This window comes from Myotis nattereri (genome assembly GCF_964212035.1).
Source record: "Myotis nattereri genome assembly, chromosome: 3".
NCBI classification, from domain to species: Eukaryota; Metazoa; Chordata; class Mammalia; order Chiroptera; family Vespertilionidae; genus Myotis; species Myotis nattereri.
The window spans coordinates 137,084,652-137,156,740 of record NC_138077.1 but is presented as its reverse complement, the minus strand read 5'-3'; the positions used below and the strand labels follow the sequence as shown (position 1 = coordinate 137,156,740).

The following is a 72,089-nucleotide window of genomic DNA, read 5'->3' as shown; positions in this document are numbered from 1 at the left end:
CTTATTAAGAGACATTAGCCCCTATGCTACTGTCTTGTGAAACGTTTATAGTTCCTGCAGTGAACCTGTGTTAAATGAAATAGTGGCAAAAACAAACTCAGTCTCTGAGCACCATTTTGCCACCCCGAACAAACACAGGCCTCGTTTTCCCTCCAGGCCAGTGTGAACTGGGAAATGTAAGCTACGCAATTGCATATCTGAGTCACACATGGTGAAGGCAAACATGAGCCTCACCTACAACGTCATGGACATAAGCAGTGGGAGATATAAGCCGTGGTGACTCTCCAGCTCCTCAGAGCTCACGCCACTTCCAAAAGTTACCCTTATCCTTAGGCGAGTCCCAGCAGGGGTATGTCCAAGTAAGGAAGAAGGAAAAGCAAAGCTTCGTGTGGATAACTGCATAGTCCTGATGTTTTGCTGTGAGCATGGTCATGTTGGCAAAAGGAGGGTCTCTCCTATAGATGTCCCTCAATGAGGGTGCTCCTCTTTGGACCTAGTAAAGGTCTGGCAAGCCCTTCCCAGGACAAACAGGACTGAGACTCAGAACACTGAGAACCCCACAATGCCCACCCCAGAGGCAACCAACCTGTTGGGGAAGTACAAGGGTGGAAAAGGAAGAGGATTCTGAGTGAAGAGGTAGACCTGAAAAAGAAGAACTGCTCAGATGCCTCGGAGCCAGTGGGCTTAAAAGTTCTCAGTGGGAAAAGAAATATTTTACACCATCTTTTTGCTGTCTTCTGCTTGTTTTTTTGGTAATGAACAGTTCCTGTACATTCTTGCATGTATTGTGACTTTAGTCTCTTATTTCAGAGGGAATTAAATGCTCCAATGTATGCAAAGCACTGAGCACAATGCCTGGCACATGGTCAGCACTCAATGCAAGTCAGTGCCTATGTCAGAATAAAAGAAATCTTGGTTCTTGTCTGAGTCCTACCACTGGTGAGCTGTGTGACATCAACACTGATTTGGGCTTGATCAATAAAAATGAGAAGCTCTCTAAGGTCTGTTTTAGCTCTCATGTCTTTCTGGGTCTGGGGTGCCAGGCTAGGAAGATGGTGGTGGAATACATCAACAAGATTAGAGAAGAATTTTTTATATGATCTTGCCTGATGAGAATCAATTAGTTCCTGCTGAGTTTCCTCTAAAGCCACCAAATTCTGAACCTGGAAAACCCCAGGGATGAGCCCTTCTTCTTCTTCTTCTTCTCCTTCTTCTTCTCCTCCTCCTCCTCCTCCTTCTTCTCCTTCTCCTTCTCCTTCTCCTTCTCCTTCTCCTTCTCCTTCTCCTTCTCCTTCTCCTTCTCCTTCTCCTTCTCCTTCTCCTTCTCCTTCTCCTTCTCCTTCTCCTTCTTCTTCTTCTTCTTCTTCTTCTTCTTCTTCTTCTTCTTCTGTAAATAAGTGGGCCTATTCCTCAAATATGTCCCCCCATATAAAAATTCTACCAATTAAAGATCTGTTTTTAAGAATCCTCTCTAAAATGAAAATGTTCTAGGCAAATGGTGATATTGTTTATTCTGATGAGAATTGACTCAATCACATTGACTTTTTTTGAATTTTTACCTGACATAAGCCACATTTAGGAAATGGGGCCTTTGATACTGGGATAGAAAAGTGGAGGGGAAATGTAGTAGGATGAGGGGAGGAGAAAAGAGGTCTGCATAGGTACTGTGGCTCTCAGCATAAGGAAGGAGGCCTAGGGACTTCCTCAAGGGCTGTGTTAGAGTCCTGTGACTGCTGTAACAAATTAATACAACCTGGGTGGCTTAAAACAAAAGAAATTTGTTCTGGAGGCTAGAAGTCCAAAATCTAGGTGTCAGAAGGGCCATAGGCCTCCTCTGAAGGTCTTAGAGGTAAGGATCTTTCCTTACCTCTTCCAGCTTCTGGTGGCTCTTGCCATTCCTTGGCTTGTGGCAGCATCACTCCAACCTCTTTCTCCACTATCACATGGCCTTTCTTGTGTGTGTCTCTGTGAGTTCTCTCTTCTTGTAAGGACAACAGTCATTGGATTTAGGACCCATCCTAAATCCAGGATTATTTCATTTTAAGATTCTCAACTAATTGCATCCACAAAGACCCTATTTCAAACAAGGTCACATTCTGAGGTCCTAGTTAGACATGAACTTGGAGTGGGACACTCTTTGACCACCACATGGGCATTGTAGAGTGGGAGACAGTGGCGGGGGGACTTATAGGTAGGAGGTAGGTGGTGCTGAATAGGAGACAGAACAAGCTACAAAGTTAAATGTTTTCTCTAGAACTGGTCCTTTCTCTTCTTCTCTTGTCTGCTGAGATGTGTCTTATTCTTTTAGAAAATTAGGCCCAAGGGAGCAGGAGGTGGTACCTGCAAATGCCCTGCTATGGGGTTGAGCTCTCTTCCTTTCCTCAGACCTGCAGTATAACTGGAGAACATTCTCTCCTCAGCTTGCCTCCTAACCTCCCCTCCCCGCCACCAGCTCCTTCCTTCAGAGGGACCTGATTTTCAGGAGCTTGGGAAGGCTTCACAGAGATTGGACTATAGATTGTTTTGAATGTGATAGTCTGGTGTTTGAAGTTCTGTCCAGGAAAAAAAAATCATTAGTGGTATTCACTCATATAAATGGCATCCTCTAAGTCAGCGGTTCTCAACCTGTGGGTCGCGACCCCCTTGGGGGTCAAACTACCCTTTCACAGGGGTCGCCTAAGACCATCGGAAAACACATATATAATTACATATTGTTTTTGTGATTAATCACTATGCTTTAATTATGTTCAATTTGTAACAATGAAAATGCATCCTGCATATCAGATATTTACACTACGATTCATAACAGTAGCAAAATTACAGTTATGAAGTAGCAACGGAAATAATTTTATGGTTGGGGGTCACCACAACATGAGGAACTGTATTAAAGGGTCACAGCATTAGGAAGTTTGAGAATCACTGATCTAAGTGTTCTTGTTAATTACTGGCATGACTTCAATGCATTTGGACCCCTCAACATCTCTACTGAGTGCTGTTTTGAAATTTTCATCTTTACATTCAAAAGCTTGGGTCTCACAGGCTCATCAGTGCAGCTTCTTTGTGGGCAGTGGACAAGCCCAGGGTCGGAGTGTCGGACTATTAGCATGTCCCACCAGCCAGGCTGAGTGCTCCTATGTAGCGGAGCTGAGTGCTGTCCTTTATGTAAATGTCCGATCCACACGGAGATGTCCTCTGACTACTTTCATCTTGCTCAGATCTTACAGGGCCCTTTTAAGGTAGGGGCTAGCTCTTTCAAAGAAGTTAGCCTCCTTACATCAAAAGTTAAAATTCTGATAGAATCCTGAAATTCTTTGAGACAAAAAATTTCCTAGTTGGTCCCAACCATACTCTGACCCCAGTTTGATTGTACAATAGCCTTGAGGTTTTTTTTTTCTTTCAATATGATAAAAGATAGGCTTAAATACAAAGAGGTATTTTACAGGATACTGGGGTTTCTTTTATAATCAAAGGAAACCAACAGCCCAACGGCAAGACAGCCAGGATGCAGCTTCACTTGAAAAACTACAGTGAGAGACCTGCATATCACAAGGGCCTGTGCTTTGTCTATGCTTCTCCCTGTTGACCTCATTTTCACTACAAATTTTGTGTGAAATTTTACATCTTGCTGTTTCCACAACTAGAACAGAACTAACTCTCTCTCTCTCTCTCTCTCTCTCTCTCTCTCTCTCTCTCTCTCCCCAAGGTAAACTCAAATGCCAGGAAAAGGTTGTGATTGGCTCAGCTTGGGCAAGGGCATCACTCCTGCATCCAAGAGCCCTCAGTTATCTGGAAAAGTCACTTTCTGCAGATAGTCTCTGAAATTATATTGAGGTCTTTCACTGTCGCTAGGTCATCTCCTCCTTTATGTAGTGCAAATCTTGGAAATTAATGCTTTGAATATGGTGTTCATTTCCTTTGACAGGCCTTTCGGAATAAGTGGAAATCTCCATCTGCTATGCCAAGTTTATTAAAATGGGTCATATTCTGTTTAGGATCCTGTGTTAAGCACTATTGTATAAAGAATATTTAGTGAATGGATAATCTATAGATTTCATAAGCACTGTAATATTGTGTCTACCAAGAAAATCTCTGTTCTATTTTTATTTGTTGAGGAACTAAAGCTGAGGTTTTAGGAGGGAAAGTTGGTAAACGTAGTTCTGAGCTATGTCCCCATATTTTAAAAATAAAAGTAAGTACTTGTAGTACATGTCACCATCTTAAAAAAGACAAAATATTGGCAGCTACAGAAAACAGACCAAGTTCTACCATTAGGCTTAGCTTTGTTGCACTAACTCACCACTGAATAGAACAAAATTCTTTCCTTATCCTGCTCTTTCTCCATTCCTGGTTCCTTGTGGGTAACTAGACTTCATTCAGAAATACTTCTTTGAAGAGCAAGGACAAAGGCTGAAAGGCTAAGCCAAAAACCTGACCTCTTGCTGGGATATAATGCAGAGGGTGAGACTTGGAGGCAGATAGGCCTGGTTTCAAAGTGGGCTTAGACTTGACCACTTACTGTGTGATATTTTAAGGTTTTGATGTTCTCATTTGTAATATTGGAATGATATCACACAGGGTTGTTTTGAGGATAAAGGAGACTATGTGAAATCCTGGGTGCATGATTACTTGGCAAGAGTCCTATTTGGTCCAACCAGACTCTGACCTCATTTTTGTTTCTAGGTCATCTGAGTCTCTCTTCTGGATGCACTCTTCGCCCTCCCCCAGCCCAAGGAGGGTAGATGGGCATTTAGGAAGAGCCACACTTCTAGTAGCATCACTTTCCCCACAGCTTCCTTCTGCTTTGTTGTTTTTATATGAACACCTGTGTGGCTGGCCTCACACAGGGAGAGCATCATCTGATATGAGTGTCCACCTGTCCTGCATGTTCTGGTTCCCCGTCGAGGTGAGAGCAGAATATTGTTCTCTTTTGAAAGCTATAACGTGGTTGGTGCTCACGTTTTCCTCTCTCTCATCTTCTATATTTACTGAGCATTCATTCCATACCCCATGTTCTTTGGAGAACACTTCTTAGGAGGAGTCAGCAGTGTTCACATGAAAGCACCAGCACAGGCAGGGGGCACTGCTATGTGAAGTGAGGGGACTGGCTACTCCTACCCAGGGCTGGCTTGGTCCCTGGAGGGTGACAGGAAAGAGAATCAACTGTTGATCAGAAATAGTTCCACATAAACACGCAGGCAACAATATCCTCATCCAAGAAATTGCTATGAATGTCAAGTGCATCATATTTTCTGAGGCAAGATCAGAGACCAGCCAAACTCGAGGACATGCCAATAGAAGGATGAAATATTACTGTTGTTTTTCCTGCTCATTAATAGCCAATTTTTGTGAGACAGCATTTCTTCTAATGCTAGAAGGAAGCAAACATGTCTTTGGCCTTTGCTGGCTCTTACAACAGAAGAGCCCAAACTCATTCCAATGGTGTATCTCCATGATTTTCAACCAGTGATCTGCAAGTATTTTTAAAACATGCAATACCTGACTATTTAGTCAGGGGCACTGATATTTTGACAACAGCTAACACAACAATAGCCATCTGGTGTGAATGAATTAAAAGCATACCTATTTTTTTGTTCAGATCAGCGGAAAATATATTTGTAATATAGTTTAGTAATAAAACATTTTAGTAATCAGTTTATCTGTGCCATGAGATGAAGAAGGTTGAAAATTGCTGGGTGATCCATATCAACATAGATGCCAGAAAGAATGCACAAGGCAGGACCTGGGTTGGATGAAGATGAACTCTGGAAACAATGTGGTGTTTGGGCCTCCTGAATGGTCAAGAATCCGGCCCTTTCCAGGGTAGCTGAAGGAATGGCAGTGACCAGCTGCCTCTGGAAATTCTGATCTAGCTTCCTGAGAATTTGCCCAACCTCTATGGGCAGCCACTCTACCCCCAGTGGTGCTTCTGAGCCTGGCCTGTCATTTGCTGAACAGTATTTCATTCCAGCCATGGAGTCAACCGGGCCCAGGGCCAGGGGCGGCCCTGCCTCTGTTGAGAAGATCAGGAATGCTTTCCATTTAATCCTGTCTCAGATAACATTCAGATGCTTTAAGCCATAAACATAAATCCAATTCTTCCAGGTCTAATGTGTGTTTGGGTTTTAATATAGAGGATGGGAGCTATATTTCATTATTGGCTTCAATAGAAAAAGTAGGCAGTAAATATCTGTAGGACAAAGCCTGTGAAGCCATTTCAAAGCCTGTAATTGTCTTGATAATTGGGGGCAAATGGAGTAGAATTCAATAAAATGATAAGGTAGAGTTTTTAAATTCTAAAGACAATATTTGAATTGATAATTATAAATATTGTTCACCTTTATTTCTCAATTAGCAAAAGGGAAGAAAACCGTTTCTGATTCCTTCAGATCTGGACCATGAATGAACAGTCATTTCTGCCACAGAATGAGACTTGTTTCTCAGGGACGTTAATTGTGGTAAAACCACCCACATATGAGTTTGTCCAGAGCACCACCTACTGAACAGACTGGTACTACTGCAGAAACCTGAGGGAGGGACATACATGGGTCTAAATTTCTTGTTAAGAAAAATAAAGTGAAAACCCATTTTTGTCTCTAGTCTTTAAATGATTTTTCTAATATATTTTCTAACATATATTTTGCCTTAGTAAATACATCATAGTGAACATAACCAACCATTTCTCAGGCAAGTCAGAAGCAGATGGTGCTGTAAGGTCTTCTTCTTGAAAAATTGGTATTGTAGGTTGGTAGTGACAGAAAGTATAGAGATAGTCACAAACTATTTCAGCCTTTGTGTCTTTCGAACAAGTCTCTTTGTTTTTATATATTTTACCTCTTAATGACAAAAACTGGGAGCAGAAAAGTTCCATTAAGTTAATGCCACTGATTGTTTAAGTTATAGGTAGTAGTTAATAAAGTGGTGGGTATATAGGGTGTCCCCAAAAATGTATACGCACACTTTGAATAAATATGAAGGCAGTATTTATTAAAATACATTTGTTTTAAAAATTGAGCTATCAGCTGTTAAGTGTGTATACATTTTTTGGGACACCCTCTATGTGTATGTACATGTCTCTCTGTGTGTGTCTATATATTATACACATACACATAACATTCAGCGTGTACGTTGCTACCCAAACCGCCCAGCTGTGAGCTCCCCGGGGGCAGAGGCCTCTACAAATGGGCATTTGTCCCCTCAGTGTAGGCATAGTGCTCCTACAACTGTGGATTTAAAGCAGTGGTTCTCGACCTTGGCTGCACTTTGGAATCCTCAGGTGAGCTTTCAAAAACATTGATGCCACGATCCACCTCCAGAGACTTACTTAATTGGTGAGTAGACTGTGCTTGGTATGGGGAATTTTGAAAGTTCCCTAGATGATTCTAACATTCAGTCAATGTTGGGAACCACTGATTTCAGGAATGAATTCTCCAGTTGCAGAAATAGCAGTATCCCTTCTCATAGGAGGTAAAGGGCAGCCAGAAGAAGGAAGTGGGTAACACAGAAGCCCCTGGAGATTGGCCTGGAACCACATGGCAATGTGAATGTTCCTACCGAGTTGCCTAGTGTAAGAGTAGAGCATTGTGGGAATTTTCCTGGCCTGTAATCACAGGTAGTTGAGATGAGTGAAAGAGGTTGAAGGTGCTAGGAAGTTCCAGGAATAGACCTCATCTCTGCTATTGGTTTACAAACTATCCCATGAACAATTTGCAAAAAGAGCAATACGTTAGTAAAGAACATATGAAAAATGTTTATTTTTAGTAGTAATCATGAGTGAGAATGAACATTTCCTCCCTCTTAATTATAATAACAATTATTTTAATTATAGTCAGTGTTAACAGGGAGAAAGTGAGAATAATCTTTAATTGACTAAATTTATTTTGCATTTCAGTTAGGCACCATGAATCGAGGACAATAAAAATGTTCTTACATCTTTTTTAAAAATTCGCACCCCAAGATATGTTTTTTATTGAGTTTGGAGAGAGACAGTGTGTGTGTGTGTGTGTGTGTGTGTGTGTGTGTGTGTGTGTGAGAGAGAGAGAGAGAGAGAGAGAGAGAGAGAGAGAGAGAGAGAGATCTGAGAAACATTGATCGGTTGCCTCCCATATGCACCCCAAACGGGGATCAAACCTTTAATCTGGGTATATGCCTTGACCCAGAATTGAACCCACCACCTTTTGATGTGCAGTACGACATTCCAAACAACTGAGCAATATTGGCCAAAGTTGTCCTTACCCTTTGACTCCATAATGTCTTTTCTGAGAATCTGGTTTAAGAAAATAATTCACAAGTTGGGAAAATCTACATGGACAAAAATGTTTACCATGGTTATATCCAATATTGCAATATCAGGAACAGCCAAAGTACTAAATAACACAAGAAATGTTAAAAAGGTTATATAGGCTATATATCCATTGGGTGGAATATTGTGCAACCATTATAAGAATGGGTGCAACTGAAAATGCTGCACTTAAAAATATTTATGCTCTAGTGCTACATAAACTATGCTATAATGCTCTTTGTAAACTATAATTTCAACTGGGTTTTGAAAAAGTCACCTGGGACATCTTCAGTTCCAAAATATTCCTCTCCTAGAGAGCTGTTATTCTGACACACCAGACACCTGTTTCCTATATTGATTGGTCTATAATGGCTGTTTTGTTTTCAGCTTTTTCATCTAAACTCTCTATATCTTTTTAAAAATATATATTTTTATTGATTTCAGAGAGAAAGAGAGAGAGAGAAACACCAATGATGAGTCACTGATCGCCTGCCTCCTCCATGCCCCCCACTGGGGATCAATCCTGCAACCGGGGCATGTCCCCTGACCAGGAATTGAACCTGGAACCCTTCAGTCCAGAGGCCAATGCTCAATCCTTTGAGCCAACCTGGCTAAGGCTAAACTCTCTATCTTTTGCAATAGCTCTTGGTCATTTTCATCAGAGGATACTCTAAGTATAGACAATTTTTTATGTTTAACTATCTATCTTGTACTTCCTCATCATAAGAGCCAGAGATCAATGAAAGAGGAAGCAATTAAAGCCAATGAAAGTTTTCTCTTTGTATTGCATGAGGAGAAATACGAAACCCATTCCATTCATCTTTTATGTGATCTCTTCTTTGGGTCCTTCCCCCCTTAAATTAACATTTCTGGGTGCTTTAAAATTAAGACCCTTGCTGACTACCTTAAAAAGCAGTATGGGGCCTGGTTCATTATGGGTAGAGTAGGCCCTCCAGCTTGAGTAAAGATAAAAATAATGAAATAGGAAACTGGATGCATGGAAGGGGAATTGTCACAAAATGAATAAGAATTATCTCTGAAATCCATCTGTGAAAATTCCAGAACTTATATGGATATTGGAGCATGGGAGTCGACTTGAAACAGTTTTGTCTGAGAAAGCAAAGCTGTTGCTTAACACAGAGGCCACAGTTCATTTTTCTGCTAATGAACCCAGCCAGAGCTCTTAGATTGTACAGAAAATGTGCCATAGCCAAGCTCTAAGCAATTAATTAACACATAGTGAACTAAATGAAGATTAAGTTGTGGTAGAGTACTTGTAATCTATTATTAACTTATTATGAAAAGTTATTAACCTATTATTTAAAAATGAGTTAGTCCAAGTCATTTCCTGCATTGTGGTCTGAAGGATATAATTAAAGTCAGGCTAGATCTGATAACATTCCTTTTTTTTTTTTTTTTTTTAAAGGGAAAAAAGGAATTTTGTTTTCTCTCCTAACTGAAAATTCCCAAGGCTTATTGTTTCTGGTATAACTTGACCAAGAGGCTAAAAGGATGTCTCTAAATTTCAGTCTTTCTCTGTCTTTTGGATTTTGGCTCCTCTGTATTGAATCAGAATTCCTTCCCTTTAGGGTGGATGGGAAGCACTCTAACCAGATGAACAGCCACCCTCAAAGCAAGGTGATGAAAGGTGGCAATTTGGACCATAAGAATAATTATTTATTATTAATTAATTAATAATTGTGGTGGTAAGAAACACATAACATAAAATTTACCACCTTAGCCATTTTAAGTGCACAGTAGTGTTAGGTAAATTTCATGGCTGTGTAGAGTTCTCTAGAACTCGCTCAGCTTGCAAAACTGAAGCTCTACACCCATCAAACAACTCCCATCCCCCAACCCCAACCAAGCCCCTGGCCACCACACTCTGCTTTCAGGCTCTGAGTCTGACTACTCTAGGTACCTCACGCAAGTGGAACTACACAGCATGTGTCTTGTTGGGACCAGCTTAACTCATTCAGCATCATGTCCTCAAGGTTCATCCATGGTGCAGCATGTGTCAGGATCTCCTCTTTTAAGACCAAATCTCTGTATTTTTTATTACTATTTTTAGCATATAAATATGTTCAGTGATTCCAACTCATTATAATAAAAATAACGAAAATAATCATAATTTCCTGTCTTTCCTCAGATAAACCCTCACACTTCTGGTTTTTCTCTTTTCACTCATCATCATCATCATCATAAAGCCCTACTCCAGCCGTGGGCAAACTACACCCCGCGGGCCGGATCCGGCCTGTTTGAAATGAATAAAACTAAAAAAAAAAAAAAGACCATACCCTTTTATGTAATGATGTTTACTTTGAATTTATATTAGTTCACACAAACAATCCATCCATGCTTTTGTTCCGGCCCTCCGGTCCAGTTTAAGAACCCATTGTGGCCCTCGAGTCAAAAAGTTTGCCCACGCCTGCCTATTCCCTACCCCTTGCTCCCTCCTTTACCCTTTAGGATCTGATTCCTACCTCACCACTCCTTTAAAACTATTTCCTTGAACAGTATTAGAATTCTCTTGAATAAACATTAAATATTTGTTTCCAGAAACAGAATCTGCTATAGCAGGATGTACTCATGGGAAATCTACCTCTATTTTTTGGTTTATATTTTGTACCAGACCGGTTCTTTTGCATGTTCTCTTCTTTTCACTTTCTTTGAGTTTAGTATTGTTTTTAGTTGTAGAACTCCTGTAGAGCAGATAGAAATTATGCATACTTTAGACAGCTCTGCTCAAATGCCTAATTGCTCTTATACAGTGTAATGGATTCTATTTGACATGTTCCCTACCTTATTTTGAGACAAATTTATTGTGCCTTTCCAGATTTAAGGCTCACTGTTGCTTTTAAGTCAGTTTTCTGTTGTCGGGAGGTCTGAAGAGGGTAGAAATAAAGCCAAGCTCAGGCTGAAGTCTGAACCCAGGAGACATGAATTCTAAAAGTGTTTTGAGATTCTATCAAATGTAACAGGGCCCACTCCACCCAGCAAGGGATACATCCAACTCCCGTGAGGCTTGGCTCATCCCCCTTTGGCACCCCCACCCGCTCCCGCCCCCGTTCAATACGATGCCTTGAAGGGTGGCAAGCCATGTAGTCTTTCTAACATCTTTCAAGGACTCCAGGAGAGAGAAGGACTTCTAATCTGGAAGACTACGATTTTTTCCTACGATTACCCCCCTGGATTCCAATCCAAACTCTTGGTTTACTGCTCTGCAAATCAAAAGGCACCAATGAGAAGACTCAAGATTTTGTTGATTCATTCCCATCTCCCCAGCAGTGCTTTGGGGGAGCAGAAAGCTTGTGGGAGTCACACCAGACAGTCCCACTCCAGAACCACCTGCTCCTTTCCTTGCTTTGTCAAAGTGTGTGATGTGAAGGTTGTTCCTTTCTTTTGTTTAATAATGCCTGGTAAGTTTTCATTGTTTCCTTTTGGCTTTTATCTTTGTTTTCAATTTCTTGTTTGTTGCTTTAATTATCGGGGGGAGGGTCTAATAATTGGCTTTGTTTGGCCATCTGTGCCTGGAAGTTCCACAGTGTTGTCCTCATTATGAAATATAATGATATTTTCTCAGTACTCACCCCCCTCCACTTTTACACATTTTCATACAGTGGCTTATGCCCTTAATGGCCTAGGGTCTTTCTTTTTCTGACAATGCACATTAAAATGAAGGTAATGGACTACTTTGCAGTTGTTAATGCTAGTTGCTCATTTGAATCACCTAGGAACATTTTAGAAATGCTTCACTCTCAGGAATTCTTAATTTCATTTGCTTGAGGTGGATCATGAGCATTTGTATTAAAAAAAAACCCACAAACAAAATTTGTCTATAGCAGATTTAATAAATGGCCAGAATTGAGAACCATGGGTCTCTGGGTAGTGACAGCTCCTCCCAGCTCTGATGCTGTAAGACTCCCTTCCAATATAAAGAAGGCAGGTGGTACTTACCGGAAATCCCTCAAAAGTGCAAGTAGTTGAAGAACCTTAGCAAGATGGAACCTTAGAAGATTCCAAGAACAGAAAACACAAAATGTAATCAAGATATAAGAATAGTAGAAGAAGAAGAGCCCAAAACAGGAAACTGATTCTGTTTGGTATGTCATAATGGGGCCCCGATATTATATACTAGAGGCCTGATGCACAAAAATTTGTGCACTCCGGGGGGAGGGGTGTCCCTCAGCCCGGCCTGTGCCCTCTCGCAGTATGGGACCCCTCGGGGGATGTCCACCTGCTGGCTGGCAGTCAGACATCCCTCTTGCAGCCCAGTAGCCCTCAGGGGATGTCCACTTGCCAGCGGGGACCAGGCCTAAGCTGCAGTCGGACATCCTTAGCGCTGCTGAGGAGGTGGGAGAGGCTCCCGCCATCACTGCTGTGCTGGCAGCCATCAGCCTGGTTTGTGGCTGAGCAGAGCTCCCCCTGTGGGAGCACACTGACTACCAGGGGGCAGCTCCTGCATTAAGCGTCTGCCCCTTGGTGGTCAGTGTGTGTCATAGTGACCAGTCATTCCCAGTTGTTCTGCTGTTAGGGTCAATTTTCATATTACCCTTTTATTATATGCCTGGTGCATGGGTGGGGGCTGGCTGGTTTTCCCTGAAGGGTGTCCCAGATCAGGGTGGGGTCCCGCTGGGGTGCCTGGCCAGGCTGGATGAGTGGCTGATGGCTGTTTGCAGGTAGCCACAGCCCCCTCAGGGTGGGGATCCCCCCTGGGGTGCCTGGCCAGCCTGGGTGAGGGGCTGATGGCTGTTTGCAGGCTGGCCACGGCCCCCAGCCACCCAAGCTCCCAGTGGAGGCTGGCTGGAAGCAGGTATTTGTGATTTATTTATCTTCTATAATTGAAACTTTGTTGCCTTTAGTGGAGGCCACAGCTGGCCAAGGCAGGCAGGAAGCTTGGCTTCCTCCATCACTGGGGCAATCAAGCCTCCTGCTTTGCTCCAGCTCCGTAGCTTCCAGCCACCATCTTGGTTGGGTTAATTTGCATATAGTTGCTCTGATTGGCTGGTGGGGGTGGCTTGGGTGTGGCAAAGGTATGGTCAATTTGCATGTTTCTCTTTTATTAGATTAGATATTTTTGAAAACACCCAGAAAATTGTGGTAACTAGTGAGATTTGAGAACTGGTACTCCAGATATTCTGTGCTTCTCTTCTGCCAAAGAGGTGCCAGAAAGTTCTCCCTAATGCATCCTGTACTGCCCAAACTCTTGTCCCTGGATTTTTGTGTGTGTTTTTCTTTCCTCAGGGCTGAGCTCTTTGGAACAAGCTATGAAGCTTCCATCTGCCTTTACTCTACTACACCTTCCACGCTGTTACTAGAACAGAGGTTCTCAAACTTGAGGAGCCTCAGAAGCAGCTGTAAGATTGATGTGACAGATTCTCAACCTCCTGACCAGCATTTCTGATTCTGAAGTCTGGGGTTAGGACTCTAATTTGGTGTCTATCAGGTTTCCAAATAAGGCTGCTATTGCTGGTCTGGAACCACATCTTGAGAATCACCATGACAGAGTAATCATCCTCAGACAGATTGGCACATTCCTCCATTGGCTAAAGCCCTTTCATGTTTACAGGGCAAAGCCCAAAGTTGAGCAGGGGCACAGCAGGTCAGATTTTCCAGGATATCTTCCTCCACTTTGTATCTCCAGTTCAGGTGAACCAAACACTTGCCCATTCTACCAACATGCTGTCTTCTTTCACACTTTCAGTCTTTGCCTATGCAATCCTCACCTGGAGTCTTTTTCTCCTGTTTCTATATTGGGGTAGACTCCCACTCATCAGTCAAGATTCGGCTTCAATGTCACTTTCTTAATGAAACTATCACAGAACCCTTCAGAAACAGTTTCTTTCTCTTCTCTCTGTTCTAATTTGGGATGCTTTGCAGTGCATTTTGATGATCAGTTTGCATATCTCTCTAATGCAGTGGTTCTCAACCTTGGCTGCACATTAGAATCACCTGGGAATCTTTTTAAAATCCTGATTTCTGGGCCTCATCCTCCGGAAATTCTGTTTCTTTGTTATGGGGTGGGGCCACAACATTAGTAACAAAGAAACAGAATTTCCGGAGGATGAGGCCCAGAAATCAGGATTTTAAAAAGATTCCCAGGTGATTCTAATGTGCAGCCAAGGTTGAGAACCCTATAGTCTCTGTGTTTCTAACACCTAGTACAGTGTCCAGCATAAAATACATGCTAAATTAACACCTCTTGCATGAAAGCCTAGGTAGTCAAGGGTAAATTATATAAGCAAAAATTTCATTGACTCTTTCTTTCATTCTTTTTCTCTTTCTTTTTAATTCTTTATTGTTTAAAGTATTACATATGTCTCCTTTTTCCCCCATTGAACTCTTCCCAGCCATTCCCACCCCCCAGCACCTGCCCTCACCCCTCTACTGTTTGTGTCCATGGGTTATGCTTATATGCATGCATACAACTCCTTTGGTTGATCTCTTACTCCTTCTTCTCCCCCACCCCTGTTGCCCCGCCTTTCCTCTGAGGTTGGATAGTCTAATCTATTTTTGTTCATCAGTTTATGTTGTTCATTATATTCCACAAATGAGTGAGATCATGTGATATTTATCTTTCTCCAACTGGCTTATTTTGCTTAGCATAATGCTCTCCAGTTCCATCCATGCTATTGCAAATGGTAAGAGTTCCTTCTTTTTTACCCCAGCATAGTATTCCATTGCGTAGATGTACCACGGTTTTTTAATCCATTCATCTGCTCATGGACACTTAGGCTGTCTCCAAATCTTAGCTATTGTAAATTGTGCTGTTATATACATAGGGGTGTATATATCCTTTCTGATTGATGCTTCTGTTTTCTTGGGATATATTCCTAGAAGTGGGATCACTGGGTCAAGTGGTCAAGTCCATTTTTAGTTTTTTGAGGAAATTCCATATTGTTTTCCACAGTGGCTGCACCAGTCTGCATTCCCACCAGCAGTGCATGTGTGTTCCTTTTTCTCCACATCCTCTCCAGCACTTGTCGTTTGTTGATTTGTTGATGATAGCCAGTCTGACAGGTGTGAGATGGTACCTCATTGTTGTTTTGATTTGCATCTCTCGGATGATTAGTGACTTTGAGCATGTTTTCATATGTCTCTTGGCTTTCTGAATGCCCACTTTCAAAAAGTGTCTATGTAGGTCCTTTACCCATTTTTTGATTGGATTGTTTATCTTCCTTTTTTTAAGTTGTATGAGTTCTCTGTAAATGTTGGAGATTAAACCCTTGTCGGATGTAACATAGGCGAATATGTTCTCCCAGGCAGTGGGCTCTCTTGCTGTTTTGTTGGTTTCTTTTTCTGTGCAGAAGCTTTTTGTTTTTGTGTAGTCCCATTGTTTATTTTCTCCCTAGTTTCCATTGTCCTAGGAGATGTGTCAGTAAAGGTATTGCTATGACAAATGTCTGATATTTTGCGCTTATGGATTCTTCTAAGATTTTTATGGTTTCCTATCTTAGGTTTAACTCTTTTATTTATTTTGAGTTTGTTTTTGTGTATGGTGTAAGTTGGTTGTCTAGTTTCATTCTTTTGCATGTATCTGTCCAATTTTCCCAGCACCATTTATTGAAGTGACTGTCTTGACTGTATTTTATGCTCTTGCCACTTTTGTCAAATATTAATAGAGCATAATGGCTTGGGTCGACTTCTGGGTTCTCTGTTCTGTTGACTTTTTCTTTAAAGCATAAAAATACTTGAAGTGAAAAGACAGAGTCAGACTTTAGTGAGGGATGGGCATATCATTTAGCTGGATCTGTCAACTGTTTTCAGGAAACAAACTATGGAAATATGCAAAGTTCCAAAAAGAATTTCCTTAGACCACTATATTCTCTGCACCAGAATTAATACCCTGTTCACCATTTCCTACTCCAACCTCCCAAAAAGGCTTTACTATTTCAGATCTGATTGGTATGAAAGAGAGTTTGGGTGTGATCTCACTCTTTTGAGGAAACAAACTGATTATTTCACCTGACAAAAATCTAGAGAAATGATTTACTAATACCCTTCACATTTGAAATTTAAGACACACTGTAATTTGTAGGATGGAGACCCAAAATCCTTTTTAAAAATGAAATTAATGTAAGTATCTTAGGGCTTACAGACATTTAAGTGGCTACAGGAAAAATTTAATGTGGTTCAAAAAATAAATTACACTCATCCATTCTCAGGATTCTAAAACATTGGCTAAGCTTGGAAACCTAAATCTATAGATGATTCTAAGGGTGCGGATGTTTTCTGGCACTGACTGGTGTTTTATAAAACATGTCATTGGGTTCAGCCTTGTAGAATGCATGCCACTGGGAGTTGTACATTCAGATAAAAGCTGGATCAAGGAAAGGGGATTGTTGGCAGAGCACATGTAGGTAATTGATTTGCAAAAGCCTGTGAGTTGGTTTGTTCTGAGTTTTAATCTTTCCTTTCAATAAAACCTCAGCCAATGGCTTGTAGATCTGATTATACTTGTAGTTCAGAAGGGCAAAATAGCTGTACATTATGAGTGTTTTGAGGTATTTATGTGCTGAGAAATATTCTGGGATTCAATCACTACTCAATGCAGAGTAATCATATATTCACTCATCTGACAAGTTTGTATTGAGGGTCAAACATGTGCCAGGAATTCTTGTTGGCCTTGGGAATGCAGCAGGGCACAAAACAGACACAATTCTCCACCCGCATGGATCTTGTATGCTAGTTGGGGAGAAGCAGGCAATAAACCAAATATGTATGTCTCTCTCTGTGTGTAATCACTATGGAGAAGAATAAAGCTAGCGTTAGGCTAGAAAATTATGAGAATGATGAGACTGTGCCTTTAAGTCAGGTGGTCAGGGAAGAGCTCATTGGCCTGGAGGAGGGGGAAGAGCGAGGAACGTCCCAGGCAGAGGGGACACAAAGCACGAAGGCGCTGAGGCTGGAGCACACCTGACGTGTCTGAGCAACAGGGAAGTGTACCAGGAGATGAGGTGCAAGAGAATACAGGATGGAGGAGGAAGCTGGTCATGTCTGGCCTGGTAGGCGATTGTAATTACTTGGCTTCTACTTAGTGTGAGATGAGAAATCTTTGTAATGTTGATTAGAAAAGTGATAAAATCTCTTTTTATGTTTTAACAGGGCCAATCTGGCTGCTGTCTTCTAAGCAGCCTGAAGAGAGATGGGGCAGAGGCAGGGAGATGAATAATTCAGGCGAGAGATGTGACTTGGACAAGAATTTTAGGGCACAGGTGGTGAGCAGTGGTCAGACTTCTGTATGTATTTAAAAGAAGAGCTCACAGCATCTGCTAAAGGACTGGATAAAAAATGTGAAAGAGCCCTGACCAGTATGGTTTAGTTGGTTGAGCAATGTCCCATGCACTGAAAGGTCGCTGGTTTGATTCCCAGACAGGGCATATACCCAGGTGGCGGCTTTGATACCCATCAGGGTGTGTATGAAAAGCAACCAATTGATCTCTCTCTCTCTCTCCTCTCTTCCTCTCTTTAAAAAACAACAACAAACCAACAAAATAAAACCCACCAAAACCCCAAAACTATAAAAACATGTAAAAAACGGTGAAAGAGATATGTCAAAGATAACTATCAAGGTTGGGACCTGAGCCATGGGGAGGTGGAGGTGCCATTCATTGAGATGGGACAGGCCTTGGGAGAAGCAGGGAGTTGTATTTAGAGCAGGTCATGTTAAGACGCTGATGGGATATCCAAGGGGAGCCTGGACTTAGGGAAGATGTCTGTGTTGGAGATACTAATCTGTTTGGTAGTTATCGTACATGGACAATATTTGAAGCCATCACACTGGATGAGATCACCAAAGGTGAGAATCTAGATGGAAAAGAGAAGAAGTTAGAAGAAAAAAATTCTGGGGTCTCCAATGGGAAGAGATTAGGGATATGAGGAAGTCAAGGAACTGAAGAAGTAAAGATGTGGGAAGGATGTTGAGATCATCAAGAATTAAGGCAAAAAGAGTGTTAAAGAATTCAACAGGGACTCAGGTGCTAAAATATTCAAAAGATAAGCCATTCAAAGTTTTGCTTATTATGCAATCAAGTAGAATGACTCAACTGGTATAAAATCCAACAGGTTTTTTTCCTACAATTGTGCCTCATATTAACTCCTATTAACTATCCTTTATCGCCACCTGCTGGACATAGACCAAAGTAAATAAGTATAGAAGGATGAGGCCTCCAAGGAAAGTCCCTGTGATTTTCATAAATTTCAGGAGGGTGAAAAAAAATAGAAAAGTTCTTAGAGTACTGTAATTAAATAGATAATCACTTTGGAATATAACAAGAGGCAATCAATTTCACAAATCTTGGCTTCTGAAATATCTAGAAAAGAAATAGAAGGAAAAAGAAAGATGTGTAAGAGAGAAGCAGAGTTTGGGGAAGACTAAAAAGAGGCACACAAAGGGAAAAGAGGGAAGGATGTAGGAGACAGAAGAATTGTTTAATTATAATATAATTTGTCTTTTGGGAAATATACTATCTATTTTTAAAAATTTGTCATGTATACATGTGTTTCCCCTCCCCCAATAGGTTAAAATTTTTTTGTAATCAGCTTTCCCATTTTAAACATTGCTTGTGACATGCCCACCTTACCTGTATCTATTACAAGACCAGGCAAAGAATAGGTGCTTAAATTTTACCAAAGACTGGAGAATGAAGAAGAAACAATCAAAAGTAAAGGTAGTTGTGCAACAGTGTGAATATGCTTAGCACAACTGAACTGTGCAATTAAAAATGTTAAGATAGTAAATTTTATGTGTATTTAACCACAAATAAAAATTAAAAATAAATAATTTTCAAAAGGCAACATGAAGGATCCTCCTGGTAATGTAACTATCCATATCTTGACTGCATCAATGTCAATACCCTGGTTGTACTATGGTTTTGCGGGATGATACCACTAAGGAAAACAGGGTAAAAGGCCCACGGGATCTCTCTGTATTATTTCTTATGACTACAAAATAAAGAGTTTACTTAAAAAAATGAAAATATAATAAAATGTGATTTAGTATCAAAAAGCAAACTGATCAAAGACAAGAACAAGAATAAATTGGATTATGGAACAATTGAATGGGCAGACCAAAGCTCATCAGTGTACCTTTCTCAAATTCTGTGAAGTGGAAGCAAATTAGTCACATCTATTGGTGGTAAATAGTTGGCAGGAACAATATCCGGAGATAATCAGACCCAAATCCAGCAGAGTGAGAGGAGAAAGGACTGTGCACCTTTAGGTTAATTCCTAAGAACTTCTTGTGAGAAATACCATGATGAAGAAAACCAAAAAACAATGTGAAAAATTCAAAATAAGATATTAGTAAAATGAACCCACCATTAAATTAAAATAATAACACTTTCTGATCCATGATTTACATTATCTCTTGCCTATCTAGCATCCATTTGTTCTTCCGTCTTCTGAATGAAATACAATTTTACTCACATATCCAACCCTTTACAACTTGCCTCAGGGGAAGTGACCCTATTCCCCAACTCCTAGGGAGGATTTGGTTGGTCTAAAAGTAACTCCTACTTTGTTGATAGTGGCTTAGGAATTGTCATGGACACAAACCAGGAATATGAAATGCAAGGAGACACTTTCAGGTCCTTTAGGAAATTTCCTCATATTTTTGCAGGAGAGCTTCTGGAAACAACTCTTTTCTGCCAAAGTTAAGTAAGGAAACATGTAGCCCCAATTGCCACTGAAAACCATCCTATGACTATAGGAATATTAATCTTAGAATAAAGCTGATGGTTGTGGGTAGAAGAGCAGGGAGACAGAAAAATCTGGCTCTGAGGTGACAGCTGAGCATTGGATCAACCAACTATGAACTTTTCATACCTTGTGTGTTCTGGTTATTGTGAACAAAAAATGTGTAACAGTGGGAAATTATAACCCATCCCACCATTCTTTTGACATTGTTTTTGTAAATGCTGACTCTGACTAATATGTAGCTTGTTGATAAGCAGCATCTACTTATATAAAAACCCTGGGTGGTGTGACATCACGACTGGTCTGGTAACCAAGCGGAAGGAAGTCAGTTCTGCAGGGGTTGTTTTGGAAATGGCTGCACCCTCCCCTGAGCTATTTCCCGGAGCTGTTTCTGGTGAGGGCGGGGTTTGAGGCAGGAACCTGCCCTCGGAGTGTGGAGGCATATCTTTATAAAGTGTGCTGCGCCAGCACAGCCAAGGGTGAACCTGAGTGGGGGCAGCTGAAAGGCTTAGAAAAGACAGACAAGAGAATGAAAGCCGGGTCTCTGTGGGATGCTGCTTCTCTGAGAGACAGTGACCATGCCCACAGCCATGTCTTTATTTTATAGCAGATGCCACGAGGCAAAGTAAGGGCGTGACCTAGATGTTTACAACATTCTCCTGGGTTTCAATCCGACTCAACTACATGCACCTGAACTCTATCAAGCCTACATCAATCAGGCACGTGGGGCCATGTGTTTGGACCATAGGTTCACGCTTACAACTATAGCTATTGGCTGTAATTGTGCTGGGAGGGCCCTGCCCTCCAAGCTGGGACTTGCACGTGGCAATGAGAGGACTGTGCCCTCTCATCAGTCCAAGGCTTGAACCTGTCCAAAACACTGTAGCGCCTCCCCACAATAAAGTTTTTAACTACTTATATAAAAACCCTGGGTATAACATCACAGCCAGAAGTGCATCCAACCAGAAGGAAGTCAGTCCTGCAGCAGTCGTCTTGGAAACAGCTGAGCCCTACCCAAGCTGTTTCCTGGAGGGTGAGATTCAGGCAGGAACCCGCCCTCAGGGTGAGGTTTCAGGCAGGAACCCGCCCTCGGAGCAGAGCATGGAAGTGAAATGATTTGTAATGGATCTATTATTGAAGCTAACTTTGGAAATACTATATCTGTAGATCAGTGGTACTCAACCTTGGCTGCACATTAGAATCGCCTGGGAATCTTTTTAAAATATTGATTTCTGGGCTTCATCCTCTGGAAATTCTGTTTCTTTGTTACTAATGTTGTGGCCCCTTTCCATAACAAAGAAACAATTCTAAGGTTGAGAACCACTGCTATAGATAATATTAAAAATATATCTAAACATGCAATTCTTTGTCCAAAATATGAGCATGTTCAAAAATTAAATGAAGAAAATTTGGATATACTCGATAGAGATTTTCACACATATTTGAGTGATGATTCCATTGATTCCACAGATGATGCTGAAAAGGAAAATTTTCCCATTGAATTTCTTAATAGTATTACTCCTTCGGGAATGCCGTGTCATAAATTAAAATTGAAAGTGGGTGCAATCATCATGCTATTGAGAAATCTCAATAGTAAATGGGGTCTTTGTAATGGTACCAGATTTATTATCAAAAGATTACGACCTAACATTATCGAAGCTGAAGTATTAACAGGGTCTGGAGAGGGAGAGGTTGTTCTGATTCCAAGAATTAATTTGTCCCCATCTGACACTGGCCTCCCATTTAAATTGATTCGACAATGGTTTCCCATGATTCCAGCATTTGTGATGACTATTGATAAATCACAAGGACAAACTCTAGACAGAGTAGGCATATTCCTACCTGAACCTGTTTTTGCACATGGTCAGTTATATGTTGCTTTCTCTAGAGTTTGAAGAGCATGTGATGTTACAGTTAAAGTTCTAAGTACTTCATCACAAGGGAAATTAGTCAAGCACTCTGAAAGTGTCTTCACTCTTAATGTGGTGTACAGGGAGATGTTAGAATAAGTTTAATCACTTTATCAGTCGTTGTTTGCATCACTGTTGTTTTTATATCATGTTTTTATTGTTTTCATATCATGTTTTTGTTGTTTTCATATCATGTTTTTGTTGTTTTCATATCATGCCTCTGTTGTTATATCATTTTGTTACTGTTTATTTATTAATAAATTTATATATTATTTTCATATACATTTTACTAATTTCCTTTCATCTCTCACATTTCTATTATAGAGAAAGGGCAAATAGCAATATTAAAATATCTCTGCTAATTAATTCCCTTTTTAAAAAATATATATTTTATTGATTTTTTACAGAGAGGAAGAGAGAGGGATAGAGTTAGAAACATTGATGAGAGAGAAACATTGATGAGAGAGAAACATCGATCAGCTGCCTCCTGCACATCCCCTACTGGGGATGTGCCCGCAACCAAGGTACATGCCCTTGACCGGAATTGAACCTGGGACCCTTGAGTCCGCATGCTGATGCTCTATCCACTGAGCCAAACTAGTTAGGGCAATTAATTCCCTTTTAATGTGCACGAATTTCGTGCACCGGTCTACTAGTGTTTGTATAAGAATCCTAGGAACTGACTTCAAAGGATGCAGGCTCTGACCTTCAGACATTCCAGCTCTAGATTTGCTGACCTTCAGTCGTAGAACCAGGATGACTTAAAACCAGGATGATGCACACCAACCATCACTTGACCAGTTTTGAGGTCCTTATTGGAATGGACTGTACTGGTCTGCATGTAGAGAACTTTTCAACTCCCTCCCTTTGATCTCCTGTTCTGCTTTCCCTCTTCCTCCTTATAAAAATTTCTACCTGCACAGAGATGTTAAGATGGGCTTTGTGACAAGAGTCTCCATCTGTTCAAGTGACTGGCACTTGAATAATCCTCCTTCCTTTCTCACCAGCACCTGTCTCATGAATTTGGCTCTCACAGCAGCAGATAGCCAAACCTTGGTTTTGGTTACAGAAGGAGTTCTATGGAAAGTAAACTCACAGGGTGATCTGATTATAAATTTCTAACTGACAGATCATGGTGAGTAGTCACGCCCCACACTTCTTTAGTAAAAGGCTTCTCTTTACTTAATCAAGCCCTGTCCATTGTTTCTGTTGATCTAGGCTAACAAACATTTGAAATACCCCCTTTCAGATGCCTCCTTCTAAAGCATGAGAGCACCTAATCTTAACTAGCCTGTAATCCCATCCCTGCCTTGCCTTCTCCTGCCTTCATTAATCTTCATGCTCCCTCCTTAATTTCAAATGCATAATAGAAACTGCATAACTCATTCTCTGGAGCATTTGAGATCTTGCTCCCCAGCATATGTCATCAATTTGGCTCAAACCAACTATTATAAAAATTCTCTACAGGTTTGGTTATTTTGTACTCGGGCATTATATATCTCAGTACATTTCTTTATTGTTTAAATTGGTGTGAGTTGGGCTTTTTACAATTTTTAGGTGAAAACATCTAACTGATAAAGTGACTTGGTTGGGGGGTTATTCCAGCTATGACAGTGTTGGTTTGAATTGACAGCAATGTTGATACAGTCCATTCCATCCATGGGGCAGAGGAGAAAAACAGTAAGACCATTTTGAGATATACTGAAAAAACATTTGGAAAAATTCAAAACATATTTGTGGGTAAGAAACTTTTCACTTGTTAAGCAATAAATAGAAACATACTTACAGGCCCTCTCAGAGGACACAGAAGCATTTTAGAAATGTAGCTATCTGAATTTGCCATGTCCTTCCCTTTACTCCCAGCTCCAATCTATGTGGGTCTCCCGATCCAAACAATTGGGGGGCTCTACAGGAAGTCGGATGAAATCAACGTCTCCAGTTGGATTCCAGCAGAGAAAGCCAGCATAGGGCTTTCTCTCCTAGGGGCGGGATGATTGCCTGGAGACCAGTTTCAGGGAGCTCAGATTGGCAATAGTGGATTTGGGAAGAACGCAGCTTTCAAGGATAAAAGGAGCTCCTGGCAAAAATCACCATCCACATGGTAAAATGTACCTGGTTCCTGGGCTCCAAAACCTTAAGAAGCTGAATGGTTTAGCTTAGCCCTCCCTGCCCATGAGATTGGTAAAGTACAGGCAGACCAGTGTCAGGGCACCTTCCTCCACGCACATAATGAAGGGTGTGGCAGCAATCTGACTTCTACAAGTGAAACTCCTAGAAGTGGAGATTGGTTTGCCTCCCTCTTCTTGTAACTGCTGCCTTTTAGGGTATTTAAACAATCGTACCTGGGTGCTCCACTCAGGCGTGCAACAGCAACAACGGTAACAACAACAACTCCCACCTAAGGAAGGTCATCAGTTAAAGACAGGATAACAAGTTGTAACAAATAGCAAATGTGCCCAAGGACATGCAGCTGCTGGAGGAGAAAGAAAACAATTTATTGGTGGGGGGTTGGGGTCGGGGGAGACAATAAGATCAAATGTCATTGGCAACACAGAAAAGAATTTATGAAGTGAAAAGATAAGCGTACCAATTAGGCAGTTCCAAAGATAAAAACAAAAAAGTTCACTATTATGGCCCACATTACTAGGCTTGGAAAAGCAAGTCCAGGAAATATCTCAATGACTAGAGAAAAAAAAGTATATCAAAAGAGAAGAGAAGACATTTGGAGACTAGGCTCAAACATTTAATTCTGTAATGGAGTTCCAGAAAAAGAGGCAATACTACAAAAAATATATAAATAGAATTTCTGTCAGCTAAATTGATAATGGTGGCCTGCAAATCCAAAGGGTATACTGCCTTCCAGACTGCGTGAATGAGAAAAGATACACTTTTTAGAAAATCCCAATAAAAGTCCTGGATCCAAAAAGGAAAGAGAAAATCATAAAGAACATATCCCTACCCAAAGGAAAACACACACACAAAAACAGACTGGCATTGGACTAGAAGCTAAAAGAAAAGAATCAAACCTACAGATTTGTGAAAGAAAATAACTATAAGCCACAGTCCTATACCCAACCAAGAGGTCCTATCTCACATGTTTAAGAAATTTGAAGCTATGCATGAATTCAGACATTATAAATGAGGACTTTTCTCAAGGAAATGCTCTAACAAAACCACAAACCCAAACAGACATTAAGTTAGGGCAAGATGAAGATGACAAAACAGCCATGAGCAATGAAACTGGAGAGAGTTACATCTGTAATATATCCACATCGATCGGCCTGAATGAGTAAGGGTAGCCTGTCAGGAATCTGTGCGGAAGTGCGAATGTGGACTCTTGAAGCAAGAGATTAGTTTATAGATAATTGACCACTATTAAATCAAAAGCAATTCCTTCATATCTCAGGAATGAAACAGGAATTGGAGAGAATAGTAAGTATAATCATTCTAAAATTTTTACCTTAAGACCAGGTGAAGAAGTAGAAAGAACATATTGAAAAATATTCACTGATCTTCTGGAGGCGATGTGGAATGTAGCAGTTAGTTAACTGTTTCTCTGGGAGGGCCGCCACCTCTGGGAGGGCTCAAGCTGCCTGGTTGTTGGGAGATCGCAGGGGGCATGTGAGGATCCTGGTGATCCACTGAGAACCCAGGCTCCCCTCCTGTCCTCATTGTCTGCACTTGCCCAGGGGAGTGCTGCCTATACTCCCTGAAGTCTCCTTGATCATATGAAATAGCAGACTTTTATCAGGCCAAGTGACATGAAATTGCCAATAATTGGACCCTATTTAACCTACTATTTTGATATTACAGAGTGTGGAATGTAATATTTTAGTCCAGCCAGTATCCAAGGCCATCTGCCATGGACATCACTTTTCCCCGTTGCTGTACTGTATGTTATGTGGGAGATGTTAGTTTTCCTAGTTACTGATTTGCAGGCCAGCAATTATTCACCTTGGGGTGAGGACTTCAGTCCAAATGCGTTTGCCTCAGCAGCTGTAGCCGGTGAGTACTTGTTTTTCTATTGTGAATTTCCAGCATTCAAGCTATTCAAGCTGCACAGATTTCAACAAATTTGGAAGGACAAAAAAAAAAAAAAAAAAAAAAAAATCCCTCCTTGAAGAATTAAAAAATGGTTCCAAGTTGTCAAGCAGTCACCCATTGTCACAATATTTCTGTGAAAATAGCAATTCCCTGCATTGTCAAATTCTCACAATTGTAAACGCAAGATACAAAATGAAATTTTCCGTTTACAGAACTTATGAGATGAAATTTAAGACTAATTTAATAAAGTTGCATTTGTATGTTGACTATAGGATTATTTACAATGTCTTAAAATATTGATAAATTAAAAAGAATCAAAGCCTCCAACAACAGGGATTGGTTAAATAAATAATAGCATCTTCCAACTTTTTTAGAATTGCAAATCCTCTTAAGTGGTATTTCCAGCAATTTTGAATGGCATGTGAGAAATATCTGATTTAAGTAAAGATACTTTAAAATATTTGATGGCTATAATAAAGACTTTGTTATAAAATTTCTTTAAATACAGAAGATGCAATCAGGTCTGGCAGACTATTAGTTAGTTAAAAATAGTCAAGCAGACAGGAAGTCTTATGAAACAACGCATATACAGTGGGGCCTTGACTTACGAGCTTAATTCATTCTGAGACCAAGCTCGTTAAGGAGCTCGTTAACTCAAATTACTCTATCAACCCAATGCAAAAAATCGGCAGAGAGACAGCTGGTATCTCAAAAAACTTGTTAGTCGGGGCACTCGTAAGTCAAGGCCCCACTGTATACCTTAAATATTTTATTTTAACCTAAAACATTGACATATACTTTCACTTGAAAATACTTTCATATAATATCAAGGCATGATCAACATTCTTACCTAAACCACATCCACAAAGCCTTACCAACAATTTTAGTTTCCTTAAATTAGAGGGTGGAATTTGTACATTTTATGTGTAGAACCTTAAAAGATTTTTAAAATAATCTTGTTTATTCCTTTACAGATTCCTTTTAAAAAATATTTAAAATTAAATATAAGTAGCCAATATAAATGATATTAGCAGGTTTGGGAATAAACATAGCTGACTTGGTAAATATCCACTGGACCCCTGGGGAAGGGGAACTTGAGCCCGCTGGGAAGGTGGCAGCTGGCTGTGGGCAGGCCTACAGGGTGCACACCCGAGTGCACATCAGAGCCACCGGGAGGGCTTGTTAAAACCGGGATCGGTGGCCCACAGTCTGATACACAAGGTCTGGGGTGGGGCCTGGGAACTTGCATTTATTATCGGTTCCCAGGGGTTGCTGATGTTGCTGGTGGGGAGCCACATTCTGAAAAACACCAGCAGAGACCAATCCCACGAATTAGGAAATGCAGTTTGGTTAAGTGACAATCCTCTGTAAGTCTTGCTCCATCTAACAAAGAAGCCCTGCTGTTTAAGCAGGAAAAGCATAAATTGTTATGCATTTTTAAATGGAATATTGTGTTTGATTTAAGGATTGAATTGTATTACAAAGAGGAAATCTATGTATTAATTACTGGGAATTAAATTACTGCTTTCACTACTCTGGTGTTTAGAATGGCTGCATTTTGTGCTTAAAATAGCTTATTATTTTTCTGACTATAATTTCAAAAATGTGTTTCTAAATAATAAGAGAAAAGCTTTCACATCCTCAACTGCAAACACTTTTCTGTTAATAACACTTTGCAAATGTGGTTAGCCTTTATTTCTGATCAATAAGAGACCAGCTCAGACATCAGATATAATGATCACTCTATTTCTCTTTATTACGTGGGCCTTTTGAAACACACCTGAGACCACAGTGTAATAAGGTGAGATGCAAGTGTGAGGAGATGAATTCAATTCTTGAACGAGAGAAGGGTCTGCAAGTGGATTTGCAAAACGGGTTGCCCCTGATCTCCAGTGTTCATTTGCACTAATGGTCTGCCATGGTTTTAAAAACAAAAATGGAAACGTGTTCTGTCTTTAACTATGGGACCTTCCTTCTAACACAATAGGGAAACTAAACATTACTATAACACTATGCTGTGGAAATAGATTTGTTTACATAGAAAGATACATCGTTGAGTGAAAAAAGCTAGCTACAAAACAGCTTATGTAGTATGAGTCAATTTTTGTGAGGAAAATTTGAAGTACGCGTAACAAAATGTTCCTAGCAGTTATCTTGGTGGGAGGGAAAGATGGATTCCTGGTGGGTTTTTTTGCTCATGTTTTTCAGTATTGCCTATTACATATTAGTTACGTAATTTGCCAAAAGGCAGCGATTATTTTTAAAAAGCAAATGCGAGTGACCCAGAAAGACCGTAACTGTCATTTCCTACAGTTTATTTTAAAGTAATGCCCTTATTTACCTGCCTGAGACATAAATTGCACCGTTCTAAAAGAAAGCGTGGTACAGACAGGTTACGTGGGCGCAAAAGTGATTTATCTGCTGACACACCATAGCATTATACATCTTTAGAATATAGCCTTTATCATATAATTACTCCTTCAAATACTAGCTGTTTACTGATAATGGAATAACAAACACAGAAATAAGCACAGTCATAAATTACTAGAAGTCACTATAGCAACACTTTATGATAAATTCTATATTTGTCTCTGTGATTGCAAAATTACTCTGGCTGACATAAAAATCTTGCAATGTGTATTATTTTTAATATAAGTGAAATATTTTTAATATAATTTTAAAATATTATTGTAAATATAAATTAGTTATCCATAAGCCCCCCTCCCTCAAAAAACCCTCACAACAGTGGAGGATTTACTATACATCAAATTATCCTCTATTCGACACAGCAAGACCATCTTTCATGAGGAAATCTATACAGGCATTTTTTCAGTTGCCTAATTAAAATGATTATAGAGACATTTACCCAATCTTGTCTTCCTGATTCACAACTTCCTGAAAGCTGTGGTTTGATTTTAGTTGAAATACTCAGGTGGTTGTTCAAAACTTTATTTTTTATTTAAGAATGAGAAAACCAGTATGTTATTTCAACAAAAAATTAAGATGATCCTAGAGCCTCTATGTTAACTTGTATGTTCGTATGCATGAGCAGTGGACACAGACAATGGGGCAATGAGGGCTAGGGGTGAAGGGATGGGAGCGGGCTGGGAAAGGTTAATGGTGAAAAAAGAGACACTATGTAATACTTTCAACAATAACGATTTTTTTAAACAATCTCAGTCTTTCTTTTCCATTGCAATCAATAGAAATCACCCTTCAAAAAAAGACGAAAGATGATAATGGCAGTCACATTTACATTTGAAGTTTTTGTTGTTGTTTTTGTGTGTGGTTGATAGTTTGTTGGAGGCAAAACAGGTTCAAACATAAGCTTCTTTTTTTAAAAATGTATTTCATTTATTGATTTCAGAGAGGAAGGGAGGAGAGAGAGATAGAAACATCAATGATGAGAAAGAATCATTGATTGGCTGCCTCACCCCCGTCTGGAATCGAGCCTGCAACCCAGGCATGTACTGTTGGCCGGAATCTAACCTGGGACCCTTCAGTCCGCAGGCTGACGCTCTATCCACTGAGCCAAGCCGACTAGGAAAAGCTTCACCTCTCTTTGACGCTGGTGTTTTGTGAAGGTGGGGATGAGTAGTCTCTGAGCCTCTGTTTCTCTGTCCCTAGCCCTCTGCTGGTTTTGGACTATACTTAGAGCTTTACAGAAGTTCTCACTATCCAAGTGTTGTACATTTTCATTGTCTCACGTCCCCTCCTGTTAAAGTAGACAATCTCGCTAAGAAAATACAGTTGTCATTTAGAGTGTTACTCCTTAGTATGTTTAATTCTATACATGTATAGAGGTTATCAAGCCAGAGGACAATGCTTACATCTAAATTTTAATTCAACAAACATGTCATCCAAGCCACCATAAACAATCAGGCAAGAGCATAAGACTTCAAGAAAAAGTATTTGGATATTTATCAATTTTAGAAATTTCATTTACAACAATTATTATAAGTTTGAATTTAATGTATTTTGGTCATTTAATTTTATTATTTACATTGATCTAAATGATATCCAAATCTTCCCCTATGTCCTAGTATAATCATTTTAGCTACTTAATATTTTATGAGATTGGCACATATCATCACAAGATAATCTTTATAGAAAAACTTCAGGACAGATGAAAAACATCATGTTGCTCACATAAGATTTTATATAAATAATATTGTATAAATATTGTGACATAGTCTAGTTTACACAGTACTTTTAAACACATCATTTTATTTGGTACAACTCCATGAAGGTGGCTATCCCAAATTAACATATAAGGTAGTGGAGACACAGGACTTTCCAGCTCACACTGTAAAAGTAACTCTGGACTCTCAGTTCTGTTCCATTGGTCTGTGTGTTTGTTTTTCTGCCAATACCATGCTGTAATGGGACTGTATCAAACTAAAAAGCTTTGTCTGCATAGCAAAGGAAACTGCCAACGAAACAAAAAGGCAACCAACCTAATGGGAGAAGATATTTACAAACAATAGTTCTGACAAGGGGTTAATATTCAAAATATATAAAGAACTCATACAAATCAACACCAAACAAACAAACAATCCAATTATAAAATGCGCAGACGACTTGAACAGACAGTTCTCCCAAGAAGACATACAAATGGGAAACAGATATATGAAAAGATGCTCAACCTCACTAGCCATTAGGGAAATGCAAATCAAAACTATAATGGGATACCACCTAACACTTGTTAGAATGGCTATTATCAACAAGACAAGTAATAAAAAGTGTTGGAGAGATTGTGGAGAAAAAGGAACCCTCATTCGCTGCTGATGGGAATGAAAACTGGTAGAGCCACTAAGGAAAACAGTATGGAGGTTCCTTAAAAAATTAAGAATAGAGTTACTATATGTCCTAGCAACCCCTCTTCTGGATATATACCTGAAAAATTAGAAAATATTTATTTGCAAAGACATATGCACCCTTATGTACATTGCAGCATTATTCATGGTGGCCAAAACATGGAAATAAACTGAAATTTCTTTCAATAGATGATTGGATAAAGAAGATGTGTTAGATATATGCAATGGGATACTATTCAACCATAAGAAAAGATGAAATACTGCCTTTGAGACAACATGTATGGACCTCGAGAAATAAGTCAGACAGAAATCACTAAGAACCATATGATTTTGCTCATATGTGGGATATAAAACTGAAAGCAACAAATGAACAAACAAGAAAAATAAACAAAAACTCATAGACACACACAATAATATGGTGGTTACCAGAGAAAAGGGGGTGGAAAATAGTAAAGGGTACAGGGGTTTAAATATATGGTAATGGAAGATGATTTTACTTTGGGGTGGGGGGCACACAATACAATATACAGATCATGTATCATAGAAATGCACATTTGAAACCTATATGAGTTTATTAACCAGTCACCCCAATGAACTTAATTAAAAAAAAGTGAAGGCTTTGGTTTTAAAATGAGTTTTGAAAGAAGCCCCCTCCACCACCTCCATCATACCTCACTGGCTGCAGGAGCCCTAAGTCCTACAGACTATAGAAGCCCAATGTGTCTATTGCAATATCCCAAAGGGAATGTATAAACAGGAGGTGCAAAGAGGTCCTCAAATCAAATCGCCACTCTCCCCCCTCGCCCAGCCACTTGTTCCCAGAAAAACAAGCCATCTCCTGGGGCTGTCCTCCTGCTTCTGGAAGATGTATGGGTACATTGATTCATCCACCAAAGAAATATTTATATAGCACTTATGATGTGTCATTCACTTTCTGAGCTACACAAAATGCAGCTATAAACAAGACAGACTCACCTCCTGCCCTGATAGACCTGAAATATCTAGTGGTGAGGATGAAAATGTATCAGGCGATTCCACCAGGGTGGTAAGTGTAGAGATAAGCAGTTCAGGGTGCTAAAAGGAAACTACGAGAGAGGGGCACTGACCCTGACAGTGGGGTTGGAGGAAGTGGTCTGAGTGGAGACATAAACAACAAGAAGGCATTGGTCAACTAAAATAGTGAGTTGGGAAGAGGGGAAAGAGGGAACCACATGTGCAAAGACCCAGAGGCTAGAGGTAGCGTGATGAATCTGGGGAATTGGCAGTTTAGTATGGTTGAATTATGAAAACTGAGATCATTACCAGTCACAAAAAAAAGTATGGACTTTATCTTGACAATGAAAGGAGCCAAAAAGGGTTATAAACAGAGGACCGTTATATAAAGATCAAGGAAACTATTGAAGTAATCTAGCTGAATGATAATAGGGTGGTCTAACTAGGTAGTGGCAGGGGGAAAAACTATGAAAATGGATGCAAGACAGCCTTAGAATGTAGACCCATAGACCTGACAATTGATTGGATGTGGGTGATAAGAGAGAGGGAAGAATCAAGGTATAATTACAATAGGATGAGGGCCCCCAAGTTCTTCAGCTTGGAGTGCCTGCAGGGAAGTAAGGCACTGGCCAGGTATATGAAGTATACAGGTCATTAAAATACATAATCTAGATTGTGAACCCTGAGAAAGAAGACACCTATTAAGAAGGGCTTCTGGTGGCTAATGGGATCAAATTTTAAAAAAGAGTCTAGCAGCCATTTCTATACAAGGACTTCTCACACAAACTGCACTTCAGGGAGAAGCTTGCACTGAACTACCTGCCTCTGCACTGAACTGCCTGCTTGCACTGTATTTCTGCTATCAGGGCCAGCCCTTATAAAAAAATTCCTGTGATGTTATTTCAACCAACAGAGGCCCAGTGCACAACATTCATGCACTGGGGGCGGGAGGGGTCCCTCAGCCCAGCCTGTGCTCTCTCACAGTTCGGGATCCCTCAGGGGATGTCTGCCTGCTGGCTTAGGCCCACTCCCCACACTGTCCTTAGCGCTACCTTGGAGGCTCTTGCCAGCTGTGAGTCTAGCTTCTGGCTGAGTGGTGCTCCCACTGTGAGAGTGCACTGGCCACCAGGGTGCAGCACTGTGTTGAGCATCTGCCCCCTGGTGTCAATGTGCCATTTGGTCAATTTGCATATTAGCCTTTTATTATATAGGATAGGACTGAAGCTTTCCCCAACAAAGTGGAGCTGTGCAGCTCTGACCAACCAGAGTGGCCCTATTCTGCCCAAGCAGGACAGTGCCTTTTGGATCAATCAAATTGCAAGGATATGGTGTATTCATTTGCATGAGGACAGACCAATCAGGGACTAGGGGCGGAGACTTCTGTCCTTATAAGCCAGCTCCTCTGTGGCTCTGAAAGTGCTCGTTCTCTTTCCACCAAAGACTGAAGATGGGGTAGAAACCGAATTAGCCAGAGCAAACCAAAGCACAGTGGAGCAGACCAGCACAGCAGTGAGCAGACCAGCAAGGAGCAGGGCAGAGCTGTCTAGCTGGAGAGGGCCTGGCTCCAGGGCTGCCTCAGAGCCCTGCTATTCTCATAGCCGTGCTGTATCACAGTTGAGCCCTTTTGCACTGAATAAAGTTTCCTTCTTACTGCACCCCAAATTTGGAATTCCTGTTGGAATTGAATTGGTGCCAATGGCCATCAGTTGACAAGATCCATGCAATTTGTCTTACAGGACCCTCAGAGGGTGGACACAGCCAAGGGGCAGGAGCAAAAAGGAAGGGTTTCATTGGGCACAAACACATTATTGTAAGCTGGAGGTACTAATAAAGACATCTTCACAATGTTTGAAGCCAACTTTTAATATCAAAAGTAGTTGAATCTTCCTTTTTGTGAAGCTAGCATAACCATTAGCCATTTAATTTACTCAGCTAACTAGTCCATGCAGCCAGGCAGTCAAAGAAAAAGATAAGACATACAAAGCCTGGCATGACTGGGGGAAATGGATGCTTTTTCACAGAATTCACATAAATGGCTCATTAGAATATGTGATCTTCTTGGTTGTAGGACATGTCTGACTCCACGATGCCAATACCTTCATAACTGTAGTCTCTATCATTTGAGGTCACATCACTTTTGCTCTTCTTTCTTTTCAACGGCTTTCCTCCCTGCAGGTCCCACGGCTCAAACATGGCAGAACTCACAGGGTTAAGTCCTTTGGCAAATGGAACCTCAGCCCCACCTGGGTCAGCTGACTCTGAATGATTGGCAGAGGGCAGAAGTCGGTCACTCCGCAGTCTCTTTCTCATTTCTTCTTCTTTCGTCTGAAAGGCAGGATTGAAGAATGAAAAAAAGTCCAAATAATGTTCTCTATGTTTTCATTAATATTGCCTGTGGTTAACGTTTATGGCTTCCCAATTTCATTATTTAGTCATTTAACAAACCTACGTTAAGGAATTCCTGTTGAAGAAGACAGGCACACTCCCTACCCTCATGCAGCTCCTAGTCTAGTTGGAAAGGCCCAGGAGAGAGATGGCAGTGAAGACTGTGGGAGGGATATGAGGGCCACTTGTGCAGGGGCTGCAGGAGGTCTGTGATGGTCTGTTAGGCCTCCTCTCACCTCCCATCCTCCATCCCCACACCTCCCCTCACCCCTAGCCCCAACTAAAGTTTTTCTTTTTTCATATGAAGAAAAGTCCGCACTTAGTTCTGGGAATTGGATATTGCTTGCTTAGGCTATATTGATGAAACTAATTCAACCATTTTCAAGATATTACCTTATTCCTTCACCATACACATGAAAGAAATTAAGCATACAGCGTAAGAAGCATACAGATAATGAAGATAATACAAATCCACACAATTTGTCTCAACGCTGCTGAAAGGAAAGGCTCATCTCAGCAGGCAGCGCCGCCCCAGCCCAGGTACCTTCCGGCGCTCGGCCACCGCCTGCATCTTCTCCTCTATGTCCTTCATTGTGAAATCTGTTACTTCCTTTTTGACCTTGAGTTTTTTCAGCCTGGCTGGTGGCTTTCTCAGTGGCTTCTCAGTCATGTTCACCTGGAGGAAGACACTTTTTAAAACGGAGAAACAAATGTACTCATTGGCAAAGAGAGGCTGAAGGTAAAATAAACAGTTTAAAATGTAAAACCTAAAACTCTAAACTTTACAGTGTTCAATTTAAAAAACAACATGAAAACTGGTAACAACAGAACTGAGTCCTGAAGAAAAAAAATCTATTGGTGCCTAGAAAAAAACAACAGGTTATTACCAAAAAAACATGAAAGAATGCACTAATGTCCTGGAATTGGGTGAGGACTCAGGAGAAGGGGAAAAAAAAAAAAACACTTGAGAACAAACACAAGATAGAAAAAGGTGGTGGATGAGTGATGAATTTGTGATGCAAGGTATAAAGTTAAACCCGATGATTTTATAATATGCCACAAATGACAAATGACTTTCCTTTGGGATGGAGATTAGTTCCCAGCACTTCTGGTCATAGGGAGGGGAGAATTAACGATTACTGGGCAGCAACCCTGTGCTGGACTTTGCTGTTGGTACATCGACAGCAGAAAAAACCATCCATTTCATATGAATGACAAAACTTTAAACAGTTCAAAGCAGTAATAATGGCTTTCCAATGATAATTCCTAGTTTCAGAAAAAGTAACATTGTTGTAAAGCAGTGGTTCTCCACCTTCCTCATGCCGCGACCCTTTAATACAGTTCCTCATGTTGTGGTGACCCCCAACCATAAAATTATTTTCGTTGCTACTTCATAACTGTAATTTTGCTACTGTTATGTATCATAAATATCTGATATGCAGGATGTATTTTCATTGTTACAAATTGAACATAATTAAAGCATAGTGATTAATCACAAAAACAATATGTAATTATATATGTGTTTTCCAATGGTCTTAGGCTATTCCTGTGAAAGGGTCGTTCGAGCCCCAAAGGGGTCGCGACCCACACGTTGAGAACCGCTGTTATAACGGGTTTATAAAGTTTTCACATTTATTCTTTTAAACATTGGGTTAAAATAACATACATTAATTATAAAAAATTAAAATGATACATAAATAATCTTCTAATTCTCTGTTTGGCATGTGGTCTCTGATCACGACCACTTTAAATTACATCTGTAATTTTCCGAGATCAGACGAGATCGGGCATGTTCAGGGTGGTATGGCCGTAGACTACATCTGTAATTTTTAGTCAACCATAAATGGGATTATACTACAGACACTGCTCTGCAATTTGCTTTCCTCACTTTATATGGACGTCTTTTTAGCTCACTATACATGGATTCATTACGACTGGGGGAGGTCTCAATGAACTCCAAGGCTTCATTATAAAGTGAACTGAATAGATAATTTCTCTAAAGATGTTTAAAGACAAAAGAGATATTGATATCCATTGTAATATCTAAAAGACTGTCTCGTCAGACTGCAATACTGTAAATACCCAGAAAATAAATCAAAGAGAGACAATTTAGCATAGCAGAAAAGGCACCAGAAAGACCTGGGTTTGAACCCTGGCTCAGCCATGGTGTGGCTTGGCATTAAATTCCATAACACTTGCCTTCCTCATTTGTAAAATAGGTTTAATAATACTTTTTCATGGGATTATTTTTTTAAACGGGGAGGAGAAGTAGATCTTAGCCACTCAGTAAATGGAAATTATTTTTGCATGGCCAGGGTTGCTCAGTGGTTGAGTGTTAACCTATGAATCAGGAGGTCACAGTTCGATTCCTGGTCAGGGCATATGCGGGCTCGATCCCCAGTGTGGGGCATGCAGGAGGCCGCCGATCAGTGATTCTCTCTCATCACTGATGTTTCTATCTCTCTCCCTTTCAGAAATCAATAAAAAAATATTTTTAAAAAGTGCAAATTACTTTTCATTTGGTGAAAGCAGTGATTTTTTTTCCCAATAACCACATGGAATCATAACCAAGATATAATATTTATCACAAAAGGGAGGAATGAGAGTTGGAATCGCAGGGCCAACAGGCAGGGGGCTGGGCTTTAGCCTCTGGCCTGCCTACCACTCATACTTACTGTGTCACCTGAGACAGGGCACCTTTGCTCTATGTGCTCAGTTTTCTCAAATGTAAAATAACGAGGGGCCTGGGATGGCTAAGCTTCCTCCAGCCTTAAGATCTGTGATTCTCAGAAAGCCTTTTAAAGGGGAAATATTTGTCGAAGTTTTGGTTCAGTAACAGCCTTGAGGTAGTTTTATGTGGTGAGTTGTTCATTATAAATAACTGGGATGGTCCTAGCTGGCTTGCTCAGTGGTTAGAGCATTGGCCTGTGGACTGAGGGTCGAGGGTTCGATTCCAGTCAAGGGCACATACCTCAGTCCCCCTCGTGCAGGAGACAACCAGTCAATGTGTCTCTCTCACATTGACATCTCTCTCTCTCTCTTTAAAGTCAATAAAAATGTATTTAAAAAAAAAATCCCTATAGAGGTTACTAGTCCCATAATTTTAAGAACACCACTGGAGAACTGCCATGCCCTAAGATGCTGTGATAAGATTTGGGTCTTTTTTCCAGCCAATCTAACTGTATAATATTACCACTGTGTATTCCTCAGAGCTTCCTTAATTAACTATTGACCTACAGATGAACCCACCTTGGCTATGGCCCGTACTGGAGCCTTGCGCATAAAATAGGACAAAGCTTCTGGGAAGAGATGTATCATTTCTGCTCTGTCACTGCTAGACCTCCTGGGGAAGGTCAGTCTGAACGTTAACTGGCATTATTGGTCTTTACCCAGTGACTTCCTCCTCAACAAACTCCCCCTGAGGTTCAGCAAATAATGTTAGAGACTCTGATGCAATGTGGACAAACACCCTAACTGCACTAAAGGTTACCAAGTACAGAAGTTGCTGAGAAGGGAATAAACTCTGACCGGAGACAGGAGGAGTCAATAGAAAATTCAGAATCTTATGTAGCGAGACTCAGGATGCCTTAAGAGATAGGGAGAAATAAGTCTGGGATGAAAGACACTTAAAGCAGTTAATACCTATGTGGATAAATGAGAACCAATCACATCTCGCTAAAGAGATCCATCCCAATCCATACACATCTATAATAATAAAAGTGTAATATGCTAATTAGGCCAGATGTCCTTCTGGACATCCTTCTGGATGACCTTCCAGATGAAGCCAGGGCTGCAAGGGAAGCCCAGGTCCTGGGTGCCAGAGGGAAGCCGGTGCCGGCAGCTGGACAAAGGAAGGCCTACTCTTGCATGAATTTCGTCCATTGGGCCTCTAGTATTTACATGTGTGCAGAACACCAATGCAAATAATACAGCTAGTTATGTCTCATTAGAATGTTTTAAAATATACTGATTCACTTAGTCTGATATTTAGCTTCTAAATATTATATTTCTTACATATCATTGTATTTTCTCTGAGTGAACATAACATCTATTAGTATGAATATGCCTGAAAGCAGGTTATCCAGAGGGCATTATGGAATTGCTATAGTAGTTGCCAACAAGCAAAAGATGAAATTAAGAGAAAAAAAAAGGCAAAAGGGGGCTCTGTGGTGGACTTCTGGGGAGAGACTGGCTTACAGGGGAGTCCCCTGATTCAGAAGATGAACGAAGGACCCTCACTTTTCAGCATCTTTTATTATATGTTACTCTAAATGATAACTGAATTAAAGAGAACCTGGCTATGTCTCAAATGCCCTTGTATTTAAGTATACTGTTGGTGTACATAAGTCTTGTTTCTAAAGTATTCTCATATCTATTACTCTTTTTCCCCCAACATATTTAAAATGTTTTTTTAAGCCATAAAAAAATAGTGTTTACATGTCTGACTGGATTTATCACATTGCCGTAACGGAAGACATTAGCATCCCCTTTTGACCATCTTCTTTCTGTTTCCCTTCACTCTGGTTTGTTTTTTAGCCAATTTTTATCATTTGTTTTCCCCCTCCCTAAAAATATTATTAAATATTAGATAGTCAAAAGTATTAGCTATTTAATAATATCTCCATTCTTAATATGGGTCCCTTTTTGTCCTTCAAGTTTAATTCTCATCTTTTCACAGTGGCCTTATACCTTTCCTTAAAATAGGCAGGGCACCTGGTGTCTGACACACTTCTGTTCTCAACTACACATGAATTGGAGATTTTACCTTGACAATGAGCGATCATATCTCTCCTTCATTTCCTTATGCTGCCTGGGTATAAGCTTAGTGTTATAACTGCTAATATGTTATATTGTTAGGAATTCTTCAGAATTCTCTTCACAGCGACTGGGGGATTTCAATTTCAAAAGCTTCAACCCTTGCCAGCTCTGGGATGAATTGGAAGGCTGTGTGCCTGTTTCTTGACACTGCAGGGCAGTGGTTCTCAGCCTGGGCTGCCCCTGGGAAGCACCGGGAGCTTCCAGCGCAGCCACTGGTCCCAGGTGGAGCCTGGGCACTGGGGTTTTGAAAGCTTCCTTGGTGGTTCGAGTGTGCAGCCAGGTTAAGGACCACTGCACTAGGCCAGTGATGGTGAACCTATGACGCACGTGTCAGAGGTGACACGCGAACTCATTTTTTTGGTTGATTTTTCTTTGTTAAATGGCATTTAAATATGTAAAGTAAATATCAAAAATATAAGTCTTTGTTTTACTATGGTTGCAAATATCAAAAAATTTCTATATGTGACACGGCACCAGAGTTAAGTTAGGGTCTTTCAAAATGCTGACACGCCGAGCTCAAAAGGTTCGCCGTCACTGCACTAGGCAATAAAAGGCACCGCTATGGATTACTGCCGGCCTGTTTAAATCTTAGGCCAGGGCCATCTTGGCCCAATTCCAAAGTAAAATCAACCCCCCCCCCCAAAAAAAACAACACAAACAAACAAACAAACAAACACAAAAGAGCTGTATTATTCTTACCTATCTCTGCAATCCCATCACATTTAAATCCTGAGAACACTGCAGCTATGCTCCTGACAACCATTCCATCGCTATAGAATATGAAAACAGCCTTCATCTTTGGCTCACTTAATGATGTTATTGCAAGTCAAGCCTACAGTTTTCTTTTTTTTAAAAGAGACATCTCTTTCATGATGTAGCTCATGTTAATTAACCCTGTTGGTGCCTTTGCAAGGTCTGAGTCTGAACTCATTCATCCCTGGCATTTGAATCACTGGAAAATGTTTTAATGCTATTCCTGTTGGCATTAAGGTTCCAGAGCATTTCCCTTAAGAAGGCATCACTTAGCTACTCAACATTTCCACAGTCTATCCGCCTCCAGATTGCTCTCCTGTCTTTTTCTTTTGACACACCTTCATTTTTTCTCACCCCCACCCTCGAGTCTACAGATAGGAAAAAAATCTGTCCTCTCTCTTTCTGTATTAAAGATGCATTGTATTTGGGACTTTCAAACAAGGTACTCCCAAATGCCTTGTATCATGCCACTATATAAATGTAAATTGTCATTATGTTGACATTATCTTTTCCATGTTATGGTGCATTTTCACTTTCCCTTTCCTCACATTCTCTTGTTGTTGGCAGCCTGATAATGTCATTTACAAGGTTTAGCAATCTCCTCATTCTCTCCCCCCCCTCCCCCCCACCTACAAGTACTTTCTACAGGGCTTCTTTTCCTTCTTCACAAGAAAATGCCACTTTAGATTTTATTCATGAATACTCAGCATTTCCTAAACGGAAGAGAAAATGGCCTTTATTCAAACACTTAGTGACTTGGTCTAGGTGCAAACTCTATTTAAATAATGTATCTTTTTATTCCCAGCTGACTGTTTTCCCTACAACACAAGCCATTGATATGATTTCTGGGCTCTATTGCCACCATTTCTGTCTCTTTTTTTCTTTCCCATCCATTTCCCCCCCCCCTCAGGCTTCTTTTCCTTGTTATTTCTTCTATTATCTTCTTTCTTTTGACTATGCGTTAGGACTATTGGTGCTGCCTCAGTGCATTGGCTTAAAAAACAAACAAATATGAAAACAAAACAAAATAACAAAAACGCAACAAAACCTGCTATCCTCTTCACAAATTTGTACAGAACTTATTAAAAAATTAAGACCTCAAGACTTTGGCCACAATAAGTTAAAATCAGAGTAAACATATTACTCACACTAAAGGAAAAACAATGAAGATTAGTCAAGATGAATCAACAAAGAAAAATAAGAGGAAAACCATTTCTATAATTGCATTTTCTCATATTTGACCTTAGACTGTGTATATAAATATATAAGCTTATCTGGTTTAGCTTTTGTATTAAGGCTTATTTTCTTATTAGATAAATCAGAAATTAGTTTTATATTCACAGTTCCTAATATATAAGCAATGCTTAATAAAAATTGCTGCAAGAATGAGGCATGTTATTCAACGGGGCTTATTGTGTCTCAAATTTAGTAAAACCCAAGATATGTTTTATTGAATTCATTAATCATTAATTATTAGGGCAATTCTGAATCCATAGAGAAGGATAGTGTGCAGAAAGGTGAGGGAATTTATGGGAGAAAAAACTGGCTAAGATAAATGCTGTCTGTACTGTGACTATAAGATGCATATGCTGGAAATAACTTGGGATCAATCATATTCTATTGCTATTTTTAACTATAAGCTAATGTTCATTGTAAAATTACTTGCCGTGACATCGTATGATTCTCCACTTCTAGATACTCTGCTGTGGCTTTGTATTATTCCTTGAACAATTAATTCCTCCAGGATGTCTGATGACTTTTGTCGCTCTCGATTCTCTAGGGGTTGCGGTTTATGGATTAATCCATTGGTTGTTAAGTCTTCCAAGGGGAAAAAAAGCAAAATTTAAGCTTGAAGAGATTATCAATCAAATGCTAAATGAATGCCATACATGTCATGCTACTTAATTAAATCTTACACTCATCCCTCCTAGCTAAATATCTGTTTGTATTATAAATCTTTGAATCCTTTGAAGTTCAAATTCTTACTGTTCTAACAGAGGATACACATCAACATAATATACTGTTTACTGAGCAGACCCCATATTAACATAACAAAAAATCTCTCACGTGCTGCTATGTACTAGCTTTTTGTTGTAACAACACTTGTACACTTGGGTACAGCTCCATGGGTTCGCTGCACTAATTACGAAGCTAAGCCACAGCTCAGAATGAGATGTTCTTTGGGTGACTCTTCCGAGCTGCAGTTGGTTTCTATGCTTTGTATACAAAAGGATAAACAGCATGATGTTGCCAAGAGACTTCTAGTTCTGCAACTCCGAGTTTACAATTACACCATCTGCTAAGTCTCCATAAGTAAAAATATGCCTTTTTGAGAAGAGTCTTTGAACTTTATCAGAATTGGAGTCAAGTGGTATCAGCTAAATTTTTATTAGTAACTCTAAAAGTGGCACTGAAACAGTTTATAGGGGAGCTTTTATAAACTGTGTGGAGACAACCCCATCACAAATCACTCAATTATAGAAATAAACAAGAAAGCATCCATTTTTACAACTTCACATTGTAAAACAAAGATGCCAAGGGGAGTCTGCAGAAAGGAGCTATCTTCTACTTTGTAACCATCAGGAAGTCTGGATAGTAACCAAATCCATTCATCTAGTGGGTGGAGTCCTTTCATGAAAATCTATAACCTGGGACTATATGAAGTACTTTCTATGTTTTATAACATCTAAATCAGACATAAACTCTGTAGGAGAGATATTATTAACTCTATTTTATAAAAACAAAAAAAACAAACCCGATATGAGAGAGGCTAATTAACTTGCTCAAGGTGACAAGGGTAGTAAGTAAATGAACTAGGATTTAAACTCAAGTCTGTTTGATTTCATCAGTCATGTTCTTCACCACCTCACTGTACTCTTCCCAAGCATGCCAAGTACACGGGCTCCCATTTGTCACGATACACTTCTCTTTCAGGATATTTCTAAAAAGAATGTCATTGTGGACACTGGTCACTAAAACAATGAAATTATCTTAATCATTTCAATCAATTCTTTTCTGAATCCACTGAAGTATTTGGCTTGACATTTACAGTCATTAACCTATACAGAAATTCTTGGACTAAGTCAAGTCATTCTGACCAATTTTAATTATTTCTTGGGATATTGAAGAATTTTGGGGAAATATTTAAAAATAACATGGTAATTATAAAAATAATACATAATAAAATTGGAAAATGTAGAAAAGAATTAAAGAAAAGATAATAAAAATGTCCATTCTCTTACCATTCAGAGGTCACCATTGTTAATATGTAAAATTTTGCTTTTAGTAATGTGCCATCACACATTGTGTTTCCTATTCAGTGGAACATTTACATTAGCACTTTCTCTGGCCACTAGAAATTCTTCATAAGCATAAGTATAAAAAGTGAAGTCATACAAGAAAACATGGGTGAGTTTGTTTTTGACCTTATTGTAGGGAATGGCTTTCTAACCGACTCAAAAACCAGATTAAATAAAAGAAAAGACTGATGAATTTTACTATATTAAAAAATTTTGCAAGGCCCCCCAAAACACAACCCCCAATGAAAGTCAAATATAGATATCGCATACCTCCTGATTGATGTACTAAGCAGGATACAGTATAATTTTTGACATTCTTGTGAAAAGTGCATAACTCGGACCTAATCATGAGGAAATATATAAGACAAACCCAAACTGAGGACATTCTACAAAATAAATGGCCTCTATCTCCAAATATATCAGGGTTATAAAGGACAAAGAAAAGCCGAGGGATCGTTCCAGATTAAAGGAGACTAAAACCACATGACAACTAAATTAAACATGTGATTCTGAATTAGCTCTGGAACCAGACACTTATAAAGGAGGTTTGTAAGACAACTGACACATCTGAATACGGTCTGCAGATGAGATAGCAGTGCTGTGCCAATGGCAGTTTCCTGACTCAGATTCTTGTACTGGGATTTTGCAAAGAATGTCCTTGTTTTTAAGAAACACTTGCTGATGTATTTAGGAGTAAATTATCTTTATGTCTGTAACTTACCCTCAGAAAAAATATATTTGTATATGAGATGGGGAGAGAGGGAAGGAGGAACAGAGGCAGGAGGGGACCATGAAAATGCAAATGTGGTATAATGTTGACATTTGTGGAATGTGGATGAAAGAATATAGGCATTCTTTGTTTTCTGCGACTTTTCCTCAATCTGAAATTATTCAAAATAACATTTTTTTCATTTTTTCCCCCATGGAAAATACTTGGGAAATGTTAGTGTGAAACTTGGAATTTTTGCCCCAGCAGGTGCTCAGTGGTTAGAGCATCTGACCACGCACCAAAGGCTGGATAGTTCCTGGTCAAGGGCACTACCTCAGTTGCAGGTTTGATCCCCCCAGTTGGAGCTCATGTAGGAGGCAATCAATCGTTCTCTCTCTCTCTCTCTCTCTCTCTCTCTCTCTCTCTCTCTCCCTCTTTCCCTTCCACTCTCTAAAAATCAATAGAACAAAAATCCTTGGGTGAGGATTTAAAAAAAAATTTTTAAAGAAATTTTTAACAAATACACCCTGTAGATATGAAGAGCAGGGATGCAGAGAGCAGAGGGGTGTGTGTGGGGCAGAGGGAGGATTGGGCAGAGAAAGAATATTGCCGGGAGCCGGTCCATCCTTGCTGTTTCAAGGGACCTGGCATATATGGCATACTGTTCTTAATATGTTTGCTCACCTTCGTGGCACTATGTGTTTTAACCAAGGTCCTCTCTAAGAAAGGTTGTTTCCCCAGGTAGGGATTTTTCCCTGAAGTTAGGGAGGGAATAAAACCCCTTAACTAAGTGCCAGGCGGGTAATTAATCACTTTAACTATGAACAATCATGCTTAAGCTACATAATCTTTACTCCCTGGAATGGAGATAAGAAACGCCCTAACCTTTGGAATAGAGATTGATAGGATTGGAATCAACTGGTATAAATACAGATGTAACAAGACAACAGGACACAGAACCTAGACACAGAACCTACACAGAAACTAGAGACAGAGGAACTTCGCTGGAGAGAACATGGCAAAAGATCCTGGACAGAAACTGGCCACAGAACCTAGGGACAGAACCTAGAGACAGAACATGGCAAAAGATCCTGGACAGAAACTTGCCACAGAACCTAGAGACAGAACCTAGAGACAGAACATGGCTGAAGAACCTAGAGACAGAACCTGGCTACAGAACCTGGATAGAACATGGCAAGAGAACCTGATTAGAACCTGGACAGAACCTGGCTGGAGAACCTAGCGAGGGAACCTGGCTGGAGAACCTGGAGAACCTGGCTGGAGAACCTAGCAAGAGAACATGGACACAGAACCTGGCTGGAGATCCTAACCAGAACTTTGCTGGAGATCCTGACCAGAACGTGGCTAGAGATCCTGGCTAGGCTGCTGATCAACTGAACGCTGTCTCCGTGTCATTCCTTCTTTGCTGACTCTGTCCACACCTTTGGGGACCCCTGGACCTGCTGGGGTTGGACCCCAGCAGAATATAAAGCTCAGGGCACTAGTTCCTACTCATTCTGTGGTAAGAGCTTTCTTGAGACCTAATTTATGCTACGGTTTGGAAACATCTGCTTTGGTAGTTCACTCCCTCCCCACGTTGGTCCCTGTGGCACTGTCCTGCTCACCTGTGGTCCTCCCCATCCTGCTTTCAACAGTGTAGGGCTGGCGGGCTAACTATTCGAGGCCATACCCAGCTTCCTGTCCACCTGTCAATCTCTAGTCTGTTAACACCATAAATACTGAGCATTCATGATGCAGGGTAGGAGGGATTCCGATCAACAGAATTTTCAGAGAGAAAAAAAATATGTTCTGGTGCAACGCACAGGGCGGGGGGTGGGTGGGTGGGCGGCAGGGGAGGGGTGAGAGGGGGGAAGGGGAGAGAGGGGGGAAGGGCTGCTCCTGCACTGCATCCCCTGTCTCTGACCTCCTTCTCAGAGGTCACGTCTGCACAATCAGAAACACAAGTTGAGGGCAAATGTGAAATTTGTGGTAACCTGCGTGTGCACGAACGCCCAAGAAACAATCTCATGTATAACCTACCTATTTTCTAATTCTAACTGTACCTAGGGAAGAATCTGTAGCAATGGAGAATGAAATGAAAGCCTTCGCCCCAAATAAAAGTACTTTTCCTTGAGGCTTGTTAAGTTCAATTTGTTTCAAAGGCTGACAAAATATAAATAAGAGCTCTCATCTCAACATCAGGGGGTAACTGAAGTAAAGTGAAAACACACCATAAGAAAAATATTTAGAAACAAACAGTTTCAAAGGGCACACTAGGTCATAATTACTTCTTTATATTTTGAAAGATTCTTTCACTGTAGATTTGCTGATACTTTGCATGGGGGGAGACAGGGGAAACAGTTGATGCAGGTTTTATTTATTTTTTCAAATGTAGAACTTTCCCTTGAAAAAGTGCTAACACGGTGGAGTTTAAAAGAATTTAACCAAAGCTTGTGGAACTTCTATTCCTATGGCCTATTGCCAACCACCAATAAGCCTCTTAGTTAAGGGGAAAAAAGATGGTTTAATTACTCCATGACCAGAAGATTCATGGTTAGCATTATTTACTCACATAATGAAGATTTAAGGCTAAATTCTAATGTCTTAGAGAGGGGGACCTTGACATTTACAGCACGCCCTGGCCCACAAAGCTGTGATAAAGGGGCCACCAAACACATATTATGAAATACACTTAGAGAAATGGTATTTTATTGGAGATTAACACGAATGGGGGCTTTTACCTAAATTTATTCTTCTGTTCCTTCCAATAGGAGATGGGGAACTCTCTGGAATGGTTCCGGGTAAGCTTTCCAACTGGACCTGTTTTTCCAGGCCTTCGGGGTCACCCACAGTGTCCTCGTGCAGGGCAGCCTCAAGCTGGGGTCTGCAGTTCTCCCCAGAATGAGCCACATTCACATCAGCCTGGGAAAAGGGGAAAAAGGAATCATCGTTTTGTGAGAGTCAAGACCTGATTTGTGGATGTGCAGCTCACTAGTGGTATTGTGGTAGGCTGAGGAGTACCCCGCGCCCTGCAGATGCTACCTTACACGGCAGAAGGGCCTCTGTGGGTATGATCAAATTAGACCTGGGGATGGCAAGTTATCCTGGATTGTCCAGGTGGACTCGAAATACAATCACCAGGCCCTTACAAGAGGAAGGCAGAGGGAGATCTGACTGTGGAGGAGAGGTGATGTGACGACGGAAGCAGAGAACACTTTGCAAGGTGCTGTAGGCCCGGCAATGAGGATGGGAAGGGCCACTAGGCCGGGGATGTGGGGACGCAGCCCTAGACGCTGGAAGAAGCAGGAAAAGTTCCCTCCTCAGAACCTCCGAAAGAAGCCAGCCCTGCGAACCTCCTGACTTTAGCGAGTGGAACTGATTTTGTGCTTCTGACCTCCGGTACTGTGAAAACAAAAATATTGTTTTCAGCCATTAGATGTATGTTCATTTGTTATATCAGTAATAGACAACTAATATACAGTCGACCCTTGAATAACACTGGTTTGAGCTGTGTGCATCCACGTATACACAGGATTTTTTTTTCCAATAAATATAGTCAGCCCTCTCTGTATCTGCAGGTTTCGCATTCGTGGATTCAACCAACTATGGATCGAAAACAGTATTTTCAACACTCCGCTGGGATGAGCAGATTCAGAGTCGGCTCTATGCGCTGTTCTGCATCATTTTATAAAGGGACTTGAGCATCCTCAGATTTTAATATGGGGGTGGAGGAATTGTCCTGGAACCAATCCCTCACGTATAACAAGGGATGACTGTAATTAAGTTTTTGGGGAACTAAAAATTACACATGGATTTTCCACAGCAGGGGCATGGATGGGATCTCCTAATCCCCTGTGCTGTTCGAGGGGCAACGGTAATATCTAATATGAATCTGTCAGGTACAAGCTGCTATGCTGGGCATTCTGAAAGATCCAAAAGTAACAAGTTCATAAGCATCAAATGTGAAAAGTAAAGATGCTGCTGTGTAAAATTAAAAAGAAAGAAACTAGCTTCATTGTTTTTGCTGATTAAAAAAGCATTTCAGCCCTGGCCAGGCAGCTCAGTTGGTTGTAGCACCCTCCTGATACACCAAGGTCATGGGTTCCATCCTCGGTCAGGGCACATACAAGAATCAATAAATGCAAAAATAAGTGGAGCAACAAATGTCTCTCTTCCTCTCTCTTTCTCTAAAATCAATCAGTAAGATCAGTGGTTCTCAACCGTGGCTGCACATTAGAATCACCTGGCAATCTTTTAAAAATCCTGATTTCTGGGCCTCATCCTCCGGAAATTCTGTTTCTTTGTCACTAATGTTGTGGCCCCACCCCATAACAAAGAAACAGAATTTCCGGAGGATGAGGACCAGAAATCAGGATTTTAAAAAGATTCCCAGGTGATTCTAATGTGCAGCCAAGGTTGAGAACCACTGAATAAGATTTAAAAAATAAAAATAAAAAAGTAATAGAGTCATAAGAGAAACTGATAACATTTAATGGCAGAGAGTAATCATTTATCTGATTGCACTGTAGTACATTATGTAACTACTAGAGGCCCGGTGCACGGATTCGTGCATGGGTGGGATCCCTCAGCCTGGCCTGTGCCCTCTCGCAATCTGGGACCCCTGGTGGGGGGATGCCAGACTGCCAGGTTTTGACCTGATCCCCACAGGCCAGGCCTCGGGCTGAAACCCGGCAGTTTGACATCTCCCTGAGGGATGTAGCAGTGCCAAAGTGGCAGGCGGCTGGGAAGGAGCCCCAGCCAGGGCCAGGCACAGCTCCGCTACGGCTCATACAGCCCCGCTGCACCTGCCACCGGTGCCACCGCTCGGTAGCACTGCCACAGAGGCGGGGAAGGCTCCTGCCACCGCAGCTGCGCTTGCCAGCCATAAGCCTGGCTTCTGGCTGAGCAGTGCTCCCGCTGTGGGAGCGCACTGACCACCATGGGGCAGCTCCTGCTTTGAGCGTCTGCCTCCTGGTGGTCAGTGCATGTCATAGTGACTGGTTGACTGGTTGTTCCAGTTGTTCGGTTGTAACAGTCGCTTAGGCTTTTATATATCTAGATATCACAATGTACTTAAACAAATCCTATTGAAGGACACCTAAGTTGTTTCTAACTTATCCATATAACGAACAGTGCTGGCATATCTGTGCATATGTATCAGCCTGAATTCACCCAATCATCCCATGAGGATAAACTCCTAGATGTGAACATGCTGGGTCAAATAATAGGCACATTTTATATCAATACATGTTTCCAGAGGGCCCTCCATAAACCCAGTGCTGCCTTACAGTCCCACCTTCTCCTTTTAAGGATGCCTATTTCTTCCTACCACAGTTCCCCTGCTTGTAAATAGGTCAAAGCACAGTATGCAAAGGGGCTAAATGTGACTTAGTACACCACTGATTCCCAAGTGCTGGCTGGTGTCAAGTGTTTCATAGTTCTACAGTCAACGAAGAAAAATAAGGGAAATGCTCAATTAATTCAATTTAAAGAACTGGAATTTATTTTTAGAAGAGGCATATTTTAAACACTAAATCAGTTCAGGAAAACACTTTTCATATTTCCTCTAATACCATGACCCCCTCTCTCCCAGTACTGGCTCTTCTTGCATTGCTTGGTTTGCAACTTTCCCACTTCTCATCCAGTAGAACCTTTTAGGTGTTATCAGTCAACCTATTCTCTCATCTAAGGCACACACTGAAGAGAGGAAGTCTCTTCATTATCTTAAGGAGAAATAAGAATATAAACATCTTCTACAGAATAGTGTCTTCTGGTTATTCTTCTTTATGTCTATGATTTCACTTTTGACCCAAGGGCTGTTCTTCTCCCTCCTCCCCCTCCTCCCCCTCTTCCCCCCTGCCCCCAAGTCTTCAAAGGGCCTCAGGACTCTGCCCTCCAACCCCTGCCCTCTGTAGCAAGCCCTATTATACTGACACAGTCTGTACCTGTTTAGGTGCAGCTGAAGGTGTTAATGAGGAGAATGCTTGAATTGGGTCTTAATGAATGAATTTCTAGTGAGCAAAGAGGAAAGGACATTTTAGACAGAAGGAAAGGCACACAAAGACAGGGCATGAAACAATATTGTGTGTCCACTATAGCAGAAACAGACTGAAGTAGAAGGTGGTAGGTGCTGAAGTGCGGAAGGGAAATCTTTTGTGACAAATACAGGAGTTTGATTTCACTTTGAGTGCAAGAGTAATCCCTTGCAGGGCTGTCATATATGACAGAAAGTAAATGACCACTTGTGTTTTTTAGAAAGACCACTCTTGAGTTAGTGCAATGACAAGAATTGAAGGATGAAAGAAACAAAACAGGGAAGCCAGAACAGTTATTACTAACCAGGTGAGGTTTGATTAAATACCAGCTAAGACAGCAACAGTAAAAATGGGGACAATCAGTGGGCCCAGAAATATTAGAAAGGTAGGTGATAGACCTCCATGGGCTTCAGTGTGAATGAGGGAGGTCCCTTCTGGCTCTAAATTAGGATTCTAGGAACTAAACAGAAAACATTCCTCTTTAAAACAGGAAAAGTAAATAAAAAGCAAGGACACTGGCATGAAACTTGGTATTTCTACAATAAAAATCAGACAACATTTTTTAAACCTACGGACATTTGACCACTTTCTAGAAGTACTCCAACATTCAAAGCCCCTCAGAGGCTACGTATGAATCACTAGGTTCTGGTGGCCCCATCACCCTCAGGTCCTCACAGTTCAGTGAGGGGTTCTCCCTGTTGGTAGGGAGACTCACAGCTCCTACCACCCTGTTTACATAACATGATCACTCCAGCTAAGCCAACATCAGTTTGTCGTGTTGAGGATTAATGAGTTCTGTGGCTCAGAACTGCATAGGAAGGTAGGAAAAATCAACCAACTGAACAAACAAAGTAAGCAAACAAAAGCTCTATGGATATGAAATATGAATCGGCACAAGGAGAAAGCCTGAGAGCAGCTATGTACTTTTTCTCTCTCTGTGTCCTTACAGACACAGTTACTGCCATGCAGTCCCTGTAGAGTAAGGCCACTCAGGAAAAGTCTTTACAGATAACGTATTATATGTTATTATATTACTAGGGGCCTGGTGCACAAAATTCGTGCACTGAAGGGGGGATCCTCAGCCCGGCCTGCACTCTCTCGCAGCCTGGGGGCCTTCGGTGATGTCCAACTGATGGCTTAGGCCCGCTCCCAGTTGGACATCCTTAGGCCTGCTGTGGAGGCAGGAGAGGCTCTGACCACTGCTGCTGCGCTTGCCAGCTGTGAGCCCGGCTTCTGGCTGAGCGGTGCTCCCCCTGTGGGAGTGCACTAATTATCAGGGGGCAGCTCCTGCATTGAGCATCTGCCCCCTGGTGGTCAGTGAGCATCACAGAGACTGGGGCACCCCACTGGTGCATGAATCTGCACACCAGGCCTCTAGTTATTTAATAATGGCCATTATATCAGACAGGGCCTCCTTTTCCCTTTGTTATGTATAACATATACAGGAGGGGCAAAAGTAGGTTAACAGTTGCGAGTACATGAAACAGTTTATTCTTGCATGAAATTCATGCAAGAGTAGGCCTTCCTTCCCCTGGCTGCTGGCACCGGCTTCCCTCTGGCACCTGGCTTGGTCCACAAATTTGTGCATGGGTGGGGTCCCTTGGGGTGGCCTGCAGAGATCAGGCCCCCAGCTCGTGCCCCCAGCCTCGCAGTCCTGCCACGCTGCCTGGCACCCCACCTTCTGGTGCTGCCCCCTCACCTGCTCCACCATCTCGCCTGCGGGGTAATCAGTCGGAGGCTGGGCCCCCTGCCCACTCCCTCAGTGCCTGGGAGCCAGGCGGCAGTCCCGCTCCCCATCGCTGCCACTGGTTGTCATCTGTGGGGCGATCAGCAGGGCAACTGGGTCCCCGCTTGCACCTGCCTTGTCCTGGTACCGCCAGCTCACCTGCTCCACCATCCTGCCGCAGTCCTGCTCTCGTCAGGGCCCATCAAAGCTGGCAGCACCTCCACTGGAACCCGCTGCCAGCACCGCGTTGCCAATGCCAGCCATGTTCCGCACCACACCCTGGTGGTCAGCGCACATCATAGTGAGCGGTCGAATTCCCAGTCTCCTGGTCTAACTTCCGGTTGAACGACCTCCCAAGGGGACAATTCGTGTATTAGGCTTTTATTATATAAGACTAGAGGCCCGGTGCACAAAAATTTGTGCACTCGGGGGGGAAGGGGGGTCCCTCAGCCCGGCCTGTGCCCTCTTGCAGTCTGGGACCCCTTGGGAGATAACGCCCTGCTGGCTTAGGCCTGCTCCCGGGTGGCAGAGGGCAGGCCCAATCCCTAGGTGCAGCCCCTGGTCGGGCTCAGAGCAGGGCTGATTGGGGAATTGGGGCGCCGCCCCCTGTCATGCACAGAGCAGGGCAGATCGGGAGGTTGCGATGCCACCCTCAGTCATGCTCAGGGTAGGACCGATTGGGGGGTTGGGGCACCGCTCCCTGTCACACTTAAGGCAGGGTCGATGGGGAGATTGTGGCGCCATCCCCTGTCACTCACAGAGCAGGGCCCATCAGGGGGCTGGGGCTCTGTACCCTGTCACGCACAGAGCAGGGTCGATCAGGGGGTTGGGGAGCTCCCCCCTGTCACTCACAGAGCAGGGCCCATCAGGGGGTTGGGGCTCCGTACCCTGTAATGCACAGAGTAGGGTCAATCAGGGGGTTGGGGAGCTCCCCCCTTCCACTCACAGAGTAGGGCCGATAGGGGAGTTGGGGCGCCGCACCCTGTCACACTCAGGGCAGGGCCGATGGGGAGGTTATGGGTCTACCCCGTCACACACAGAGCAGGGCCCATGGGGGGCGGATGGGGCGCCACCCTCTATCACCCACCAAGCAGGGCCGATCAGGGGGTTGGGGTGCCACCACTGTCACACTCAGGGCAGGGCCGATGGGGAGGTTATGGCTCTACCCCGTCACACACAGAGCAATGCTGATCAGGGTGTTGGGACGTCGCACCCTGACACACACAGAGCCGCAGGGCAACCAGGGGTTTGGGGAGCTCCCCCCTATAAGGCACAGAGCAGGGCTGATCAGGGGGTTGGGGTGCCTTCCCCTGTCATGAACAGAACAGGGCAGATAGGGAGGTTGTGGCCCCACCCCCTGTCACACACAGAGCCGCAGGGTGATCAGGGGGTTTGGGCACTGCCCCCTGTCACACTGATCCTGGTGCTGGGAGGCCTCGCGGCTCCGCTGATCCCGGTGCTGGGAGGCATATTACCCTTTTACTATATAGGATAGAGGCCTGGTGCATGGGTGGGGGCCGACTGGTTTGCCCTGAAGGGTGTCCTGGATCAGGGTGGGGGGTCCCCACTGGGGTGCCTGCCCAGCCTGGATGAGGGGATGATGGCTGTTTGCAGCTGGTCACACCCCCTTCAGGGTGGGGGTCCCCACTGGGGTGCCTGGCCAGTCTGGGTGAGGGGCTGAGGGCTGTTTTCAGGCTGGCGGGTGACTGAAGCTCCCAACTGCTCCTTTTTTTCTTTTTTCTTTTTTTTTTATTCTGGGCCAGCTTTAGCTCTGAGGCTTGGCTCCTGCTCTTAGGCCTCAGCTGCTGAAAGCAGGTTACCTGGTTTGTTTGGGTTCTATAATCGAAACACTGTTTCAACTCCAGCTCTGAGATCCCGGCTGCCTGAAAGCAGGTTTCTGGGGTTTTGTTTAGCTTCTATATTTGTAACAATGTTTCAAACTGCAAGCTCAGTGGCCGGCAGCGGCAGGCGGGGAACGTTGGAGTCCTCCGTCACTGAAGCAAGCAAGCCTCATGTTAGCTTCAAGCTGCCTGGCTGCCGGCCGCCATCTTGGCTGGCAGTTAATTTGCATATTGCCCTGATTAGCCAATGGGAAGGGTAGCGGACGTACGGCTAATTACCATGTTTCTCTTTTATTAGATAGGATTATTGTATTATTTTCCATATGAACAACTGTCAACCTACTTTTGCCCCCCTCTATGTGTTGCTGTTACACATAACAAAGGAAAAGGAGAGCCTATCTGATGCTTATCTTTCAGGGGCTCACAGTTCCTATGGAAATTAAAGACCATGTTGTGTTTCTTTCCCCTCTTCCCAAATAAACTACCAAAACCAATATCTGCAGTGATAGTGCTATGGGACAGAAACCAGGCCCCAAACGGGTCTGCCTCCAGCCAGCCTGTAGTGGGGTTCTTGACTTTGTGTAGGAAAGATTTCAGAATACTAGTACAGGCAATTATGAGAGGACATTTATTAAAGTTGGGGACAGTGAAACAAGGAAGGGCTTAGGATAGAAACACCAGAAGTGTGCCTAGGAGGGGCTGCTTTGGCTCATTGGAAAGTCAGAGAAAAGGGGGCCTTAGAGACAGGTTCAGAGGATTAGCCTAGGATGAGCTGCTGCTGCCCTTTGCTCCACTGGTTGCAAGTCTCATGGGGGTCCCTTAGAGTTTAGGAGATGCACACCTGTGTGCGAAGAAGAGGGAGAAGGGAAAGGTGGGAGGGAGAGAAAGCCCTGGGTCCTTTGTCTTGAGGGTTTTAAAGGTTGATACTTTAGGGGAGGTCTTAGGGGAGGATCTCAATAGAATATTCATTATCTTTATGCTGATGCACCACAATGAGATTTATTCCCTTAACTTCATCTGTTCTTCAGTGTGGCTGGTACAAATGGCAGTAATTGGATTTCTGCTATCTATCTTCCTGAGTAGGATGATTTAAGCTATTTGCCCTGGAGTATGCTTAAGTGTCCTTGGTTAGGGAAGATAGGGTTTTGTGATTTACTAGATGGTCATAAACTGCTTGACCGTTTAACTATCTGTCTCAGCTTCCCTATTCCACTCGTCCGGGCTTACTAGCTTGTCTCAATTCACAAGTTAATTTTGTTTTGCAGATCTATATTTTCTTGAACCTAGTGAAGTGCTAAGTAACACACAAACATTAATTTTGCCAGTTCACATTTCGCAGTGGAGATCTTGAAAAATTTAACAACAATAAACAAAATGCCCACATTGGAGCTGAGAGCAAATCTGAATATTATCAGTCTACAAGGTGTCTTTTCACAAACATATTCTGTCGACTACAAATTGGAATAGATTTAAATGCCGTCATCCTGCATGACCTCCGAGTGTTTCCTGGAAGTGACTAATCCAGGCCTTAGCAAGGAGCTTTCTTTACCTGTGCCTGCTTAGTTAGATACACTCTGCCTTCAAGCTCCGTTAGTGGCCAAAACTTAAACTGTAGCAGATGAGACACAATCTTTCAGCATAAAATAACACATACCAGCCTTCAGGTTCTGGAGTGGAAATTTAAGTTTTTTTCTCTTTTGTATACTAAGAATGTCTTTTACATATCTTATCTACGTGCAACACATTCCAGAAATTTTAACCCAATTTCATAGTTTAGACTTGGGAATAGACATAACTCAAAGACCAGAGATATTTACAAACTAATGAGATCCAGGCCTCTTGGGGATAGGTGAAGAGTTTTCCTGTTCTGTCTGTGCATGCAGAGCTCATAGTTTCACACCAGTAAGAATCTATCTGCGCTGATCCTGGGGGAGGGCCAGGAGGGGGTGGGAGGTTTCATTTTCTCCCTGAGATGAAGTTGTAGCAGAAGCACAACTGTAACAGTTTTATTTTATACTCCATTGTCTTGATCAATTTTAGATCAATTTTAGACAAAACTGAAAAGCTGGAAATTCCAAGCTAACAGCTATGCATAAGAATCATCAGCGTTCCAAAAAAAGGCATTGATTTTACCTATAGGCAGGATTTTTTTGTTGTTGTTGTTTGGTCTGCAAGTATTACATGTGTTCTAAAGCTTTTGGGAAACAACTTTTTCAAACTGCTTGGAGGGAGTCATTTGTCAAGGATCCCTGGAGCTTAAACCTTCTAAAACCAAATTATTGGCAGTTACATTTTATAAATATATTTTTCCACAGACATATAGAAAGAGTTCATTCTTCAACATTTCTTTTTTCTACTTTAAATCTAATGAATGAAATAACAAATAGCAACTCTAAAAAAAAGTCAGAAACATGCTCTTGTAAAAATTGAACTTTAAGAAGTATTAAAGTATTAAGTCCTTCTAACTGACAATAAACAAGAATTTTCTTGTCAAATATAGAAGGAGAGTTCCCCAATGAGGAAAAGTTTCCCATCGTTTCTTTATATGCATTATTTCAGTGCAGCGACTACGCACCACTTAGACTAAGGTAAGGTGAAGAGAAAGTCTGCAGGCAGGTCTAAAGAAATTTGATTCCGAAAATTTGAAAGTCATGCCGCCAAGAAACATAAATATTTAATGTAAGCAAACATATTCATCTAATTTTAAAGACATTGTCGAACTAGTGAACTCTCAGCCCTATGAATTTATGAAGGAAACAGTACGGTTCTGATAGCTAATGTTTAATTAATAATCATATCTTTCCCAGATTCTACATCCAAAGTCAAGTGCTCAGGGTGGGGAAAGAGAGGTATATATGTGAGTTGACTCTGAGTCTATTTTCAGGTTATTTTAATATTGGATTTCCTCCTTGCTGACTGTCATTAGTCTAGTTCTGCTACTAGGAGACAGGTAGATGCTAACCCAGGAAGGAACTGGGAAGGGCATTCAGTCACTCAAGAAACAGTCATCAGTGCCTGGTCTGCATCAGGCACTGTAGTGAGCACTGGAGATAAAAGACAAAACACAGTTCCTGGCCTCAAGCAGGTGATAGCTCAGGATGGGAAGCAAACATGGAAACAAATACAATAAAAATGTTTTGAAACGTGATAGGAGAAGGCGTAAGGTCAACTCTGTGAGCATGGTAACAGGGGAAATGGAGAAGAATGTTCTTGAGTCAACTTGAAAGATAGGTACATATTTGCATGTGGGCCAAGAAAAGGGAGAAGGAAAAGTCCGAAAGGAGAGAAAATAGTGAGTGCAAAGGCCTGGAGACGGAAACAGAATGGATTTGGGAACAATGAGTAGTAAGTAAGGTGTGACTAGAATGAATGTGGAGAACTTGACACAGCTTGAGGATGGCTAGACAGGCATGCTAAGGATTCAGGATTTTATCCTACATAAATAAATGTAATAATAATAATAGTAATAATAATTGTAATAACTAATATTAAGCACTTTTTCTGTGCCAGGCATTGGTTTCAGCACTTTACATGAATTGAATTAATTTAATCTTCACAACAACTCTATAAAATCACTATTATTAATCACTATTATTAATTATTCTCATATTACAGATAAGGAAACTGAGGCATGGGGAGGTTAAATACTTGACCTAAGTCACACAACAAGTAGTGAATCCAGAAATCCAACCTAGGTGGTCACATTCTTGATCACTAGTTTGTGTGCCTACCTAATGGCTGGTAACTTTTTTTTCAGCAGAGGATGATATTATCAGGTTTTATTTTAGAACGATCACTCTCAAGGTCATGTGGAAGGCTGAAGATGGAGGGCAGGTAGGGGTGGTTAGTGGAAGAAGAATCTAGACAGACCAATTTGGAAATTGTTCAAAGATCCAAACAAGAGGCAATGACTACCTCAGACAAGAAATTCTCGAAGAAACCCAGAAACCCTACCAGGTCTTGGGGAGGCTTGGCCAAGGAGGACCTAGTGTATTTGACACTCAGAGAACTTGCTTTTTAGTGTGCCCTCCGGCTCTATACAAAAAATGCGTTCAATTAAAAACCACAAAAATGGAACAAATGACAATGACCAGAAAAGAAACATACATTCTGAACATTTCTCCTATTGAAGTCTTATATGTAATCATGCCAGAAAAATTACAGATTAAACAGACTTTTGTACAAAAAAGGGAAAACAAAAAGGATTAAAACTTTAAATTATTTTAATATATGTTTTGAAAAAAGAGAAAAAAGTATTCTCTTATGTAGGAATATAGCCCCAAGTGATACTGAGTAATGACAAAGACGAGCAAATTGTTCTCACGAAGCCCATGGATCTAAGAGAGAGAAGAAGCTTAAACAAACATTGTTTGGGCTCAGTCCTGGAGGATGAGTAGAATTCATCACTCGACCGGGAATGGGGCCAGGGAAGGGCCTTCCAGGAAGGAGGAATGGCACAGGGAAAGACATGCATGGTGATGAGGCTGGGAGAAGGAGTTCTGCACTTCTTGGCTTGAATCAACCTTGAGGGCAGGGAAAGTCCATGAGTGAGAAGGACTGGAGAGGAGAGGATGACATTAGAGAGATTGGTGGGACCAAATGCCCGGTTTTGCTCGCTCCAGAAAGCTTTTTCTTAGGAAGATAGCTGTCAGTGTGAAAGACAGACTGGCAAGGGTGGTGACAGGTGAGGCAGAAAGACCCAGGAAGAGGTAATTGGGCCCTGAACGCAGCCGGTGGTAGTTGGGGTGGAAAGCAGATGTTTTCTTCTGCTCTCCCCCAGGGCAGCAGGTAGATGCCTGAGTCTCAGCCTTCACTAGACCCTGGTTTGTTTTTTACTCCAATAGCCCAGCAGATGTGCCTCACACAGAATAGGTGCTGTAACTCTCACTGAATAGTCTCACACATTGCCCCTGGATAGGAAGTATGCTCTTTCACCTGTACTTCCAAATATGCCCTTTAGGAAAGGTGACAGTATGGGCGTACATCAGACTGGGCAAAGTTATTATTAGTGTCCCTTTCACTCGTAAAAGTATCCTGCTTTGGATGATAAATTATATGGTAACAGTATCTTTGGGTAACCCCTCTTGAAGGGACCCTTGTGGGTTCCTAGTTTGTGGAATCTTGATGGTGGTGAGGATGGGAAGAAATCATGAACCTCATTCTGTCTGGACCAACCCATCCCTCCATTCCCCACCCTGGAAAAATTACCCTGCCTGTCTCCAGAAGAATTAAGGGGGGTTCAGCCTTGAGGGAGAGTGGAAAGCCTATTGGAATGAGACCTTAGAATACTAGATTCTATCTCCAGCTCTACCCCCAAACAAGCGGTGCAGCCTTGGGCAAGTTGTCCACCGCTCTGGGCCTCAGGGTCCTCAGGAGGCAAGCGAGGTCTCTTCCAGAGCTAATTCCCACAGGGCCCACTTGCCGGAAGCTAGTAAACCACGCAGCTCTAGGCATGCTCACCTGCGCCTGAGAATCACCTCCAACCCCAGCTCCGTGCACAACGCACCACACATCCCGTTTTTCCTGCCGCTGTCTCTGCCCTGGGGTGCGAGCACCTTCGCTAGCTCTTGAAACACAAAACCCTCTCAAAGCTGGTCCTATAGCAGCAAGAATCCCGATGAAGACAGCAGTTCAACACCGGCTGAATACAGTTGGTCCCAACCCGCCCACCCTACCGCGCATCCCCTGTGAGCCCCAGCAGGCCCTGCTCCAGCCCACTTCAGCTCCCCCCAAGCGTGGCAAAGGCTTTTTGCCCTTTTTTTTTCCTGTTTTACCTTGAATCCCTCTTCCCAGCCCTTCCTCGGCGCCGGGACAAAGCTCTGTTCCTCAGCAGGCTGGGAAGGTCCACAGCCCATGCTGTGCGCTGCGCGCTCCTCCGGCCGGGCCCCGCCGTGCGCCCCCGCGCGCTCGCGGCCGTGTTCCTGCGCCCCAGCAACCCGCGCCCTACACCTCGGTCCCTGCTCCCAGCGCCTCCGCCTCTTCCACCTCCAGCACTTAAAGGCTCCGCAGGAGGCGCTGGGCACCTGAGCAGTTGCCGGGAACTGTTGCCACAATAAACGGAATCACCGGAACCTGGGAGCTGGGCGGCGACGGCACTTCTGTAACTGAAAACTGGAAGATAGGAGGCTTCGAATCACACCTGGGATGCAAATCGCGGCCCTCTCCAAAGCGAACTGAGGGAAGGGCCAGCTGCTGGCCGAGTTAGTGTTTAAAGTACTGCAGCCATCAGCATCCTGCGTGGACTTTATTTCTTCTTTCTAAGGTGCCTGGGCACACGCCCCCACCTCCGGTGCTTAGACCACGCCCTCCAGGTGTTGGCTTTGTGCTTCAGACTCGGTGGGGACTGTGCAGAGAGACGGTTGGGAGGAAGAAGACGCAGGAGTCGGATGGGCGGAAGCAGCTCTTGAGGACCCGTGGGCAGCGAAGGCGGCCTGGGTGGCACCAGAAGGCAGTATCACAGGGTGGCCACGGGAGAGGTCGGTCACGCTAACAGAGATCCAGATACTTAGGATCGTAAACAGCTCAGCAGCCGAGAAATGGGTCATGCAAATCATTTTTATGGAAAACACACTTAATGAGCTGTTAGGAAATAGCACGGATATGCCGATTTCTCTCAGAGAATTAAATTAAAACGGTGTAATGCATCAAAAAGGCCGACCAGGCACACTGCTCAAATGAGCAACAAGTTGTTCCTTCCTGGATTTTTATTTCTTTTTATTCTATTTTCAAAAATTAAAACAGAAAAAGGAGCTAACAGGGATTTTACAGATCATGGACCAAGCGCTTATTTGACAGGCTGCAAACTTAGGCTCCGAGAGGCTGAGTGACTTAGATTCGGGTGTGTGTGGTGGTGGTGGTGCGCGCGCGGGGGCTGGGGGGCTGGAACGTGGGGGCATGGGGGTGGGGCTAGTTAATGAGGGACCTGGGATGAGGAACCTGGTGGCCTGACTCAGACCCTCTAGGCATCCACCTAGGAAAATACTAGCAAGGATTCTTGGAAATTAAAACTGTTGGATCCTTCCAAGGAAATGAATGGTCAGCTTTGTTATAAGAAGCTGATTGTTTACTTTATAGCATTTAAACTCATTCTATTCTCCTTACTGCTTGGATGATGCTGTCTGTTAACTTTTTTTTTTTTAAATAAAATTGAAGACTAGGGAAGATAAAATCCAAGTCAAAGCATTATATTTATTGAGCAACAAGCGTTAAAAAATGTGAATCAAGAGTGGAAACAAGGCTAAATAGTATTTGGGGAACATCTCTGAAAAAAAAACAAAACAAAACTCATGGTATAAGTCACATGAAATGCTCCAACTGGAATCTGGAAAATTGTCAACTAGAATATTCCAGCACAGGGAACACCTGTAAAATGTTCTTGAGAAAGTTTAATGAAAGTTTGTAGGGTGAACTATATGCGTGAAATACTGCAGACAACTTTTTTTCCTCCCTTTTAAGGCAGTCTGCGAACAGAGGTTTGCTGGGACATCCATGTGAGTAAAAGGGGTGATACGCAGATATATTGTACAGGTGTCTTTTAAAGCATCCTGTGACTATAGTCCGAAGTTGTGAAAATGCCTTTTCCCACAGATGGGCTAGAGCAGGGGTGGGCAAACTTTTTGACTCGAGGGCCACAATGGGTTCTTAAACTGGACCGGAGGGCCGGAACAAAAGCATGGATGGAGTGTTTGTGTGAACTAATATAAATTCAAAGTAAACATCATTACATAAAAGGGTACGGTCTTTTTTTTTTTTTAGTTTTATTCAATTCAAACGGGCCGGATCCGGCCCTCGGGCCATAGTTTGCCCACGGCTGGGCTAGAGCCTGCTCATACATGAAAGCTGATTGTCAGAAATATTTGGACCTGGTCATTAAACACAACCATTATTAAAATTTAGGTTATATAAACTTACAATTAAATTAGTTCTAGTAAAAACAAAGGTAACCAGTACAGCTCATTAGTTGCTAATCATCTTATTGCAGTTTACTACTATTATGTTTCTGAGTTTATTTACGTCTGTTGTACCTGTATAGTGCAGTTGTCATATAATGGTGGGCTGCTGTGTGCCTCTTCCCAAGTCCTCATTCAGCAACATCACATTGATAGTTTGAAATCAACTAAGGTGGGAATATTGGTATATGCACCATGAAAATCAGGGCTTCTTCCCCCGTCCCCCAAGCTGCTAATTAAACATCTACCAGCTCGCACTACCTTTCCCCCTGTATTCCAGAATGCCAAGGAATGACTGCTCTGTTCACCTTCTCCTCTGTGGATCTATCTCTGCAGGGAAGAGGCGTCGGTGATCCAGCCCTCCACAAGGAAGGAGTGTGTATCACACCCACATGCCCCTCCACCGCAGAGCTGGGCGCTATACCAAGGCTCTGTGCTCTGGATCCTGCACTAGCGTGCCCTGGTCCCGGATAACCTGTCCACCATGAACACTGCTAGAGGAAAAAGTGCTTGGATTCTCCCAAAGCGGGACCACTACTCGCTCATTTTAAAGTTTGACTCCAATCCTTGCCTTTTCTCTGCAATTCTGAACAATCTTGAGAAGGTTAATTCTCTGCTTCCCTCCAGGATGTTTATTTAAGCCTGAAGTTCATCTTGAGCATTTTTCTCTGGAATGATAAGGATATTATAAAGGTGCCTCTCAAACTCTAATGTGCACACCCTGGGGATCTTGTTAAAATGCAGATTCTGAATGGTTTGGTGGTGGTGGGGGGGGGGGTGATAATACCACATTTCTAAGAAGCTGCCATCACTGTTAGTACAGGCTCACACTTGAAGTAGGAAGAGTATAGAACACATGTGAACATTAAATTATTACTCAAAAGGCAGAAAGGGAAGGGGGAATATGGAAGGAAGAAGAAAAAAGTGAGGAGGAAAATGATGGGGTAGAATTAAAATAAAGTCTATTGCCTGACCGGTGTGGCTCAGTGGTTGAGCGTCAACCTATGAACCAGGAGGTCACTGTTTTATTTCCTGTCAGGGCACATGCCTGGGTTGCAGGCTGGATTCCCATCAGGGGGCAGCCCATCAGTGATTCTCATCATTGATGTTTCTATTTCTCTCTCCCTTTCTCTTCTTCTCTGAAATCAATAAAAAAAATATTTTTAAAAAAGTAAAATAAAGTCGATTAGGCAATCAAGCATAGAAGAGACCCTAACTTCATTTTATCAAGGTATTTTCAGTCTAGGAGCACCTTGATGCATCAAATTACAACTAGGAGTGTAATAAACCTGAGTGTCACACCAGTTTCCTGTCCCTCTACCAGGTGGAGAAGGGATCTTTGTGAATTAGTGGGTCAGGGTGAAGAAGAAAAAACAACAAGCCCTTTCTTGCCACCATCCAAGCTCTGGAGTCACTTTCTCCTCTTCTCTCTGATCTGAGAGAGAAAGAGTTACCCTTCCGGGGTTGGCTAATAAACCAGAGAGCGGAGAGGTTCCCTGCAGGCATTGGTATATCCAGGCAGGGTGCGTACCACACCAAGGAAGGGGCTTAAATGTCACATTGAAGCCTTTCAATTTCACTTCAGACCCTGATCTTTTCTAGGAAATAGGGAATCACACAAAGAAATCAGTTCTGAGCACAATTCACTGAGTTTACTAGCATTCTTCCAATTAATAGAAATATTATATGCTGACCTTTATTCCCAAACTTATCTCAACTGACTAATTATTAGAGTAACAGCTGACATTTTCAATGCTTGCTAACATTTAGATAAATGAAGGAAGCTGATGGCTACATTGGTATTCTTCATCGTCAATTATTGGCTTAAAGCAAGGATTGGAAAACTATGCTTCCCCTCCCTCCTGCCCCCCTCCCCGCCCCCTGCCCCGGCAACCCCCTGGCCAAACGCAACTCACTGCCTGTTTTTGTCTGACACATGAGTTAAGAACAGATTTTATAGCCCTAACTGGTTTGTCTCAGTGGACAGAGCGTTGGCCTGTGGACTGAAGGGTCCCAGGTTTGATTCCAGTCAAGGGCATGTACCTTGGTTGCGGGCACATCCCCAGTAGGGGGATGTGCAAGAGGCAGCTGATGGATGTTTCTCTCTCATTAATGTTTCTAACTGTCTATCCCTCTCCCTTCCTTTCTCTGTAAAAAATCAATAAAGTATATATTTTTTTAAAAAAAAAAGAATGGATTTTATATTTTTTCAATGGTTGGAAAAAAAAGAAAAAGGAAGAACATTATCAGTGATTCATGAAAATGATATGAAATTAAAATGTCAGCGTCCACAAATAAAGTTTTATTGGAACACAGACATTCATTAGTTTACACTTTATGTATGGCTGCTTTTGTGCTATAGGAGCAGATCCGAGTAGCTGTGACAGAGACCATATGGTCCACAGAGCTAAAAATAATTATTATGTAGCCTTTTACAAAAAATGTTTGCAGATCTCTGATTTAAGATGACAGAGAAAGCAATTCCCACACGGGCATTAAGTAACAACACGGAGTCCTAATGGGCTGAAAGAGCTTGTAAGGCTTCCAGAAGGGCAAGAAAACCTCCTAGGGAACAGCTGCCACGCAGGGGGGTTCCTCTCATTAGCTAACTAAACCCCAGGTCTGTGAAACATGTTAAGCAGCTTCATTCAGCTGCTAAGACCCTCCCAGGCGCTGCTTGGAGCACCCTGTTCACCAGGAGGGCCGCTGAGTGGGGACAAAACCTCTCTGTGTTGCTCTGCTGCTTTGCAGCCTGAGTCGCGGTGCAGAGCTTCGTAGCTCCTGGCAAAAGAAAAGACAGGGCCGGATTGTAAGAAATGGGTGGCATTTCAAGAGTCATCTTCCATTTGAAGACCTCATTTTAAAACCCCACATTGTTCTGGTCCTTCGTGTTCCTTTGTCAGACACTTCAACCCAAACACTGTATTTCTGGAAAGCAGTCTTAGGCTGCGCGCACACACTGAGTGGTTCAGATGTGAGGGGCCTCTGAAGTTTTTACCCCCGGAATCCACTGGGGCAGGTGGCCTCAGTAACTGCACCAAGTGCATTTAGAAAGCTCAGGAATCTGTCTATACACCGTTGTGTGCTAAAGAAAACTCTTATTATAAAGGAAAACTGTACCAGGATACTGTCATTAAAAACACACTCAACACATTTGCATAATCAAGACTTTTTTAATCCATGTGCGAACGTTCGCAATAGCATCAGCAATGAATTAATGGAGTTGCCTCAACATGCAGAGTGCAAGCACTCCCCTTCCAGGGACTTGATATGACAGATTCTTGCAGAGAACAACCAGAAATAAATAAATAAGCCCACAAACAGGGGAACAATTGTTTGCCAAACCTTGGCATTAAGCCAACAATCTCAATGTTTGCTCATTCAACACAAACTGGGTAAATACAGAGAGAAAACGCCAACCTCGGGGAAAATAGCTCAGAGAGTGGCAGCGTAACAGTAAATTCAGCCATAATAATCCCATAGAAGTATATGACTCCCATTTACATCTACCCTTAAGAACCTGTTCCGAAGCACGTTTAGATATTATATGGGTCTCATTCTGTGCTGAGTGCTTAATGGGAATGTGTAAAAGGGGAAACAATACTCGCTGAATGGCAGTTGTAAAGGCGAGCTTGCTTTGCAGAAAGCTGTAACAACTCTGAAGGTTACACATGGCAATTTTCACACACTGGTATTCTCGCAGTTAAAGAAAAGTAATATTTAAATGATTTCCACTGCTTCCAATTTTGGCAGTACGTGGGCACGAAGCTCTGAGACTTTTCAAATTAGCGGTGTGATTTTTCCATGCTGGCCTTGAACATATTGTTGGACGCTCCAGGGGAGTTTGGCTGCTTGCAGGACTGAAAGACGAGGGGAAGAACAAAGCTCTCTAAGAGCCTTGCCTTTTTTCTCCCCGGGAATGTGGTGGGAAGAAGGCTGGGCCAGCTGGCAGGACTCCGATTCCAGTTCTGCTCTCAGCTAGTGGAGCAGCCCCTCACTCTTGTCCTGAAGGGGCTGGACGGGGACATGCTGAGTGCTCAGCAGCCCCTGGAGCACTGGCTCTTAACGGGAGGGACCGGAGCATCTGTTTCAGAATCATCTCTGCTGTTTGTCGTAAGTGAACAAACTTATTGGATCAGAATCTTTGAGGTTGGTGCCCCAGAATCGGTATTCCCAAGAATGGTCTCAAGTAATCCATATGCACAGGAATGCTGGAGGAGCTGCAGGGCGGAGTGAACCAGGGCTTCAGAGGGAGGCTGGCCCCAGCTCACCTTGGACCTGGGCAGTTATTTCACCTTCCTACGTCTCAGTTAATTCATCTGTGACATAGGGCACAGCTACAACTTAAACTAATACAAAATAACGTCGACTGTAAAACTTATAAATACTTTTGGTAAAAAACAAATAAAATAGGGCATAGCAATATTACCAGCTGTTTTATAGTACCTGGGGTTAGTGGGAGGGTTAACTATTTTTTTAAAAGACATAGAAAGTGCTTCACTCGCTGTAATTATGTAATACATGGCAGCTAAGATGATTTTGACTATGTTTTGACATTTAGAGTCAACCTATTTTTTATTGTAGATACAATTCTAAAATATGACTTAAAGTCCATAACTACATCAAATTAACAGCACTGAGAGGGGAAAAAAGACAGTATTTGTTGAATAATCTGGCTTTTGAACAAGATTCACCGTTAAAACATTTTTTAAGCCATGAACTTGATTACATCTCTATTTTATACCAGCGTAAGTCAACTGCCATCTAGCCTGAGGTATGAGGCTCCAAATCTCTAGGAAAATAAAGAAAAGAAGTGCAAATATCACGTGTCACATACCACCAACCAGACTCAGGCATTGCCCTTTTCACAGGGGGCACTGCTCTTTCTTCTGGAGCGAGGAGCACCGGTGAGGACTGGGCCCCATGATTCCCTGCCCCGCCCTCCTTCCCTCTGTCTTCTCTTTCATTTGTAGCAGCCACCGCGAGCTGCCTGTTCTTTTCCAGAACAAGCTGCAGTGAGGCCTGATATCAGGATTACTTGGAGGGAGATTATAGCTCTCCTCTCCTAGAAAGCCCGTCGAGTCTTGCCAGGAGAATCATCGCAGAGGCTGCCACTTATTTCTCTCTGTGCAGACTGACATGCAGGTAGGAGTGCTGTTGTTGAGGGAGGGAGAGTCGGGGGGGGGGGGGGAGAGAGAGAGAGAGAGAGAGAGAGAGAGAGAGAGAGAGAGAGAATAAGGGGGAAGGGCTGGGACAACTTTGCCATCCTTACATGAGGGTATGTATGGATGCTCAGGACCAGACTCCACTGGGAAAGGGGAACTCAATTCTTCACCTTCTCTGTGCATCCACACACCAGGGGCCACCAGCGTCATTGCCTGCAGAAATGGCCCAATTTCATTTAATTCCTCAAACATGGCCTGGGCACCTACTAAGCGTCAGGTGCTCTGCTGGGCCCATGCTAACCCTGCTTCAGACTCACCTTTCAGCTGTGTGAAGGGGGCGGAACTCTCATAGTGACAGTCATTAAAATAGTAAAGGAGTCAGGCAGACATTGTGGCTGTAGAATGAGAAAATGTCTTTCATTCTTCAAAAGAGAAATAGGTGGAACTCTTACCTTTTGTGACAGCATGGATGGACCTGGAGATTATTATGCCAAGTGAAATAAGCCACTTAGAGAAAGACAAATACCATATGACCTCACTTATATGTGGAATCTGATGAAAAAAATAAACTGATGAACAAAATAGAAACAGAGGCATGGATACATGGAACAGACTGCCAGATGTCAGAGGGGAGAGGGGCAGGGGGACTGGATAAAAGAAGGTGAAAGGATTAGCCAAAGAACATACTAGTATATGCATGACCCATAGACACAAACAAAAGTGTGGTGATGGCCAGAGGGAAGGGAAGGTGGGTGGAGGTGGGCAAAGGGGAAGGGGAATGGGGACATCTTGTAAGTGTCAACAATAAAAATAAAGAAAAAACATTACAAAAAAAAAAGAGAGAGAAGAAGTAGAAATAGATCTGTATTAGAGATGCCAGCTCAGAAGGGGAATGTGCTAATACAAAACACCAGCTCAGTTTGGGTTTACCAAACTTTGCTGGTGTTTTGTATTAGCATGTGTGGGTGTGCAGGCAGAGCCTAGAGCAGTGATGGTGAACCTTTTGAGCTTGGCATGTCAGCATTTTGAAAAACCTTAACTCTGGTGCCATGTCACATATAGAAACTTTTTGATATTTGCAACCATAGTAAAACAAATATTTATATTTTTGATATTTATTTTATATATTTAAATGCCATTTAACAAAGAAAAATCAACCAAAAAAAATGAGTTCGCGTGTCACCTTTGACACACGTGTCATACGTTCGCCATCACTGGCCTAGAGGCCAGTGTGGCCATACAGGGAATAGCAGAATGCAGAGATGATGTCAGAGAAGCAGCTAACGTTAACACCATTGCTGTTAGGACTAGGTGGGATCCCAAGAGAAGTAGCAGCATCTAGTTCTTGTTCTTTCTTTGTTGTTGCTAATCCTCACCCGAGGATATTTCTCCATTGATATTTTAGAGAGAGTGGAAGGGAGGAAGGGGGAGAGAGAGAGAGAGAGAGAGAGAGAGAGAGAGAGAGAGAGAAACATTGATGTGAGAGAGACACTTCGACTGATTGCCTCATGCACACACCCTGATCAGGGCCAGGAATCAAACCTGTAATCCAGGTACATGCCCTTGACTGGGAATTAAACCTGAGACCATTCAGTGTGCTGGGCAATGCTCTAACCACTGAGCAACCGACCAGGGCTAGTTCTTGTTTGATGCAGTCATGTGTCATTATATACCTCATAGGAGTTGCCTGAGGATCAGAAAGGGGATAATGCGTCAAGCTGTGGACCTAGGATGCGGTTGCACCAATAGGTCCCAAGTCCATCTTGCCCACTAAGGGTCCTACTATTTCCCATTCTCTTAGCTGAGTTTCTCTAGCACTCGGCAGAGAATAATACTGTATTTCATGAAAAAATCCTCCATTTCCCCCCCAAATGTCTTTTACTTCACAAACAGGTGGTGTTAGCAGCGATGGGGAACGCGGATGTTGCTCAGACAGTGATGTGCTGCAGCGAGGACTGCAGCGGGAACATTCTTCTCCCAGCAGGTTTCATAGCTGACAGCACCACCAGTCCCTTGTAATGCAGTATTTCAAAACCTAAAAGGAATAATTGAAGAACTGTTTATAGTGGGCCGGCCTAAAAGTTTCCTGCTGAGTTTATTATTTTTTTAAATTGAATTTATTGGGCTAACATTAGTTGATAAAACCATACAGGTTTCAAGTGTACAATCGATAGCTCATCACCTCCTGAGTTTATTCTCCTCTAGAGTTAATCCCAACTGACTATTCGTTACACGTTTTACCAGCTCAGTGCTAAACGGGAAGCAGTGCTAGCTATTTGCAATGATATTAGCAGTGGTATTCACCTGGCGAGGAGAGTCCAACTTTCAAAGGAAACTGTACAATGTAGTAAAACTGTACTTTGAATTGTTCAGAGCAGATGTGTTACCGTCTCAAATGCTGGAGGGAAACAGTCAGCTTGTTATCCTCTTACACATTTAGCTTGGGTTGAATTAAATTTAAAAATTCTTTTATTTCCCATTCTGTTTGGGAAAGAAAGCAAGGTATGCTTCAAAGTTGCCACCGGAGAAATAAAGAGGCATGTCGCCTGTCCTCTTTCCTCAATCTGTTGTATAAAAGGAAACAGAGGGTGCAAAGGAAAACAACGTGAATTTATGATTATCACATAGCTAGACGGCTTCAAGAAATTCAGTACAATGATGCCTCCAACCTTCTTTTCTTTCCCCTGATGTAACATGGTCCAGGTGACCTTCTGCTTCCAGTCAAAGTGGAGTAATAAGGACCAGAGATTTTCTCTTCCACTAGAAACAATTAAAACAAAGTATGTGCCACCATGGTTTTCAAGGCATTGGACACCAGACAATGCAAGGCCGTCATCTCTGAGAGATGGAGAGCGAATAGAGTGAGCCGGTCACCTCCAGCTGACTGCCCTGAGGAAGTTCCCAGAAGATGATGCAGGAAGGGAGAACCCCCGAGGGGCCCCTGAGCTCTTTATTTGAGGAGAAGAGGCTGAGAATTCTGAGAGGAAAAGGGTGGCTAGAGTTTGCAGTGTAAAGTGACTGAGAGGAGACAGAAAATCTCTGGAAATCTCAGAGGGCACGTTGAGTACTCAGCAGAGGACTGATCAGCACAGGCGTATGAGAAAGCTACCCAGGCTGGGGAAAGAACCACAAGAAAACATTAGAGCAGCGGTTCTCAACCTGTGGGTCGCAACCCCTTTGGGGGTCAAACGACCCTTTCACAGGGGTCGCCTAAGACCATCGGAAAACACATATATAATTACATATTGTTTTTGTGATTAATCACTATGCTTTAATTATGTTCAATTTGTAACAATGAAATTGGGGGTCACCACAACATAAGGAACTGTATTAAAGGGTTGCGGCACTAGGAAGGTTGAGAACCACTGGATTAGAGAGACTGGTACTCATAGCTCTTACTGTACCTGTTCTCACCAGCCAGCCCAGAAAACCTCAGCAGGCATAGGTTAGAGTAGTCAGAAGGTATTAAATACTTATCATTAGCCCTGAGGAGAAATGATCCCTTCTCTAAGCATCGCTGTGGTCCTACCTAACAATTCATAAAAGCAATACCTGGAACTGTGTCCACATAATGGAACTGTATTCCAAAACAAAGCTCAGGAATATTTATATATGGGAGCATAAGACTCTCCAGTACCCAACAATCTAAAATTGATAATGACAGGCATTAAATAAAATTGATCTTATTAGACATGCAAAAAAACAGACAAACCACTAAACAAACAGGAAAATATGATCCGCAATTAGGAGGAAAATAAGTAAACCAAAGCTGATCCCAAATTAGCACAGAAGTGAGAATGAGCAGGCAAGTGCATTACTTTTTATTATTGAATTCTATGTGTTCAAAGAGCTCGAGGAAAGATTGAGCATGTTAAGTAGAGACACGAAAGATATAAAAAAGACCCAAACTGAATTTTTGGAGATACAATGTCTGAGATTTAAAAAGATACACTGAATGGGATTAATGATGGTCTTAGTCCATTCAGGCTGCTATTAACAAAGTACCATAGACTGGATGGCTTCTACACAAGAAGGTTATAACTCACAGTCCCGGAGGTCCTAGAGCAAGGTGCCAGCATGGTTGGAAGCCGATAGGAGCCCTCTGCCAGGGGACACACTTTTGTATTCTCATGTGGTGGAAAGAGGATGAGAGAGCTCATTTTTGGGTCTTTTGGATAAGGAAGGGCACCGATTCCATTTATGAAAGCTCCATCGCATGACCTAATCAATTGCCAAGGTTCCACCTCCTTAAAGAAAAGACGCAGGTGGGGCGACAAAGCGTCTTTCATCAAAAAAATGCTCTCACACCTTTGTCTCTAGTCTCATTGGAGAGAAGTGAATACCACAATCTCCAGGGGAAATCTGTGGACCCCCTGTTGCAACAGGGTCTTCAAACGTACAAGGCAAAGTAATTAATGTCACCACCAGGTGGCAATAATACCACAGCGATGCTGGAATAGTAGTAGGCTTGTCTTTATTGCCTCCAAATCATCTACGCAAATAACCTTAGGTGAATTTTGTGCTACTCATGGTCTACTATCCAATTATGTGGTAATACACTAATTACATTTTTACTCTGAAGTAACAGTAGTAATCAGCCTATGCAGCCTGTACAGTTGAGAGGGCTTTGTAGGGAAAACTGTTATTCTCCTCTGCTACCTTCCCTCTTAGAAGGAAATTAGCCTTAAAGGGGTTGAGAATCACCAAGTGGGGAGTGGGCACGGAGAGGAGCAGGGAACCATTCAGATAAGGAAAATGAGGCCAGCGACATGAAGAGTGAATTTCCTCAAAATCCTCCTCCTAGAAACATGATCACAGCCCAGAGATCCTGAGTCTCCTATCAGAATTCCCACAAGACTATGCAGCCTGCTCAGCGAGGAGGGGGGGGGGGGGTCATCTCCTCCGTGTGCTTTCAGTATCTAACACGGGCTTACTGAGTTCCTAATGTGGAAAAGGCACTGTGCTAGGCCTGGGGTGTACTGGGGGAGTAAGACTAATAACAATAATAATCATACAGATATAAATCCTGGCCCCCAGGAACTTGGGTACAGCTAATGAGTTAATGGTCAAACATGTAATCACAAACTCCCTTAGATAATGTAAAGCAGTGATTTTCAACCTTTTTTATCTCATGGCACACATAAACTAATTACTAAAATTCTGTGACGCACCAAAAAATATCTATCTATCTATCTATCTATCTATCTATCTATCTATCTATCATCTATCTATCTATCTATCTATCTATCTATCTATCTGTCTATTTTCTATTTAATCCTCACCTGAGGATATTTTTTCATTGACTTTTAGAAAGAGTGGAAGAGAGAGGGGAAGACAGAGAGAAATATGAATGTGTGAAAAGCACATCGATTGGTTGCCTCCTGCCCATGACCCCGACCAGGGCTCTTGCAGGGCTGGGAGAAGCCTGCAGCCAAGGTATGTACTTTTGACCAGAATTAAATCAAACTCTGCAGGCCAACGCTCTATCCACTGAGCAAAACTAGGTAGGGCAAGTATGTTATATTTTTTGCTGTTCTGACAAAAAAAAATGGCATAAGTTTGATTCACTCACACCAATGACCATTGGTGTGCTGGCTATTGTCATTTTTTTTATAGTCAGGCATTGCATTTTTTTAAGTGTATTTTTTGATGAGAGAGAGAGAGAGAGAG

General features: G+C 42.2%; 1 protein-coding gene across 1 annotated transcript; it reads right to left on the bottom strand.

Annotated features, from left to right (window-relative positions):
* Positions 1–33,531: 33,531 nt before the first annotated feature.
* STMND1 (stathmin domain containing 1) lies at positions 33,532–59,295 on the bottom strand. The gene is made up of 5 exons (XM_081087729.1): positions 59,080–59,295; positions 46,445–46,625; positions 41,362–41,513; positions 34,669–34,800; positions 33,532–34,064 (listed from the first exon to the last, which is right to left on the bottom strand). The coding sequence occupies exons 1-5, from the start codon at positions 59,158–59,160 to the stop codon at positions 33,780–33,782; spliced, it is 831 nt and encodes a 276-aa protein (XP_080943855.1). The 5' UTR covers positions 59,161–59,295; the 3' UTR covers positions 33,532–33,779.
* Between the last annotated feature and the right edge of the window lie 12,794 nt (positions 59,296–72,089).

Excerpts from the sequence above, each read along its gene's own strand:
- STMND1 (XM_081087729.1), bottom strand. The coding sequence starts at position 59,160 with ATGGGCTGTGGACCTTCCCAGCCTGCTGAGGAACAGAGCTTTGTCCCG. Across the intron at positions 46,626-59,079 it reads GCTGGGAAGAGGGATTCAAG|GCTGATGTGAATGTGGCTCA; the intron begins GTAAAACAGGAA and ends CCCTTTTCCCAG. Across the intron at positions 34,801-41,361 it reads GAGAATCATACGATGTCACG|GTGAACATGACTGAGAAGCC; the intron begins GCAAGTAATTTT and ends GTCTTCCTCCAG.